Genomic DNA, 72,089 nt, shown 5'->3' with positions numbered 1-72,089 from the left:
CCCCACTCCAGTACTCTTGCCTGGAAAATCCCATGGACGGAGGAGCCTGGTAGGCTACAGTCCATGGGGTTACGAAGAGTCGGACACGACTGAGCGACTTCACTTTCACTTTTCCCTTTCATGCACTGGAGAAGGAATTGGCAACCCACTCCAGTATTCTTGCCTGGAGAATCCCAGGGACGGCGGAGCCTGGTGGGCTGCCGTCTATGGGGTCGCACAGAGTCGGACACGACTGAAGCGACTTAGCAGCAGCAGCAGCTACCTCCTGCTGGCTGCCCAGGTCATGCTGTGGATATTGCTCCAGGACCTTGCTTCTGTCAATGATGGCCGGCTGTTTCCTCAGTCTTGAGTCTGGGCATGTATAGACCTGCCCATTGCAGCCTGACCAGGGTTGGGGGATGGGTGTCAATAACCAATAGTATTTTCCCTATTTCTTAGGAAAAGAAACCAGCCATCTGATATCAGAGCAATTTTTTAATATATTTTATTTACTTGTCTGTGCCAGGTCTTAGCTGCGGCCGATGGGTTTTTGATCTTCACTGCGGGTGAGTGATCTTCTGTTACTGCATGTGGGATCTAGTTCCCTGACCAGGATGGAACCTGGGCCCCTTGAACTGAGAGCTCAGAGTCTTAGCCACTGGACCATCAGGGAAGTCCCAGAGTAAGTTTTTACAAATCAGATACATTATCAAAGTTTGACCTGCTCTTTAAAAAAAATTTACCTACCTTCTTCCAGTGACTAAAATACACCCTGAAGTCAATTCAGTCACTGTGAAAACAATATTCAAATCCTTTGAAACATCACATGTATTTGTAATTTACTTCAAATATATGTAAAGATAGAAGACTTAAAAAAACCTCAGTCTATTAGTCATGCACTCCTTTTATAGTCGCTGCACGAAAGTCTAATCTCTGTTGAGTGGGCCTCTATCCTTCTCTCTGTCCCTCACCTCAGTGAAAACATGGAAATTGACCAAACCTAATTTCTAACATAGGAAAAAATTTTCTGTTTTGTTGCTTTTAAATACCTCATGCTTTGATCGCCTCACATGTTACATTGTATGTTTTGGGGGACTTACATGACTGGACTATATTCATTAGTTGTAAGATTAGTGAATGGTTTACTTTGAAGTGCTACATGGAGTTTCATTTGCTAATCAATGAATGTTTAATCTAGTTTCCTAAACCAAGGAGGCTTGTCAGTTTCAATTCCCTTCAATAATATTTCTTGCTAATAAGGATAAAATTACATTGTATTATAATGTGGAGGACCCTGTGATAAGCTTTAGGATGCTTTCCATTTTGAATATGGAAGAGAATATTGTCAGGTGAATTTCCTATAGCTCCTGCTGCTGCTGCTAAGCACTTTAGTGGTGACCCCATGGACTGTAGCCTGCCAGGCTCCTCTGTCCATGAGATTCTCCAGGCAAGAATACTGGAGTGGGTTGCCATGTCCTCCTCCAGGGAAATTTCCCAACCCAGGGATCGAACCTGTGTCTCTTGAGGCTCCTGCATTGCAGGCAGATTCTTCACCCCTGCGCCCCCTGCGAAGCCCACTAAAGCTCCCTCAAGGCATATTGTCTCTGGAGTGACACAAATGCATACATATGGGTTAGTCTGAAAGTGACAGTGATAAAATATAACTTTTCAATAAACTTGTTAAATTTCTGATAAATTCTTACCAGTACAGCACTTAACAAAAAGGTAGTAGGGAGCATGAGAGCAAGGAGGCCCTGCTCTGACTTTGTCTTCAATACAGTCTGCACTGGACCTCCTTGCCTTAGTCCTGATTTTGGAGGCAATGTTTCAGCGTTTTCTTTTAAAGATTTATTCATGTATTGGCTGTGGTGGGTCTTTGTTGCTATACACAGGCATTCGTTCTCTGGTTGTGGTGAGCAGGCTACTCTCTCTTTGCTGTGTGCAGGCGTCTCAACGACAGTGGCTTCTCTTGTCATGGACTCTAGGTTCACGGGCTTCAGTAGTTGTAGCGCATGGCCTCAGGACTTGTGGCACACAGGCTCAGTTGCTCTCGAAGCATGTGGGATCTTCCTGGAACAGGGATTGAACTGCTGTTCCCTGTAAAGCAAGGCAGATTTCTAACCACTGGGTCACCAGGGAAGCCCTCAGTTTTCACCACTGAGTGTGATGTCAGCTGTGGATTTGCCATATATGGCTTTATTATGGTGAGGTAGGTTGCCTCTATGCCCACTTTCTGGAGAGTTTTTATCATAAATGGCTTTTGAATGTTATCAAGAGCTTTTTCTGTATCTATTGAAATGATTATCTGGTTTTCTTCACCAGTTTGTTAATGTGCTGTGTCACACTGGTTGATTTGTGGATACTGAAAACTTCTTGAATACATGGGATAAATCTCACCTGATCATGGTGAATAATCCTTTTAATGTATTGTTGGATCTGGTTTGCTAATATTTTGTTGAGCATTTTTGCATAAAATTAACACTCCTGCACCATTGGTGGGAATGAAAATCTGTACAAACACTTTGGAGAGCATGATGTAGGTTCCTTAACAAAACTGAAATAGAGCCACCATTTGATGCTGCAATCCCACTCCTTGGGCACTTATCAGGTGAAAAACATAATTCAAAAAGATACACCCACCCCAGTTTTCATAGTAGCACTATTCACAATAGTCAAAATATGGTGGCAACCTAAATATCCATCAACAGAGGAATGAATAAAAATGTGATTACATATGCACAATGGAACTTTACTCGGTGATGAAAAAATGAAATAATGTCATTTGCAGCAACATGGATAGACCTAGAAATTGTCATACTGAGTGAAGTAAATCAGACAAAGACAAGTATCATGTGATATCGCTTATATGCCAAATCTTAAAAAAAAAAAAAAGGTACAAATGAACTTATTTACAAAACAGAAATAGAGTCACAGACTGAAAGAAGAAAAAAAAAAGAAAAAAACCTATGGTTACCAAGAGCAAAGGGGAATGGGGGTAAATTGGAAGATTGCGGTTAACATATACACACTAGTGTATGTAAAATAGATAACTAATAAGGACCTACAGTATAGCACAGGGGACTACTCTCTAGTGACGTACATGAGGAAATAATAAAAAAGTGAGTGGATATATGTCTATACATAACTGATTCACTTTGCTGTACAGCAGAAAGCAACACCTTATAAATCAACTATACTCCAAAAAAAACTAAATAAATACCCAGAAAAAATGTGCAGTGCTTACATTTTATGCCAAAAGAAAATATAAGCACTCTGCATTTTTTCTATATATCTATATGTGGAGAAAGGATATTATAGCTCCTCCATATCATTGGGTGTAAATTATAGTGAGGACTAATAAGAAAGCATTTTATCTCTACTGTGTTATGCTTTACATTTTATAAAAATTCATCCATTGAAAGTAAATAATTTTTAGTAAGTGTACTAAATCGCATAAGCATTGCATAAATCCAGTTTAGAATGCTCTCATTAACCCTCAAAAGTTACCTTCATCCTGTTTTCATTCAATCCTGTTCATTCATTCATTTTACTCCAGTCCTAATTAACTGCTGGCCTGATATCTGTATGTACACATTTGAGTTTTTTATACCTTTCATACAACTGGAATCAACATGTAGTCTTTAGCATCTGGCTTCTTTTGCTTAGCCTATTTCTGAGATTCATTCATGCTATACCATTTATCAGTACTTCATTCCTTTTTATTGTTAAGTATTATACCATTATAGGGATATACCACACTTTTAATTCATTCACCATTTGGATATTGGAATGCTTCAAGTTTTGGACTATTTTGAATAATGCTACTATAACATTTATGTACAAGTCTTTGTGTGAATATGTTTTTTCATCTATCTTAGGTAGATTCTTAGGAGTAGAACTCCTGAACTATACAACGTTTATGTTTAACTTTTCAATATTATGCCAAACTGTTCTCAAAAGTGACTGTAGCAGTTTACATTCTCATCAGCAATGAAAGAGGGTTTCATTTCCTCCATATCCTTGTCAACACGTATTATCTGTCTCTTTGATTATGGTTATTTTGGTGAGTGGAAAATAATCTGCAGTTTACTAATTATCAGTGATGCTGAGCATCTTTTCATGTGCTTGTGGCCTTTTGTACATGAATAGAATAATAAAGCAGGCTAATTTGCAAAGGAGGAGTGAGGTGACATCATTGTTACTAGTTTGAAAAGTAGTCAGTAATGATCTCTCCACAAGTTTTTGGAGAAAAATCTGAAAGGAGTGGAGAAAATCATTCCAGGTAGAGGAAACAAGAAGTGCCCGAGAGTGAGAGCTGTTTTCATACCTTCTAAGTAAACCAGGAGGACACTGGAGATGAAGCAGAGGCAGAGTGGTGATGGAAGGCAGGTAACAGGGACGGGCTGGCGGGAGTGCAGGTCTTATAGGGGCTTAAAATTATTATAAGTAGGTTAATTATACTTCAAAACCAAACAGTCTCATCGAAAAAGAGTTCAGATTCATGGTTTCCAAAGGTGGAGGAGGGTGGGGTCGAGAGAGGGGAAATTGGATGAAGGTGTCAAAACGTACAAACTTCCAGTTATAAGACAGAGAAGTACTAGTGGTACAATGTACAATAGGATAAAAATAATTAACACCGCTATATGTTATATATGAAAATTGTTAATACAGCAAATCTGAGTTCTTATAGCAAAGAAGCTTTTTTCTATTTCTTTAATTTTGTATCATATGAGATAAGAGATGTTCACTAAACTTTATTGTGGCAGTCATTTCACTGTGTATGTAGTAAAATCATTTACACCTTAATCAAATACACCTTAACCGTATATAGTGATGTATGTCAATTATAGCTCAATAAAACTGGAAAGGAAAAAAATAAAAAATTATTGTAAGGATTGAGCTTTGGTGGACGGTTTTCTACTAATTCAACCTGAAGAAAATTATATATAAACACAAAAGAAAACAGATAATACTTTGTAAATTTATACTATGAATTCATGGGCAGGATTATTCATACCTGCAGATTAATGTATTCACTCTCCATAGGAACTGGAAAGATAATATATTGATAATGAACAATAAAGACACTTGAACTCAGCTATCTAATCGTTCCTGGATACTCAATTTTGTGTGTGAGACATTTGCTAGCCGTTCTAGGATGTACAAGTGCAGTCTTAGCACTTAAGAGAGCAACAGGGTCCTGTGGCCTGACTGGTCAGTAGAGAAAATGCCATGGCTTCATTTGAAAAAGGACCCAACTGCTGTACAGTCTCAAAGTGATTTTGTTGCCATTATGATTGATAAAAACAGATATTTCATTATTATTTTCCTTTGTATTTTCCTATAAGTGAGTCTGAGAATTTTTTTGTATGGTTACTGTTCATTTGAATTTGTTCTTCTGTCATTTGGGTATTTTAATCAACCCCTTGGATATCCAACCAGTCCATCCTAAAAGAAATCAGTCTGGGTGTTCATTGGAAGGACTGATGTTGAAGCTGAAACTCCAATATTTTGGTCACCTGATGCAAAGAGCTGACTCATTTGAAAAGACCCTGATGTTGGGAAAGATTGAAGGCAGGAGGAGAAGGGGACAACAGAGGATGAGATGGTTAGATGGCATCACAGACTCAATGAACATGAATTTGGATAAACTCCGGGAGTTGGTGATGGACAGGGAGGCCGGGCATGCTGTGGTTCATAGGATCACGAAGAGTCGACACGACTGAGCGACTGAACTGAACTGCCTATTTTTATGGTCATTCATCTGCATGTTATCAAATGTAAATGCCGACTACATAGTATAAGTATTAATGCTATACCTTTTATGTGCCCTGAAGCTGTCTCCCAAATATGTACTTGACCTTACTCATGGGATCTTTATTGAAATAATTTTCAATTTTTCTTTAATCAGACTTAAATATGTACTTTTCCTCCTTGGATTCTAGACATTATTATGAATCTTCAGACTCATAGAATATTCAAATATTCTACTAACATTTTTCTTAGGATTATGATGACTTTTCCGTAATTCACTTATAATAATTTTATTTATTTATTTACCTTTATGTTCATGTGTGTATGTGTATTTGTGTATAACAATAGGAGGGATATCCAGTTCTCTTTTCTTTCAGGAGGATAGACAATTTTAACATCACAGTTGATAGAAAACAAACAAAAAAAATCATCATTTCACAGTGAACAGAGGTACTATCTTTACCTTATACATACATACACATACATATGCACACATACTCGCAAACATACTCTGTAGCCTACTACTTTATTTTCTGTTTTACTAACTTGACACATGCTAAGCCAATATTGTATTCTTGGATATTTTTCTTTCAAAAGAATTGTGAATCACTTTAATATTAGGCCTTCTCCTAAAATTTCTTATAATTCATATATTAACTTAAGAAGCACTGTCACTTTTTTGCTATTGTGTTACCAGCAACATGGTAAATCTTTCCTTTATTCTATATATTGATTAGTTTCTTTTACAAATGCTTTATGGATCTCTTGATATAGGTCTTATACTTGTTAAAATTATTTCTAATTATTTTATAGTTTTTGTTGCCACTTTGAATAGGTTAACTTCATTTTCATTTATAGCTGGTTATATAAAACAAAGAAAAATGTATTAATTTTGTGTATTTATAGTGTATGTAGCCAAAAAATGTATTAATTTTGTGTATTTATAATGTATGTAGCCACTTTGAACATTTCCCTTAAAAGGACCAGCAGACTTAGATTTCTTTAGGTTTTGATTTTTATCAAAAATATAGATACTTTTGCTCTTCTTTTCCAATGATAGTACTGATTATTTACTGTTCTTTTCTTATTGCATTTGCTAGAATGCATTGTTTAAAGTTAATAATAATGGTCAAAGTGGGCTTCTCATTGCTTACAAGTGAAAACTATTTAGCCTATTCTAAGACAGGGCATCCTAAGAAAGATTATTTTGTTTCTTATTTTAATCAGGGTTTATTAAGAATATCTGCTGAATTTCATCAAGTAACTTTCAACGTCTATGGCTGTACTCGTTTGGCGCTCTCCGTTAACACCATGGTGTCATAAAATGTGTTAAACTTCCTGATTTTGTACTCTCATATTCCTGGAATCCTACCTGATGATCTCACTGCTAAATTCCAATTAATAATATTTTATTTGCATTCATAATTTAAACTGTCATTGAACTATGTTTTCCTTCTTTGTACACTCCTTATCATGTTTTGTTATTAATATTGTATTGTCTTTCTATAATGAGTTTAGGAGCCTTCTCCCATTTTCTTATGGTCTATAATTTAAGCTAAATCTCTTTTCTAAATATTGGATAAGATTCATCTTTGAAACTCTGTGATCACATTTCTTTGTTTAGTGATATATTTTAAATCACCTTTCCAATTTATTTTACAATAATTAGTATTCTACTTTGTTTATTCACAAACAGTGTTGCTAATTTATCTTTTTGCTGGAAAAATATCTACATAATCTAGAATTTTAGAAGTTTAGAGTATTCACTAGTAATTATTTAAATCTCATTTATATCTGGATTATGTCTCCATTTTTATCCTAATATGTTGTTACTTCCTCTTTTCCTTAATTGAGATCATAATCTACATTATCGGTCTTTTTAAAAATTAGTTTTTAAGTTTATCTTTTTATTTGTTTATAATTTTCTACTTCGTTTTTTCAGATTCTACCTTTATGTGTTCTTTCCTTTTTTTCTCCAAAGAAAAAATTTATGATTTCTTCATAAAGAGTAGCAGTGACTCAGCCTGTTCCATCATTGCAAGCTGCCTTGTCAGAAGGACCTCAGAGGGAATGGGTTTCTGCTGCCCACTGAAAAGCTGGGCTTTTAGAACTAAGGTAATCAGGTTGAAATTGGAGTCCCTTGGTGGGCTGATGAGAGCAAACAGGTCTGGCTCATTGAACTCTTCCTTGTAGACACTGAATGTATTCTTGATGACAAACTGTTGACTGAAGTCTCAACCAGTGAACCCAGAGCTCACTTGCTGGTCTGTCACTGGAATGCTAGACAAGCTGAACAACTTCAGAGGTAAGAGTCAGCCCTGTGGTGATCATGAGTGTATTTCCTTAGAGCTTCCTAGGAAGGAGCCTCCTTTTACTGCTATTTTATTTTTTCTGAAATGATGGTACTACATAACCTCCCAAAGTGGTAACATCTTTTCTGCCTGTAGAGTCAGTTTACTATAAAGATCAAAGTTGAACTTTGCCACCCGTAGTTTACTGAAAATCCAAGGCCAGATACATATATTAAGTTACATATAACATGGCCAGAGCAAAAGGAGAACAACCAGGATGCTATCGTGATTATAAAGAGATAGAATGTTTAGTTTTGTGAGTAGCCATCAGTATTGCGTTTATTCAGGTTATTTCAATCTTAAAAGGTTAAATTGGCAATCCTGGATTTTAATGTGTTCTACATTTCATGTGCATTTGTTATGCACTGTACAAAGTATGTTTATTATTCCTAAAATCAGGAATAATTGACAAAAGCAACTAAAATTGGCTTAGGCAGAATAACTGTAATGCTCTTGGATCAATCTCAGAACAACTGAAAGGCAAGGGATATGTGAACATGGTTAGCCAGAAATCTTTTCAAAACTTTTCAAACTATTCATTTATGGATATTTTTATCAAAGTTTGGAGTTTTGAAAATGTAGAGAATACAGCTGACAGCGATGTGCCATCTATATATTAAATAGTATTAAAGAACACAAGAAAGGTTTTCTAAACAAAACAAAAGAATAACATTTTAGGTGAGCCCTGAAATAAACTATCAAGAGATTAACATTAAATCAGACTTCACACAGTTCATGATGTATCTTTTTTCCTGTTTCTGTTGAGGCATTCTATACGCCATGGAGAGAGTGATAGCTCTTGTTCCTCATAGAAAAGCCAGTCTGAACTTCCTTTGCTGTCTTTGTTTTGTTTCCTTGGAGAAGGGAAAATGAAAAAAGGCACCACTCCAGTATTCTTGCCTGGAAAATCCTATGGACAGAGGTGCCTGGCAGGCTACAGTCCATGGGGCTGCAAGAGTCGGACATGACTTAAGAGACTAAACCAATGAGAAACTCTGCCTCTCAGAGACATGGAAATCCCACTTGTTAACCCTGTTTTTTCTCTTTCTGCAGTGGAAAATGTTCTGACTCAGACAATGACCATTCACCATGCGATCCTTGAAGGTAGAAGCTTGATGTTTGGAGATGGCCTCCCCGGAGCATCCAGACAGCCCCAGGGTGGGGCGTGGGTTGTGTCCTGGGGAGCTCAGGCCTTCACCTCCAGGAGGCACTACTGGGAGCTGGATGTGTCACAATCCTCCAGCTGGATTCTGGGAGTCTGTAAGGACACCGGTGTCTAGGGATACCACTATCAGTATTGATTCTGATGAAGCATTTCTTCTATTTTCTGAAAAGGTGAACGACCAGTATAGTCTCCTAACCACCTCCCCACCCGTAGTTCAGTTTGTGAAAAGTCCTCCGGGTAGGATTGGAGTGTTTCTGGATTTGGATAATGGAACTGTGAGCTTCTATGATGTTTCCAGGAGTTCCCTCATGTATAGTTTCCTCCTTCCTTCCCCTTTCTCCTCCCCTCTGAAGCCTTTCCTTTGCCTTAGTTCTCCATGAATTTTCTAGTTCCTTGACCATGTATTTGAAGTTATTTGGAGGAAATTGCTGTCTTTAACATAGTGTGAGGTCAAACAATAATACCTGACTGCCTCTGAGCACAGTGTTATTTAATGGAACATGATAGTATGTTTATAAAATGGCTTAAGCATGTTGAATGTATGCATTTGTTAATTAAATTTTCTTTTCACAAAAGTTTATTATGGAATATTTCATAAAATTTAATCAATTGCTTGTCTTTTTGAAATAATAGTTTTATTAAAATAAAAATTATATAGCATTAATATTTTCTTATTTTAAGTATATAATTCAGTTGTGTTTTTTTAATATACAAAAATTTGTGAAACCAGAACTATATAATTCCAGGACATATCCATCACTCCAAAAAGAAACCAATGCTCATGAATATTTACTGCCCACTGCCCCTCCCCCATCTCATGTCACCCCTTAATTCATTCTTATTCTTCACGGATTTTTCTCTTATACAGTTTATTTATTTGTTTTTTATTTTTTTATAAATTTATTTATTTTAGTTGGGGGCTAATTACTTTACAATATTGTAATAGTTTTTGCCATACATTGACATGAATCAGCCATGGGTTTACATGTGTTCCCCTTCCTGGACCCCCCACCCACCTCCCTCCCCATCCCATCCCTCTGGGTCATCCCATTGCCCCAGCCCTGAGCCCTTGTCTCATGAATCAAACATGGACTGGTGTTCTGTTTCACATATGATAATATACATGTTTCAATGCTATTCTCCCAGAACGTCCCACCCTCACCTTCTCCCTCACAGTCCATAAAATTGTTCTATGCATCTGTGTCTCTTATTCTGTCTCGCATATAGGGTTATCGTTACCATCTTTCAAATTCCATATATATGCATTAGTATACTGTATTGTTGTTTTTCTTTCTGGCTTACTTCACTCTGTATAATGGGCTCCAGTTTTATCCATCTCAGTAGAACCGATTCAAATGTATTTTTTTAATGGCTGAGTAATATTCCATTGTGTATATGTACCACAGCTTCCTTATCCATTCATCTGCTGATGGACATCTAGGTTGCTTCCATGTCCTGGCTATTGTAAACAGTGCTGCGATGAACATTGGGGTACACGCGTCTCTTTCAATTCTGGTTTCCTCGGTGTATATGCCCAGCAGTGGGATTGCTGGGTCATATGGCAGTTCTATTCCCAGTTTTTTAAGGAATCTCCACACTGTTCTCCATAGTGGCTGTACTAGTTTGCATTCCCACCAACAGTGTAAGAGGGTTCCCTTTTCTCCACACCCTCTCCAGCATTTATTGCTTGTAGACTTTTGGATAGCAGCCATTCTGACTGGTGTGAAATGATACCTCATTGTGGTTTTGATTTGCATTTCTCTAATAACGAGTGGTGTTGAGCATCTTTTCATGTGTTTGTTAGCCATCTGTATTTCTTCTTTGGAGAAATGTCTGTTTAGTTCTTTGGCCCATTTTTTGATTGGGTCGTTTATTTTTCAGGAATTCAGCTGCAGAAGTTGCTTGTATATTTTTGAGATTAATTGTTTGTCTGTTGCTTCGTTTGCTATTATTTTCTCCCATTCTGAAGGCTGTCTTTTCACCTTGCTTATAGTTTCCTTTGTTGTGCAAAAGCTTTTAATTTTAATTAGGTCCCATTTGTTTATTTTTGCTTTTATTTCCAATATTCTGGGAGGTGGGTCATGGAGGATCCTGCTGTGATTTATGTCGGAGAGTGTTTTGCCTATGTTTTCCTCTAGGAGTTTATAGTTTCTGGTCTTACGTTTAGATCTTTAATCCATTTTGAGTTGATTTTTGTGTATGGTGTTAGGAAGTGTTCTAGTTTCATTCTTTTACAAGTGGTTGACCAGTTTTCCCAGCACCACTTGTTAAAGAGATTGTCTTTTCTCCATTGTATATTCTTGCCTCCTTTGTCGAAGATAAGGTGTCCATATGTGCGTGGGTTTATCTCTGGGCTTTCTATTTTGTTCCATTCATCTATATTTCTATCTTTGTGCCAGCACCATACTGTCTTGATGACTGTGGCTTTGTAGTAGAGCCTAAAGTCAGGCAGGTTGATTCCTCCAGTTCCATTCTTCTTCCTCAAGATTGCTTTGGCTATTCGAGGTTTCTTATATTTCTTATACAGTTTAAATTGAATGAGATCATGCAATTTGTGACCTTTATGTCTGGTTACTTTCACTTAAAGCTTTCATAGTTCTAATTTGTAAGCAGTGTGCTTTACTTGCACAAATGAACTACACTGGAGTGGAAGAATGAAGTGGTATATATATATCAGATTAGTAAATAAACGGAATGGTGCTTAGTATGTACGTCAAAACTGACTTAATTGGTTAGATCCAAGTGCTTGGCAAACTTTATCATTTTTCAAAACCCTAGTCACTCAGCACATCTCAGCTCAGTAAACATTTTCCTGGAAAATTTTTCATGATTACACAGACCAGTGCAGTTCCTGGACTGGAACAGGGGCTTCAGCCTCCAGAGTTCAAATCATCAGACACTACTGAACACTCCATAAGATTCCAGAACATAGCTCCCTTCTAAAAGGAGTCCAGATGGCCATGGACTGAATGTGCAATTGAAATAATAATTGATATAATACATCTAACAAATATATAATAGAAGTATGATAGGAAGATGAAGGGAAGAGATGCGTCAACAAGTGTACATAAGGGTCAAAGAGTTAAACGGCTCAATATTTCATTTCTGGTATTTCAGGTAGCATTAGTGGTAAAGAAGCCACCTAACAATGCCAGAGACAAAAGTTACAGAGGGTCAATCTCTGGCTTGGAATGGACTCTTAGAGACTCCCAAGAACAGAGGAGCCTGGCAGGCTACAGTCCATAGGGCCTGAAGTGACTAGCACATGCACACACACAAGGTCGGTAGACATGATTTCTATTAAGGCACTGTTGTTTTTCAGTTGCTCAGCCATGTCTGACTGTTTGGGACCCCATGGACTGCAGAACGCCAGGCTTCCCTGCCTATCACTGTCTCCCAGAGTTTTCTCAAACTCATATCCATTGAGTCAGTGATGCCATCCAACCATCTCATCCTCCATCACCCCCTTCTCCCCCTGCTCTCAATCTTTCCCAGCATCGGGGTCTTTTCCAATGAGTCAGTTCTTCACATTGGGTGGCCAAAGTATTGGAGCTTCAGCTTCAGCATCAGTCCTTTTAATGAATATTCAAAGTTGATTTCCTAATTTATGATTGACTATTTTTTATTTTATTTAATAAGCCTTAATATCTTTTTTAGTATGAAAAGGCAAAAAGGTATTGAGGCATATTAAAATTGTATACAATAAGACAAGTACTCTCTATTTTTGTAGAGATATAAGGATAACAAAAACGTATGTCTCATCAAAGGATCACAGATATAAGCAGACATCAATAGAACACTGACCTATGGAGGAGGTACAGGTACTTCAGGCACTGGCAGGGGAAGCCCTTCTCTGCATGTGTCTCCTGTACTCTCTCACAAGAAGAATCTTCTTACCACCTCTGATAGAGCAACCTGAGAAACAATGACACACCACACACACACTGTATCTACACTAAACAAAATTAGTTATGGTCAATGTTCTATGTTATTCTATTTCAAAAACCCTCTATCCCTAATAAAAATAATTCATTAGCTTTACATTAATCTTTGTTTAACTACAACTTTTAGTCCTGAGAATGCTAACAATTGAAGTTTCTCTCTTCTTTGACACTGACATCCTTGAATTTAAGTGACCTTAACATCAGAGGAATCCATTTCTTTGCTAATACAGTAATATATTCCCAACCTTATCAGATTGACTATATTATCAAATGTGTTTTCACATTTGAAAACATATAAATTACAAGTCAAAAGTAAAACCAGTTCTGGGACTTCCCTGGAAAAAATCTAGGAGCTAAGACTGTGCTCCCCATGGAGGAGGCCAGCATCCATCCCATGGTTCAACAGGAAACTGGATCCCACATTCCACAACCAAGGGGTCACCTGCCAAGAATGAGAGTTCCTCTGTGGCCCCTAAGAGTTTGCATGCCTCAGCAAAGATGCCTCATGCCACAAAGAAGACATGGGGCAGCTAAATAAACTTAAATGAATCAATAAATCAGCAAACAGTGCCGTCTAATATCATTGCTGTTCTTTAGTTGCTAAGTTCTCTCCAACTCTTTTGCCACCCAATGGACTGTAGCCCTCCAGGCTCCTCTGTCCATGGGATTCTCCAGGCAAGAACACTGGACTGCGTTCACATGTCTTCCTGCAGGGGATCTTCCCAACTCGGGGATCTGAACTGAGCCTCCTGCATTGGCAGGTGGATTCTTTACCACTGAGCCATCAGGGAAGCCTGCCTTCTAGTATATTGTACTTCAAAATATATGACTGAAGTTAATCAAAATTCCCACTTCTTTGTCAGAGTGAGTGCAGAATTTCCTCTCCTTTCAAGTATTTGGTGTGTCATCAATGCTATGTTTTCAGGGCCATTCTCAGTTTCTGGATATCCATTAGAAAGTTTAAAGATGGAAGTCCCAATCTTTCCTGAAAAAATATTACTCTTCTTGTTCTACAGCACAGTCTCTCAATCAAATTCTAGGTATCATGCCAAATGGAAAAACTATCTATCTAGGATTTCCCATCCAGAAAGTCACATTTGACTTTTACACCATGGAAATCATAAGTTAGCAGAATCATTCATGTTCATTTACAAATTTCAAAAATTTCAAGATATTGTAAGTCTATAGTTCCAGTGTGAACTGAAGGTAATTATATGATTTTTTAAGAATGAGGTTTTTTCACTTGCTTGAGAAATTCTTAAGCCTGCTACTGGTGAATTGAAATTATTCTTTTTCATTTTTATGGGAAATAAATATGAATCCTTCTACTTAGAACTCTTTACACACCAGGAAATTGTAGGCTAGGAAGAAAATCAACCCCATCAGGGCAGGAGTTCTAAGCTCTCTCAAGGGGTCAGCACCTGCACTTTCAGAGTTTTTCATGGCCCAGCCAACTCAGAACATCTCTGATCAGGAAGAACAGTACTTCTGAGATGCCTGACTATCAGGATCCTTGAAGCCTCTCCTTGATTAGATTCCTAGAGTTCCCTTAGATAAACCAAATGAGCACTGGCTGGATTAACACCCTTCTTATTCTCTATAAACAATGCACTAGCCAGTACCCTAGAGTTGGTTTATTCTCATTATTGATTTTTATAATGAAAACCCATTTGTGTTTGATTTTGAAGGTCTCACATTGTACTCTAATTCCCTTCATATTTGATTATACTTTAGTAAGGTATTTGAATATGCATCCTTCCATGTATTGATAATTTCTGTCCTTTTTTTTTGCACATAATCTAGGATCTACTAACAGGTCACATTTAGAATGGCCATTGAAATCTCTTAAGTTTTAATCAGTTTCTACCACTGAATAGAATACATCAAAATATGAATAGTTATTGTGGATTATTTTGGGAAATTGAGAAACAGAAGCTCCAAATTCTGGCATCCATTGTTGATTTAATGCTGATTTTAGAATGATTAAATATGAACATTGCATTTTTAAAAATCCAGGTATTTTTGTTGAAAGCTCTTTGATTGAACCCAACATGGTCAAATGTAGATGTGTTAACGAAAGGAGTTTGTGAGTCCAGCTGCTTGCCACTCAAAAGCCAGTAAACAGGCCAGGTTGGTGGAAAACTGGCCTTATTTCAAATGTCAGCAACTGAGGGGGAGGGATTGGGTCCTTTATGCATAAATAGCATAGTCATTTTTGACAGTCATCTTCAAATTAGTCATCAGTGGTCTGACCAACACCATCTTAGTTGTTTTAGGAACAGTTAATCTTCAGTTCCAGCGTCCACTTGTCCTCATTTCTTTGTGGTCAATTCTTAGGATTGTGCAGCTCATGTCTTGGGTGCAGTCTGGGTTCCACCTGGGTTTCAGCTCACAAGATATGGCTTAGACTATTATCTACAGCCCTTGAGAAAGAACTGAAGGTGCTTCATGACTACATTACTATTATTTTGTCTCCTTTGACTGTTTTCCTTTGTTTCAGTATTTCTCTGATTAAACTTATTCTTTGACTAATGTTATCCACCGGCAGAAGACAGGCAGAGGACATCGTGGGGGGCAAGGACCATAGGGTCCTGCTCTGTTTCATATCTAGCTTGAAATAATTTCTTATTAGACCAAAGAATGTTTGACAATATCAGACTTCATACCTTTTTTTTAATTTGACTTCCACTATTACAAAACTTATATATAAATAGACTTTACAGCTAGTAATTGTGATACATCTAACAAAAAATATTATTTGGAAAAACTAAGTCAGTGATATATTAGCCTTAAACAATAACTATGGCATCATTTTGGATATATACTTTTACTTATGGATTTGCACAGGCAAAGCTGAAATCATGCACAGAAATATATATTGGGTTGTTAAACTTCTTAGAGATTTCCATGGCAGTTCATTTTGGGATTTTTAAAAAATAAATGTTTAATCTTTATAGATATATTTTGTAATCTTTTGATAATGAGAAAGAATTGCTCTTGAAAAAGAGCAACTCTTTTTATTACATACATAACATACACATAAATAGTTTACAGAGGTCTACAGTTCTAATTAGTTTTAATATGCTATTGTATCACCCATGATAATTAATTAAGGGAATCAATAAATGTTGCATTTTATATTTATAATACCAAATTCATATTAAATTTTAGCACATTTGCTATCACTGAACATAAAAAACTTCCAATACATTAATGAAGATTATTCAATTCCTTTAGAAAGTCAATAAATTAGCAACTAAATTATTATGAGTGATTAAACATTATTAAACTATTAAGTTGGCAAATATTTTAAAAGGATAATACCCAATATTATTTAAGAGGGTATTAAATGTTGTATTGATTACACATGATAATGAATGACACACAAGCTTCATTCCAGTTTTTAACTTTATCTGGCCCCATAATTCAAGTTATACATATGGCACAGGATGTGCCAGCAATCATTAATAACCAAAAAAAGACTCCATGACTTTGCATTGATGACCCTTTTAAAGATGAACTCCAGATCATAACACAGAAACTGTCAGTTCAACTACACTAAGTTTCTGAGGAAAACAACTTCTCTGCCAAAGCAGGTTGCAAATAAATTTCAAATGGAACCTGGCATCACCCTGAAGGAATTCTAACTTCACGCTGTTGGGTAGTTTACCAAAATGGCTTCAGAGTTGACTAACTTTACACAGCACATTAAAAAAAAAAAGACACATTTATTCAGTGTCATGACCAGACATTTAGCAATCCACAGCATGGGTGCAAAAACAACTACATTAAAAGTCTTTGTTGGAATGCTTTACACTTTCCACAGAACAGAAAGTAAAATAATCTGCTATACAATAAGTCACAAGTACAGTCCTCGAAGTTTTTGCTCATATACATGAGTATTGTCTAAAATATGCCTTCTTTGCAGCAGCTAGGCCCTGCCACCACTGTGCTTGGCCGAGTTCACAAATCTGTTGTAAACTGTAGCTTCCCTGTCACTTCTCTGGCTCTCCTTTAATCCAAAGATTAAAACCTTTGACACTGCCATAGCCACCTTGGTTTCATGGTTTTGGAAAGTATTGGCCTCTACCACCATAGGGGCCAGAACGTCTGCCTCCAAAGTCTCCTCCTTTCATGGGTCCAAAATTTGAAGACTGAGTGTTGTAACTGCCAAAATCATTGTGGCTTCCGTTACCTCCAAACTTGTTTCTATCATTAACAAATCCATTATAACCATACCCACTGCCACCATATCCACCACCACCACAGCTGCCACCAAAGCCACCTTGACCACTGAAGCTTCCTTCATGGCCAAAGCTGTCATTCCCACCAAAACTACCTCCAGTGCCACCACCAAAGTTCCCAGAACCAGTTCAACCTCTTTGGCTGGATGAAGCCCGAGCCATCTCTTGCTTAGATAGGGCTTCTCTCACTTCACAGTTGTGCCCATTCACAGTGCCATATTTCTGAATGACGATCTTGTCATGGTCATCAAAGTTTACAAAAGCAAAGCCTCTCTTTTTGCCACTGCCTTGGTCAGTCATGATTTCAATCATTTCAAAGTTCCTATGCTGTTCAAAACACTCTCTCAGGTGATATTCTTCGGTGTCTTCTTTAACTCCAGGAACAAAAATCTGTTAAACAGTTAGGTGGGCACTACGTCTCTGAGAATCTTCCCTGGAGATGGCCCTGTCTGGTCCCACAACTCTTCGGCCCACCTTGTGTGGCCTTGCCTTCACGGCCGCATCTGCCTCCTCCCCTGCGACATGTGTGACAAACCCGAAGCCTCTGTAGTGTTTGGTGTTTGGATCCCTTATTACCACACAGCCTGTGAGCATTCTCCATGGCTTACAATGGCTCCTTAGATGCTCATAGGTTGTGTCCAAGCTCAATCCTCCGATGAAGTGCTCCCACAGCTGTCTGGGCTCTTTGGGATACTCTGACTTAGACCCGATGGCAGTGGAAAGGCGGTGACGTCAACGATGCTTACACCGTGGCGTCCACGGGCAGAAAGGAGTAACCTAACCAATGTATCTGCCAATATCCAGTATTAACGATAGTAAAAAATGTATACCCTTACATATTTCTGATAGGTTTGTATGAAGTTAATAGAGAATGTTTTGATAATATGCATGCAAATTCTTAAGAAGTATATTTGCCTCTGACCCAGTAATTCTCATTTTGAAAAAAATTCTAAGGAATTCATTGGACAGAACCTGGCAAATCTGGAATCTTGCTTTAACAGTATCTCTCCCTATTGCCTATCATCTACACATGAAGCAAAGAAAAAAATTGAGAATTTTACTTTCTCCAGCAAATTTTGAGACCTCATGATTTTATGACATTTTCTCATTCTGTTGGATGAAGGAATGAATTAAATGTGACTTTATCCCCTCGCCAATTATATCCAAATCCCAACAGCCAGTACCTCTGAATGTGCCTTGTGTTAGAAACAGTCTTTGCAGATGTAATTATGTTGAGGATGTCAAGATGAGACTTTCCAGCGTAGAGAGTAGGTCCTAAATCTGCGGACAGATGTCCTGATCAGAGAAAGAAGAGGGGCATTCTAGATGGAGCAAAAAGGGTCATGTGAAGAGGCAGTGATTAGAGTTAAAGTGTCGTAATTTGAGGAATGCCCAAGAACCATCAGACACTGGAAGAGACAAAAGACAAATTTTTCTAGGGCCTTTGGAAGGAGTATGGCCCTGCCAACAACTTGATTTCCAGCCTCCAGAACTGTCAGAGAATACACTGGTTTTAAGCCACCCCATTTGGGGTCATTTATTGTGGGAGACCCAGGAAGCTTGATAAAAATGGTGACCTAATTGATAGCGGCTAGCTCTTCATTTTCTTGACCCTCTTTTCGGTGTCTCCCTCAGCACCCAAACATGAGGCAGCAAGGTTGTGAGACTTGGGTTCTAACAATAATAAGAAAAATAGCAACTTCCATGTAATCATTTAATGCTATACTAACTTATTTTATGCACTGATACCTATACTGTGAAGTTTATAGCCTAGTAGAGAAAATATTAACGAATATATTTAAGATGATAAGATCTTGACTCTAGTACAAGAAACTACATGTTACCCCTTGAGTAGAAAATACACACCACATCACTCAATTCTACCTCTTTTCTCTTCTCACTGTGACTCTATGGAAATTGTCACTTATGAAAACACTGCTCAAAATATAATTGAGATCAAGAGGAAGGGGACCTATGGCTGATTCATGTTGATGTTTACAGAAAACAACAAAATTCTGTAAAGCAATTATTCTTCAATTAAAAAATAAATTTTAGATATATACGCTGCTGCTGCTAAGTCGCTTCAATCGTGTCCGACTCTGTGCCACCCCATAGACGGCAGCCCACCAGGCTCCCCCGTCCCTGGGATTCTCCAGGCAAGAACACTGGAGTGGGTTGCCATTTCCTTCTCCAATGCATGAAAGTGAAAAGTGAAAGTTAAGTCACTCAGTCGTGTCCGACTCTGAGCATCTCCATGGACTGCAGCCTACCAGGCTCCTCCATCCATGGGATTTTCCAGGCAAAAGTACTGAAGTGGGCTGCCATTGCCTTCTCCTTAAATATATATAAGCAGAAGTTTACTTCCCTTTAGCAGCAAACATAAAAACACATAGAAAAGTAGTTGTAAAAGTAGTACCCATATATATATATAATTGAGGATTCTGGGTACTACTTATACAACCACTTTTCCATGTGTTTTTATGTTTGCTGCTAAAGGGAAGTAAACTTCTGTTTATCTTTTTTGGAAATATAGAATAGGTTTTACTGCATATTTATATTTCCACAGTTCTTCAGCAGAATTCTAAGTGAATTATAGTAACCACAGTATGATCATTCATCTTTAACTTTTCTATTGTAGAAGGGAATATTTAAAACACATCCATTTTTTGAGACTTATATCACAAAATATTATTGGTCAAATCAAATATTATAGGCAGTTCTCAAATCTTTTCATAATGTTCCATACATATACACAAACACACATTTCACAGTCATACACATACACACTCATGTACACCAATAAAATACTGTAGAGAAGAACATTTCATTCTCTCTCACCCAGATGCTCTGCTTTCCTTGGTGCTATTAATAATACTGAGAAAATGAGATTTTGAAAAACAAAGAAAAATTAATAGTTGGGTATAATATTCAGTGATGGGATAATATTTGTGGGGTATGAATCTTTTCCTTCCCAGCAAATAGTTTCTTTCTTTCTATGATTACCTTTAATTCCTGAGAGGAAATATTTGCTCTATCTTTGCATTTGGATCTGTTACAAATTAGAGTCTTATTGTTAGTATTTTTAATATTTAATTTTTAAGGACCAGCCTTAGTGCACTGGACACAGAAGATAGTGGATGTCAGAACTGCTGATTATCAGGAGAATTCTCCAGGTTCTGCTGTTCTTTTGCTGTTTGTTTCACTTTATGCCACAATTCCCGCAAGACAGGAGACAGTGCAAACATGTACTTGTTCCTTCAGTTACCCAGATATTAAAGGGAATCATTCTGCTTCTTAGGAAGTAGAAATATTTACCTCAAAATGCTCTCGGTAGACAATGTCCAAAGTGCAGTGATCTCCCTAAAGTTTCTACTAAGTCTGTGGGACTCATCTTTTCTTGGACAGGAAAAACTTCCCAACTTAATAGAGTTACTTCAGGTTCTGAAGTTTATTCTAGACGCAACGTAGCTACAGCTGCTCAGAGTTGTAGCTCAGTCCCAACACGGTCCTTGGCTTTCCTCTCTTCAAATGCCCCCTCTGCCCTTTCCACAAAAAGCTGAAGAAAGAGAAATGTTTGCCTCATAATGCTCAGGGCAGACAATGTCCAAAGTGCAATGTATCCCTAATGTTTTTGCCAAGTCTGACTCATCTTTTGTTGGACAGGAAAAGCCTGTCCAACTTACAGAATTACTTCAGGTTGTGGAGTTTTTCCTACCTCTAGTTAAGCGCTAGCTGTAGCTCAGCCCCTCCGTGTTCCTTGGATTTCCTGTCTTTAATGCCCCCTCTGCCCTTTCCACTGGCAACCCACTCCAGTGTTCTTGCCTGGAGAATCCCAGGGATGGCGGAGCCTGGTGGGCTGCCGTCTATGGGGTCACACAGAGTCGGACACGACTGAAGCGACTTAGCAGCAGCAGCAGCTGCCCTTTCCACAAACACCGTTTCCCACTCATTATATTTCTGGGCAGTTACAGTTGTCCTTATATCACAGATACTCAGATTCATGACTTACAGAAACACAGTCAGGATTTTACACACGGAGGACAATTCTACAGGAGATCTTAGACATCTTTTTTTCTGTATGAATAACTGACCGATTCTTGAATTCTATAAACAAGTCTGCTGCTTCAGCCGTGTCGGACTCTGTGCGATCCCATAGACAGGCTCCTCCATCCCTGGGATTCTCCAGGCAAGAACACTGGAGTGGGTTGCCATTGTCTTCTCCAATAAACAAGTCTAGTTTCATTTTTAATGAATTTATGATATTGTATGCTTTTTGTAAATAGATTTATAATTTGTATACTTCTTTGTGTGAATTAGAATTAAAAAAAAAACAATAAACGTACCAAGTAAACAATGTAAGTTATGCTACAGAAAAGCACTGAGTCAAAGATAGAAATAAAGGCTTCTGCTCCCCACATAGAACACCTGGAGCCCCAAAGTCTGCGGCCTCCGGGGCCCAGTGAGAGCAGAGGGCGGCCCTCAAGACCCTCCGACCCCAGAGGACTGGAGACAACCAGTTCTAGCCGTGACTCAGGTTCAGGTCATCACCTGGAGATGGTCCTTTTGGCGTCCGAGGGAGCTGCTACTGTGCTGTTTTGGCCTCGCTGGCCGGAGCCACCTCCTTCCAGAGACACCAGTCTTCTCAGAGAAGGGTGAGTCTCCAGGAGAGCCTGCTCTGGAGGAGGCGCTGAGCTCCGGGCCGGCAGAGATCAGTGGGCTCCTCCCGCACCCGCGGGGGTCCCCGCTGGAGTCAGGATCCCGTGACCGCTCTGGAGACTGCGGGTCCCAGGGTCTCCGCGCGGGAGGCCTAGGATCCTACATGCTGGACTCCGCGGGGTTCGGGGAAGACTCTGGCTCTGCCCCGGTCAGAAGTGTCCAGGCCAAGTAGGGCATTCGGAGGCCGTGAGCTGCCTGTTCAGAGCGGCCCCCGGTGTCACCCGCCTGGGGCACCGGCGGCTCCAATGAGCTCCCCGAATCTTCTGGTCAGCAACGCCTAGAAGTGTCCGGAATCCTAGCCGTCCGTTAGGACGCTGGCTCAGGAGAGCGACTGTCAGAAAAGTCAGGTTTGCGGACACCACGTGCGGGTCTCGGTGAGAGTCAGTGTGGAAACCAGGGTGCAGGAGCAGGAAACCTGCGGGGATCGCGGGGAGTTGGGGTTGGGCCTCCTCCCGAGCTCTCGGAAGCAACTCTGGGGAATCTCCACCCTGAGGGCTCCCCGCCTCTGCAGACCTGCTCCTCTCCGGGGGCGAGGCCCCAAGGGGGCTGCTTTGTCCAGGGCGACCTGCAAAGAGAAGCCCCTGAGTCAGAAAAGAAAGACAAATATCCTATGATACTGACCATATGTGGAGTCTAAAATTATGGGACAAATGAGGGTATTTAGAAAACAGAGACACAGATGTAGAAAACAAATGTTTTATTACCAGACCCCAAGTAAAGATGGTGGGAGATGAGGATTAGCATGTAGCCATTACTATATATAAAATAAATAATTAATAATGACTACTCTGGAACATAGAGAACTCTAGTCAGTACTTAATGACCTATATAGTAAAAGAACATAAAAGAAAAAGAGTGGATATGTGTATTTTTATAACTGATTCACCATGCTGTACACCTGAAACTTACTCAACATTGTAAATCAAGGATATTTCAATAAAAATTTTAAAATAAAAAATAAGTAAATTCTCTTGTCTAACAGATGCATGGAACAATTTTATGGACTCTGAGGGAGAAGGTGAGGGTGGGACGTTCTGGGAGAATGGCATTGAGACATGTGTATTGTCATATGTGAAACAGAGCACCATTCCATGTTCGATGCATGTGACAAGGGCTCAGGGCCGGGGCAATGGGATGATCCAGAAGGATGGGATGGGGAGGGTGGTGGGTGGGGGGTCCAGGAAGGGGAACACATGTAAACCCATGGCTGATTCATGTCAATGTATGGCAAAAACTATTACAATATTGTAAAGTAATTAGCCCCCAACTAAAATAAATAAATTTATAAAATTAAAAAAAAAAAAAAAATTCTCTTGTCTAATTTCCTGGCCTGAATGAAGGCCCATCACTGATTAAATAGGAAAATGTTTTGAGGAATAGATGGCAAACACAGTCAAAATAAAGAAAACCTTAAGAGATCGTTGCCCAAACTTAGCAGACAATGTTATATTTATTTCATAAATTTTCTGTGGTTGCTTTTAGTCAATCACATAGTGTACAAAACTATGACATAATCATTAACTCCACAACCTAACATCATTATTTTAATTGTGCACACATTTTAAATAATAGAATGAGATAGAATGACATCATATTCAGGGAATGAGCAGAAGGGACAGAGTCTTAGAGAAGAACCACCAACAGCTACTGTCAAGTTATAGACAGAAGGAAAAACAGCAATACTGTGTAACCACAAAAAAAATATTCTTTAGAGGGAAGAATTTCATGAAGAACTGTAGAAAAAGAAAAAAAATTTGAGAATATTTTAGTTCAGATAAGGTTGAGAATATCCATCAAAGACTAAAATGAGATCTCATCCAGAGCAGTAAATGGTATTACTGGGGAGCTTGAGTGCCCCTGGGTGAACAAGGGAATGGGGAGAGCTCCTCTTTCTGAAGAAATATCAAGAAATGAATGCAAGTAAATTCAGACAGATATCCAAATCTAGTGGGTGATGGTGGGTAGCTGCAATTAGGAGTATAGTATAGCTAATTAAATGGAGATATGAAATTCATATGTGGGCAGTTCATTTATTTTTCAAACAACTTCATGGATTATGAGTGTCAACTCAAGGTGTGAGTTTTTACAAGTGATTGGATTATGGCAATTGGATTCAGAAGTTTCAAAAGTTTAACTCCAGCCATTGACATCCAGATGTGTTTTCAATTCTGCAAAAATCTAATCATGTGCACCTAACCATTTGCCCACGGTTGATAACTCTATCATTTGGAGGAAGTGGGTGTGGTCTTTGGAGAATATATCAAGCATCCAGCGAAGACCCAAATTCATTCTTCTCTGGAGCCCAGAGCTGCTGTGTTTGGAATTGCCCGAATTGTGGACACTTTTGAAAGTCATCTGCAGGAGATGAGCACTTGAACGCTGAACGGAATTTTTATCAGAATTACTTACTGAACAGGAGTAGAACATTTCATCAACTGTACCCAAAGGTGAGTTTGATCAAGGTACAATGTAATTCTGCTATGTGCACTTAAAAATGAAACCTTAATGACAATCATGGACACAAAAGCTAATTTTTTTTTTTTGTCAGTAATATCTGTATGTGAGCACTGCATCAGGCATTTATTCCCTGTGGTATCTGTAGACAAATAACTTTTTACCCACATTATGTCAAGCAACTCCTTATAAAATGTGGGTAAAAATAGAAAATTAGTGAATATTATTGAGAAGATTAAAATAGTTAATCCATATTAAAGGTGTTAATCCAATGCCTAGAAACACATATTAGATTCTCCTTTGATTAGTTTAAAATCATCATGATCATTACTGTTACAGTCTAGAAATGATTATATTCATATTAAATTCTTGGCCAGTTTCTAGCCCATTCTACACGTCTTCTTTCTACTTTCTCCCTGTTCATCAACTATCTTATGTGATGCACGTTTCAGTCAAAGACTTTAGGTTGTATACCATTGAAAATTTCGTGGTCATCTATCAGAAGTTCATAAATCTCCTCTCAATTTTTTTTCCTATAAATATATCTGTGCAACATGGCTTCAGTGCTCATCATTTTCAAAAGACATCTTAAAGCTGATGTTATACTCTTTCAAATAAGCAAGAGGTTTTAGTCTGTCTCTTATTTTGACCAAAACTAAATTCTCAGCCTTGGAAAGAAGTAGCCTCTCCCATTCAACTACTCATAGACAGGGAAGATAACAGAAATCATAGAGTAAAAGCAAATATTTAGTCTCAGTGTATGATACTTGAAAGTATATCTTCATGCCCACTTTCTCTTACCCAAATACTTTCCATATACCTGCTTACCTGTTTGGGTCTTGTCCAAGCAAACAAGTAGCCTTCTTAGATTTCTAAAATGACATCAAGATTTCAAATAACTGTTACTGGAGTAGTTCTAATATATTGGTAATATAGGCTGTTTAATTTTTCTTATTCCATTACCTTATACAAGTTATTAGATGCTTTCAGGTCTTAAAAAAGGCTTCTACAGACATAAGTATTTATAAAACACATAGGACTCCTGATATGTTCAACAAAATGTGTACATTTAATATTCTTTACACAGGTGAACATGAGTTAGATAATTTGAATAAATCAAAATTCCTTCTCGGAGAGGTCGCATTTGCTAATTTTTTAGAGCCATCATTTTGCAGTCTAGAAGTGAAGTGTTCAGAAAAAATCCAATCAACCAGTAAAGACTTCCAAGAAGTGGAATTGGGCAAAGTGAGAAATAGAAAAGAAAAAGAAAAGAATGTGTGCCTCCATTAACTACATCTCTGGAATTTCTAGTGTAGAGGGGAATTCCTGTATGTACTGAAATTTTTTCCTTTGGTTTTAGAAAACAGCTGTTTAATTTTTTGCTGATTATTGTTGTAGCCTGAACATTATCAGTTCAAAATTCAATGTGCTTTGATGATCTGAACTGACTCCAAAAAAATTGTTTTCCTGAACAAGAAATGGCATAGTTTTGTTTTGTCTTGAAAGGAGTAATTTTGCTATTTAAGTTGGAAGCAAACACTGATCAGTTTACAGTTTAAGGATGTCAAAGTTAAAGCCAACATTGATTATATTAAGTTTAAATTATTCATAAACAATTGTATTGTCTTTAAAAAAGCAAATATGTCACTTCTAAGGCAGAAGACATAGAGAAAGTGAAGAGACGGAGTGTATGCTAGTGGGGATTTCAGTTCAGGGGGAATGGAGGGAGAGAGAGAAAGAGAGAGACCTATGTGCTTCTGTAACAGTCAGCTAACAAAAGTGACTTTGGAGTCATCCTAACATTTATCCTCAGGTCTAATCTTTAAGCTTTTTCATGTAATTTAGCTATGATTGAGATTATGGTTGGTTTTAAACAAAGTTGCTAGGGACTCTCTTATCTAATTTCGTCCTTTGTATCACATCAGGAACCCAACCTGTCTGTGGTCTCTATTTCTAGGCTTGTGCTGGGGGTAAGCAAATATGGAAATTACATTTCAAGACAGGACTTTCTCCAAAGCTATTATCCCTTATCTGAGCCTTAGAAAGACTTTCTCTCTTGTGTGTGCTCAGTCTCTCAGTCATGACCTACTCTTTGAGACCCCATAAATTGTAGCCCTACAGGCTCCTCTGTGCATGGAATTTTCCAGGCAAGAATAATACTGGAGTGGGTTGCTATTTTCTCAGCCAGGGAATCTTCCCCACTCAGGTAACAAACCTGCCTCTCTTGAGTCCATGAATTGGCCCGAGAATTCTTTATCACTGAGCCACTGCTCTTACCTTCTCTATTTCTTTTGTTTCACTTTCAGAAACATGGATTCAGACACACTGCAGGTCCTCCAGAGTGAGCTCACCTGCTCCATCTGCATGAACTACTTCCTGGACCCTGTCACCATAGACTGTGGGCACAGCTTCTGCCGTCCCTGTCTGAGCCTTTGCTGGGAAGACGGCCAGACTCCAAAGAGCTGCCCTGAGTGCAAGGAAATATCAGATATATCAGATTTCAAAACCGATATTGTCCTCAAGAGGCTGGCTTCCCTTGCCAGACAGGCCAGAGCCGACCATGACCACAGCTCTGAGGAGCAGATCTGTGTGACACACCAGGAAGCCAAAAGCCTCTTCTGTGAGGCTGAACAGAGCCTGCTGTGTGGGCCCTGCTCTGAATGCCCCGAGCACACAGCTCACAGCCACAGTCCGATACACAGGGCTGCTGAGGAGTCCCGGGTAGGTGATGCCTCTAGAGCAGTTTGAGATCTAGAGGCTCCTAAGTCAGAGAGGAAGACGAGGATGCTATGACGGTGATGGGATGGAGATAGTGGAGGTGGGATTTCTGAATGTGGATCCTCACATACGATGTGTCCTCTCAGTGTTGTTGCCAATTGTCCACACGTGTGGCAATGCAGCATCGCGGGGCGGGTGGCACCAGGGCCACAGGCTTCTGATGGGAGCTTGAGGCTTTCCTAATCAAGCTTTATACATATGTGAGTCTCAGTTTCTTAGGAAATAGATTCCATTATTGTAAAGTTCCCCCAGCTCTCTAATATTTACTTCTGTGACTTTGATATCCAATATTAGAATCAAATTAGAGTAATGTGGAAAACTCTGACCACAGCATTCTGTGCAAGATTTCTATGTAACCAACAAATGCCTTTCTTCATCAAGAACAGGATGAAGTTTATTGTGTCATCTTCTGGGTCACTAAATCTCATGGGTATTTTGCAGGAGAAACTTGTGAAGAGAATGAGATCTTTATGGAAACTGAGAGAAGAAATGAAAGTCAGTCTGAATCAAGAAGCTAACAAAACTCAGTCCTTTGAGGTAAGAATAAAAATGCTCCTATTTATTTGTATAGACATTGATATAATTCTAGATTTTATGTCCATTTAAGTTCCCGTTAAAGGATATTTGTCTCTTCCCTGGAAAACTAATAGTTTAAAATGACTTTCTGGTAATCACAGTTAGAACAAGCTAATGCAAGTTGCTTTCCAACAGTGTGTTGAAATGCAGAGACATTTCTCTGCAGACAAAGATCTGTATAGTCTAAGGCTATGGTCTTCCCAGTGGTCATGTATGGTTGTGAGAGCTGAACCATAAAGAAGGCTGAGCGCCGAATAATTGATGCCTTTGATCTCTGGTGATGGAGGAGACTCCTGAGAGTCCCGTGGACAACAGGGAGATCAAACCAGTCAATCTTAAGGGAAATTAACCCTGAATACTTGTTGGAAGGTCTGCTGCTGAAGCTGAAACTCCACTACCTTGGTCATATGATGCGAACAGACAGTTCATTGGAAGAGTCCCCGATGCTGGGAAAGATTGAGGACAGAAGCAGAAGAGGGTGTCAGAGGATGAGGTGGCCAGACGACATCACCGATGAATGATCATGAACTTGGGCAAATCCTGGGAGATGGTTTGGGAGTGGGGCCTGGCATGCTGCCATCCATGGGGTCACAAAGAGTCAGACAGGACTGGGCGACAGAACAACAACAACAATGCGAGTTAGCTCAAAGAATGATAGTAAGTAGGAAAACCAAGGCATGAAAAGTATTCTTAGGCCAAATTTTGAAGACTTGAATAAGCTTTCTCAGACATGGAAAAGAAGATGACATTGCACTAAGAGTGACTCTGAAGGAGAAGATAAAAATATAGTATTACCTAGAGGAACAATAGAGCATATTTTATGAACTGTGCTAGATGGGGTTTATCTCATAAAAGAATATTTAGAAAAATCAGGGTAAGGAGCAAGAGAAAAACAAGACTCAGGTAAGAGGGGAAATAATTCTTGGAGTAAGAACCCTGAAAAATCCTCCTAGGAAGGGAACCTGGGACCCTTTAAATGGTTTGATTTAAACAAGGAAAGAGACTAGGAATTCAGAGAAAGGACGGACAGGAAGGACCAGCAAATATTCAAGACCATTAGATGTGTGAGGCAGAAAGTTTGTCAAGAACGTTCTCAATGATATTAGGGAAATAATATTCGAAGCTTTCTTTTGAATGTGAGCATAAGTAATGCTTTGAATCCACTATCTCTGCAGAATTATGTGGCCTTAAGGAAGGTCATGATTACAGTTCAATATCAGAGGATACCTCTGTTGCTTCATGAGGAAGAGAAACTGCATCTGGAGGCCCTGGAGCAAGAAGCCAAGGAGATTTGTCAACAACTCAAGGAGAGTGTGTTCAGAATGACTCAACAGGGAGATATTCTGAGAGAAATGTACAGAGAGCTGACTGAGATGTGCCACAAGCCGGACACGGAGATGCTCCAGGTGAGAAAGGAGGGTCCGTCCTCAGAGAGAGAAACACTCTTCTGAATGAGTTGCTGTGACACTGAAATGTACCTCATATATGGTTACTCTCGGCTGAGGGATGGTGCTCCTTGACTCCCATTATATTTCTCAAATCCCTCTCTCATCATATCCTGGTAATCTTTGAAATATTTTTGCCCTTTTCCTATCTCACATAGGACCAGATATTTCCAATGTGGTCAGGAGTACTATCCCAACAGATGATCCAAAATCAGCAAAATTCTGTGACCAGGGGACAGTTAACTTTCTTGGAGTAAATCTCAATATATGTTCTGCTAAACTCTTATCACTTTCCGTTATCTCACGCTTCCTGAAGATGCTGAGGTTTTGCCAGTTTTCTATGAAAGATTGTTAGAAATAGTCATCAGTTCCAATACATTCTATAAATCCTTTTTATGGGTCCCTGTTTTGCTTTAATTGTTATCATAGATGGTGGGATCTCTCCTTGGGAATAGCACTGGGCAATGAGTGACACTGGAAACCTAGATGTGGCTGCATTATTGCACACATTCTTCCAGGCCTCCTTCCTTCCTTAACGTGCCCTGAGAAAGCCCATCATGTTTTAGTTTAAGCTCTGTTACTAAGACGGCTTCTGATTGTTCCTGAAAAGAGAATGAGAAAGTAATACCTTTTCAACAAACAGAAGTAGGAAAGAAGATAAAAAAGGACAGAAATCTCATGATTAACATGGTCTTTTTTTCCTTGCAGTCCTTGGGAACTGTTCCTTCCTGCAGGAGTGAGTCAGTGCAGCTGCACCTGCCCCAGCCTGTAGTTCCTGAGCTCAGTGTGTGGCCCATCCCTGGACTCATAGACTGGCTCAGACAATTCCAAGGTACCAGGCAGCCCTCTGGTGAGGGAGCTGAACACTTGTCTCTGTTCATGTTCTTTCTGTGACCTTCTTCATTGCTCAACCTGTGGACTCTTTTTGGGGAACTTTTATAACCAAATTTACCCTTAGAGTAGACTTCCTGTAGCTCAAACGATAAAAAAATCGGCCTGTGAGGCAGGAGGCCAGGGTTTGATCCCTGGGTTCGAAAGTTCCTCTGGAGAAGGGAATGGCAACCCACTCCAGTATTCTTGCCTGGAGAATTCCATGGACAGAGGAGCCTGGCGGGCTACAGTCTGTGGGGTCACAAAGAGTTGGACATGACTGAGCGAATAACACATACAGCCTTATAGTAGAACAATAATACACAATGTTGGGTTGGCCAAGTAGTTCTTTGGGGTTTTTTCCCATAATATCTTAAAAGAAAGAAATCTTGGCAAACTCTCTCTCTATAGATACACTTGCTTTTGCCCTAGATACCAGTTTTTCTCACATATATATCTGGTATCTAGGAAAAAAAGCAAGTAAATAATGGGAAAAGATAACTGATGTCCAAAAGTAGACTGGCATGCTGTTCACTATTTCCTTGAAGTATGTAAGTCTGTCTGTACATTCGGTACTTTCCAAATTTTAGGGAAGGGAGGTTATCACTGGTTGTGAGATATTTGAAGAGTATTAAGTTGGTCTATAAAACGATTTGCAATAATTTCAAAACATATCTTTTGGACATTGGACATTGAATGAAATCCTCTCTATGATCAAGTTTATCACAAGCATAATATGAAATTTTTAGTTTATTAGTAAGATTGGCAAAGTAAGCTGGCAACTTATTTTAATAGATTTATTCTTCTTTTGTTTTTCAAGGTGTACTGGCAGAAAATTCTCACAAAGAAACCACTTCAAAAAATATGATTTTTTAAACATTTTAGTTTAATTTTGAATTCTTTAGTGAAAATCCTTGTCAGGAAAAGTGATCACTCTTTTGGAGTTATCATTAGTATTATATTTCTTATTGAACGTTTTCTAATGATACGGGCAAACTACTTTTTTTTTCCTGATAGTGAATTTTTATTTCATTGCCTATTTCAAATATTCCAGGGAAAACAATGGCCAAAACTAAGCAGTAGGTCTCATAGATAAAAATCATGTTTTCTCCCATTTGGTCTGGCTCAAATCTTCTTCTTATGAAGACAGACGAGAATATCGTGGACTGCAAAAGATTCCTCATGCTCTCTTGTTATCCTGACTCCAAGTTCTACTCATAAGCTAAGAAACTCAGACACTGTATAAAGCTCATGCTCATCAGGAATTTAAAACACTATCAGTTAATATTTTTTTTTTCCTTTTTCCTACAGTGTACAATGTGTTGCATAATGAAAGAGTCACTCATCACCTCGCTGTGTTTGAAGACCTGAGATGTCTGCTAGCTGGTCCTGATGGTCCTGGTGTCGACTACACTCCACCAAGATCTAAATATTTTCTTGCCTGGGGAGCTGAGTCATTCACTTCTGGTCAGCACTACTGGGAGGTGGATGTGGCGGGCTGTTGCAACTGGGCCATTGGACTTTGTAATGACTCCTGGGCAAGGGAAAGTGACATGGCCCTTGATTCCAAGGGAATTTTTCTACTTCTTTGTATCAAAGAGAACAGCCAGTACAATCTCTTTACCTCCTTCCCACTGTTACCTCAATATGTCAAAAAGCCTCTGGGCCAGGTGGGGATGTTCCTGGATTATGATGGTGGAATCCTGAGCTTTTTCAATGTGGCCAATAGTTCCCTCATTTGTAGTTTCCTCTACTGCTCCTTCTCATCTCCACTCAAACTTTTTCTTTGCTCTAGATACCCATGATCAGAGGTCAAAACTCTGACCCCAGGTGTCAGGAATGTGAATAAATGAGGTTGTTATGTAAGCACCCACTTGACTTTCTGAAACTTCACCTTTCTTTATGCAATGTATTGTTTGATTTTTTTTTTTTAAGTTTGATATGTTAAGTGTATAAGTTTATTTCTGTTTTCATGAAATAAAATATCTCCTGGATACTGTGCAATTGTTATTCTATGTCCTGTGTGTTCACTGGTTTCTAGTCTCCCTAGAGATCAAAGAACACCTGTCATGCTTTCCTAACTTTGTGTGGTAAAGCAAGAACGCAGGGTTCTTTTGACTGGCATACTTGGAATTGTCTTCTCCCTGCTACACATCCCTAATGTAGTTTTCCTTCATCATGTCTCCGTTTCAAAATTATTATTCACAGATATATTGATCAAGTTACCAAACTAATTAAAATCATCTTGTTGGATAGACTCAGCACATCTTATAATTTTCTTTGCAAAGCTCACAGCCTAATACTGGCCATCCCATCCAGTTTACCAATTATAAGAAGGTTTATCTGTTTATGTACAGATAAATTCCACACACAAAGCACAAACATACCTGTCTTAAATATATCTGATTGAGTTAATAGAGATACTACATCATATAAGAAAGCATAATCTACACATTTCTAAAAGCTTATTGAGCTGGAGAAATCTGGCTCCCTGGCTTCAGAGTATACTACAAAGCTATGGTAATGAAAAGAGTACAGTACTGGCACAAAAACAGAAATATAGACCAGTGGAACAGGATAGAACTCCCAGAGAACCCCACACACATATGATCACTCTGTCTTTGACAAAAAGGCAACAATATAGAATGGAGAAAATACAGCCTCTTCAGCATGTGGTGCTGGGAAAACTGGACAATTATATGTAAACGAATGGAATGAGAACACTTCCTTTACCATGGACATGTGTGCTAAGTCACTTCAGTCATATCCCACTCTATGGACTGTAGCCCTTCAGGCTCCTCTATCCATGAGGATTCTCTTGGCAAGAATACTGAAGTGAGTTGCCATGCCCTCCTCTAGGGGATCTTCCCAACCCAGGGACCAAACCCACGTCTCTAATGTCTCCTGCATTGACAGGTGTGTTCTTTGCCACTAGTGCCACCTATGAAAAATAAACTCGAAATGGATTAAAGACCTAAATGTAAGGTCCCACTCTGTAAGATTCAGAAGGAAAACATAGGCAGAACAGACTGATGTAAACTGCAGCAAGGTCCTTTTTGACCCACCTCCTGGAGTAATGAAACTACAAATATTTTACACATGGGACCTAATTAAACTTAAAACTTTGTGCATAGAAACTTCCCTTGGGGTCCAGTATTTGAGAATCCTTATTGCAATCCAGAGGATGAGGGTTTGATTCCTGTTCAAGGAACCAAGATTTTGCATGCCTCAGAACAACTAAGCGGGAGCCACAACTCCTGATCCCACATGCTCTGAAGCCCATACACCACGACCATCGAGCTTGCGGGCCACAACCAGAGACTCTGTGTGTAGCAATAAAAGCTCCTGAATCTTGTCAATGTATGGCAAAAACTATTACAATATTGTAAAGTAATTAGCCCCCAACTAAAATAAATAAATTTATAAAAAAAAAAAAAAAAGCTCCTGAATGAAGTAAAGGAGATCCCGTGTACAGCAACTAAGATCTGGGGGAGCCAAATAAATAAGTAAACCATAAATAAGACAAAAAACACAACCTTGAGAATGGGAGAAAACATTTGCAAATGAAGCAACTGACAAAGTGTTAATATTTAAAATATGTAAGCAGCACATGCTGCTCAAAATCAAATGATGAAACAACCCAATCAGTAAATGAATGATTAATAAGTATCTTGTGGTGTTTAGCCTTGGATTTATCCTGTTGGGACTCTCTGGGTTTCTCGGACTTGGGTGGCTATTTCCTTCCTCATTTTAGGGACGTTTTCAACTATTATCTCCTCAAGTATTTTCTCATGGCTTTTCTTTTTGTCTTCTTCTTCTGGGACTCCTATGATTCAAATGTTGGGGCACTTAACATCGTCCCAGAGGTCTCTGAGGTTGTCCTCATTTCTCTTAATCCTCCTTTTTTCCGTCTCTGCTTAATTAATGATGATCAAACACAAAGAGCAAATATTAAAAGCAGCAAGAGCAAAGTAACAAATAACACACAAGGGGATTCCCACAAGGATAACAGCTGATCTTTCAATAGAAACTCTTCAGGACAGAAGGGAATGGTAGGACATACTTAAAGTGATGAAAGAGAAAGGCCTACAACCCAGACTACTATACCCAGTAAGAATCTCATTCAGATATGAAGGAGAAATCAAAAGCTTTACAGACAAGCAAAAGCTGAGAGAATTTAGCACCACCAAACCAGTTCTTCAACAAATGCTAAAAGATCTTCTCTAGACAGGAAACACAGAAAAGGTTTATAAACTCGAACCCAAAACACCAAAGGAAATGGCAATGGGATCATACTTATCAATAATTACCTTAAATGTAAATAGGTTGAATGCCCCAAGCAAAAAAGAGTCTTTGGCTGAATGCATACAAAACTAAGACCCCTATATATGCTGTCTACAAGAGACCCACCTCAAAACTAGGGACACATACGGACTGAAAGTGAAGGGCTGGAAAAAGATATTACACACAAATGGAGCCCAAAAGAAAGCAGGAGTAGCAATACTCATATCAGATAAAATAGACTTTAAAGTAAAGGCCATGAAAAGAGACAAAGACACTACATAATGATCAAAGGATCAACCCAAGAAGAAGATACAATAATTATAAATATATATGCACCCAACATAGGAGCACTGCAATATGTAAGGCAAATGCTAACAAGAATGAAAGGGGAAATTAACAATAATACAATAATAGTGGGAGATGTTAATACCCTATTCACATCAATGGATAGATCAACTAAAGAGCAAACTAGCAAGGAAACACAAACTTTAAATGATGCAATGGATTAGTTAGACCTAGTTGATATCTATAGGACATTTCACCCCACAACAACCAATTTCACCTTTTTCTCAAGTGCACACGGAAATTCTCCCAGATAGATCACATCCTGGGCCATAAATCTAGCCTTGGTAAATTCAAAAAAATTAACATCATTTCAAGCATCTTTTTTGATCACAATGTGGTAAGATTAGATGTCAACTACAGGGAAAAAACTACTAAAAATACAAACATATGGAGGCTAAACAACACGTTTCTGAATCACAAACAGATCACAGAAGAAATCAAAAAGGAAATAAAAATATGCATAGAAATGAATGAAAATGAAAACACGACAACCCAAAACCTATGGGATTCAGTAAAAGCAGTGCGAAGGGGAAGGTTCATAGCAATACAGGCTTACCTCAAGAAACAAGATAAAAATCAAATAAATAACTTAACTTTACACCTAAAGCAACTAGAAAAAAAAAAAGAATTGAAGAATCCAAGGGTTAGTAGATGGAAAGAAAGCATAACAATTAGGGCAGTAATAAATGAAAAAGAAACAAAGGAGACTATAGAAAAATCAAAAAAACTAAAAGCTGGTTCTTTGAGAAGATAAATAAAAGAGAAAAACCATTAGCCAGACTCATCAAGAAACAAAGGGAGAAGAATCAAATCAACAAAATTAGAAATGAAAATGGAGAAATCACAACAGACAACACAGAAATATAAAGGATCATAAGAGACTACTCTCAGCAACTATATGCCAATAAAATGGACAACTTGGAAGAACTGGACAAATTCTTAGAAAACTATAACCTTCCAAAACTGAACCAGAAAGAAATAGAAAATCTTAACAGACCCATCACAAGCACAGAAATCGAAACTGTAATAAAAAATTTTCCAACAGACAAAAGCCCAGGACCAGATGGCTTCACAGGTGAAATCTACCAAAAATTTAGAGAAGAGCTAACACCTACCCTACTCAAACTCTTCCAGAAAATTGCAGAGGAAGGTCAATTGCCAAACTCATTCTATGAGGCCACCATCACCCTAATACCAAAACCAAACAAAGATGCCACAAAAAAAGAAAACTACAGGCCAATATCACTGATGAACATAGATGCAAAAATCCTCAATGAAATTCTAGAAAACAGAATCCAACAACATATTAAAAAGATGATACATCATGACCAAGTGGGCTTTACCCCAGGGATGCTCCACATTAACAAATTGAAAGATAAAAAACATATGATTATCTCAATAGATGCAGAGAAAGCCTTTCACAAAACTCAACATCAATTTATGATAAAAAACCCTTCAGAAAGCAGGCATAGAAGGAACATACCTCAACATAATAAAAGCCGTATGTGATAAACCCACAGCAAACATTATCCTCAATGGTGAAATATTGAAAGCATTTCACCTAAAGTGAGGAACAAGACAAGAATGCCCTCTCTCACCACTACTATTCAACATAGTTTTGGAAGTTTTAGCTACAGCAATCAGAGAAGGAAAAGGAATAAAAGGAACCCAGATTCGAAAAGAAGAAGTGAAACTCTCACTGTTTGCAGATGACATGATCCTCTACATAGAAAACCCTAAAGACACCACCAGAAAATTGCTAGAGCTAAACAATGAATATAGTAGAGTTGCAGGATATAAAAGTAACACACAGAAATCCCTTGCATTCCTATACACTAACAATGAGAAAACAGAAAGAGAAATTAATGAAACAATTCCATTCACCATTGCAAAGAAAAGAATAAAATGCTTATGAATAAATCTACCTAAAGAAACGAAAGACCTATATATAGAAAACTATAAAACACTGATGAAAGAAATCAAAGATGACACAAATAGATGGAGAAATATACCATGTTCATGGATAGGAAAAATCAATTTCGTGAAAGTGAGTATACTACCCAGAGCAATCTATAGATTCAATGAAATCCCTATCAAGCTACCAACGATATTTTTCAGAGAACTACAACAAATAATTTCACAATTTGTATGGAAATACAAAAAATCTTGAATAGTCAAAGCAATCTTGAGAAAGAAGAATGAAACTGGAGGAATCAACCTGCCTGACTTCAGGCTATACTACAAAGCCACAGTTATCAAGACAGTATGGTACTGGCACAAAGACAGAAATATAGATCAATGGAACAAAATAGAAAGCCCAGAGATAAATCCACGCACCTGTGGACACCTTATCTTTGACAAAGGAGGCAAGAATATACCATGGAGAAAAGACAATCTCTTTAACAAGTGGTGCTGGGAAAACTGATCAACCACTTGTAAAAGAATGAAACTAGAACACTTTCTAACACTATACACAAAAATAAACTCCTCAAAAATGGATTAAAGATCTAAATGTAAGACCAGAAACTACAAAACTCCTAGAGGAAAACATAGGAAGAACACTCTCTGACATAAATCACAGCAGGATTCTCCATGACCCACCAGCCAGAGTAATGGAAATAAAAGCAAAAATAAATAAATGGGACCTAATTAAACTTAAAAGCTTTTGCACAATGAAGGAAACTATAAGCAAAGTGAAAAGGCAGTCTTCAGAATGGGAGAAAATAATAGCAAATGAAGCAGCTGACAAAGAATCAATCTCAAAAATATATAAGCAGCTCATGGAGCTCAATACCAGAAAAATAAATGACCCAATCAAAAAATGGGCCCAAGAATTAAGCAGATATTTCTCCAAAGAAGACATACAGATGGTAACAAACACAAGAAAAGATGCTCAGCATCACTCATTATCAGATAAATGCAAATCAAAACCACAGTGAGGCACCATCTCATGCTGGTCAGAATGGCTGCTATCAAAAAGTCTACAAACAATAAATGCTGGAGAGGGTGTGGGAAAAAAGGAACCCTCTTACACTGTTGGCGGGAGTGCAAACTAGCACAGCCACTATGGAGAACAGTGTGGAGATTCCTTAAAAAACTGGAACTAGAACTGCCATATGACCCAGCAATCCCACTGCTCTTACACTGTTGGCGGGAGTGCAAACTAGTACAGCCACTATGGAGAACAGTGTGGAGATTCCTTAAAAAACTGGAACTAGAACTGCCATGACCCAGCAATCCCACTGCTGAGCATACACACTGAGGAAACCAGAATTGAAAGAGATATGTGTACCCCAATGTTCGTCGCAGCACTGTTTACCATAGCTAGGACATGGAAGCAATCTAGATGTCCATCAGCAGATGAATGGATAAGAAAGCCATGGTACATATACACAGTGGAATATTACTCAGCTATTAAAAAGAATGCATTTGAATCAGTTCTATTGAGCTGGATGAAACTGGAGCCAATTATAAGAGTGAAGTAAGTCAGAAAGTAAAACACTGATACAGTATACTAATGCATATATATATGGAATTTAGAAAGATGGTAACAATGACCCTATGTGTGAGACAGCAAAAGAGTCACAGATGTAAAAAACAGACTTTTGGACTCTGTGGGAGAAGGCAAGGGTGGGATGATTTGAGAGAATAGCATTGACACATGTATATTATCATATGTGAAACAGATCACCAGTTCAGGTTCAATGCATGAGACAGGGTGCTCAAGGCTGGTGCACTGGGACGACTCTAAAGGATGGGATGCGGAGGGAAGTGGGAGTGGGGTTCAGGATGGGGAAGACATGTACACCTATAACTGATTCATGTCAATGTATGGCAAAAACCACTGCAATATTGTAAAGTAATTAGCCTTCAATTAAAATAAATAAATTAATTTACCAAAAAATAAAATAAAATGAATGAATGAAAGAGGTAAATAGACGTTTCTCCAAAGAAGACATATAGATGGCCATTAAACACATGAAAAGATGCTCAACATCAATAATTATTAGAGACATCCAAATCAAAACTACAATGAAGTATCACTCACCTCACACTGGTCAGAATGGTCATCATTAAAAAAAAAAGTTACAAACAATTAATGCTGGAGAATGTGTGGAGAAAGAGGGAGCCTTCTTGCACTGTTGGTGGGAATACAAAATTGATAGAACCACTATGAAGAACAGGGTTTCGGTTCCTTAAGAAACAGCATAGGACTAGCATATGATGCATCAATCCTACTATTGGGCATATACCTTGAGAAAACCATAATCAAAAATACACAGGTACCCCAGCGTTCATGGCAGCACTATTTGCAATAGCCAGACAAGGAAGCAACGTTAATGTTCCTCTACAGATGAATGGATAAAGGTGTGGTGCATATATACAATGGAAAATTACTTAGCCATAAAAAAGGAATGAAACTGTGACATTTGTAGTGATGTGGGTGAACTAGAGTCTGTCATAGAGAGTGAAGTAAGTCAGAAAGAGAAAAACAAATATTGTGTATTAATGCATTTAAATAGAATCTAGAAAAATTCTATACACATGAACATATTTGCAGAGCAGAAATACAGACACAGATGCATAGAATGGAATGTGGACATGGAGTGGAAGAGAACTGTGGAACGAATTGAGACAGTAGCATTGACATATGTGCACTGTGCTGTGCTGTGCTTAGTTGCTTAGTTGTATCTGACTCTGTGCAACTCCATAGACCATAGCCCACCAGGCTCCTCTGTCCCTGGGGATTCTCCAGGCAGGAATACTGGAGTTGGTGGCCATGTGCTCCTCCAGGGATCTTCCCAACCCAGAATGGAACCAGGGACCCCTGCATTGCAGGCAGATTCTTTAGCAGCTGAGCTACCAGGGAAGCCCCATATATACACTACCTTTTGTAAAAACAGGTAGCTGGTGGGAAGCTGCTGTGGAGCAAAGGAAGCTTAATTCTATGATCTGTGATGACCTAGAGGGAAGGGATGGTGGAGGGGGGGTGATGGGAGGAAGGTTTAAGAGAGACAGGATATAGCTATACATAAATCTGATTCACTTTGTTGTACAGCAGAAATTAATACATTGTAAAGCAATTATACTCCAATAAAAATAAAGAGAAAATATAAAATAAAAGATGATTTAATGTAACCAAAATCAGATGGAAAAGAGGTTATTATTAGACAAAAATGCAAAATAGGCTATCTATAATATTCCTAGGATCAACAAAGTCTCTATTAATGACACACTAAATAGGAATTCCTACATAACAGAATGAAACTGACGGAGAAAATAAGACGGCATATCCCAGAAATTTCAATGAAAAACATGTAAGAGATATCTTTCATTTTTTTTTTTACCAAAATGGAGACTAAAATTTGTTGTGAAAAATGAAGACTATTTAAGAAAAAATCGCATTTAAAATGTTTCTAAAGTTAATCAAATCTTTAAAGTTTCAACGTAATGCTACATTCCTACTATATGATCCATAACTACCATATGATCCATCAATTTCATTTCTGGGTACTTATTAGAAGAAATCAAAAGAACTAACTGTAAAAGATATACATAATGCAATATTCATTGTAGTGAATATGATGTTCTGTGTCCCTTTACCTGAAGTTAGTCTGGGGTTTCCCCACCACCACCTCCATGTTGCAGTGCTATGTTTTGAAAGATTCTAAGCATAAATTGATAAAAGACAGCAACCTATATTTTTAAGATTCAAATTCATAAACTTCTTCAGGCATGCAGGCTAATTTTGCTCAAGTAGTAGTAAGAGAGGCAAGAACCTCTGAGAGTCAGGTCAGTTGAAGCAGACAAAATAGAGAAAATTTAAAGATATTCTCTATGAATGAAACAAATTCATCTGATAGATCTGCATGATTCATACAATATGAGAAAAAGTTTTGATGAACTGTTTTCTGGTTATTGTGTATTTGTAAACACTGTGACAAAGCCTGTGGTGCCCAAAAGAGGAACTCTTGCAGGAATCCTCATTGTATGAAAGACTCAGTCTTGCAGGCCGTGTGCAGGCGTGTGAACCCGGAGCTCATTTCAGGAGCCTACAGTGGGTGATGAACAGGCTCAACCACTTTGTATGGACTTACAGCAATACACAGGTCACACATTCTCCTGTGCCATGAAAAATAATCAGAGTTATGTAGCCGTGGTCTTCCTCCCTTTATAATCTCAGAATTGTTACATTTTTGTATTGTTGTTAGGTATTGTTTCTTCTGCAGATTTTCTGATAGCTCCTGAGAATTATATTAATATTTTTTGAGTCAGAACTCCCATGAAGTCTTAGCCTCCTTTATTCCAGAAAGATTCTAGGTAGACCCTCTTCTGTGAGAGACAACTTTATTTTTAAAATGGATTTTACTGGACTCTCCATTTTGTTTCCACAGTGTCGAGTTCCTAACATTATAAAATCACCAACTTCAAATGCAAGCTGTCTGCGAGTTTGAGAAGTTGGAGCTATAGACATGATCACCATGATACACCTTTGTATTCTAAAAGATCTGTAAGAGGAACCAAGATCTTCATTTCTATGCAAACATTCCTGCACTGAGCTCCAGGCATGTGTCAGGATTGCTGGAGAAGAAAGACTGCGCACTGCATGAATCCAAACACATAGTTCTTATGTGTGAAGAAGGATATTCCTCACAATCTTTTGACCACCTTCCAAAGTCTTCTCCTTATATAGATGACTTCTAGGCAGGGTTGGTGTTTCTTGATGTTGAAGATAGAGGTGTCTTGAGGTAGAGGTAGCAGCCTTGAACGCTGCTAAAGTTTCCCGCATACGCAGGTGAGTCTTTCAATTTCTCTGTCAGGTTTTCTTGTAAACTAGACACAAATTGTTGAAGAATAAATCAGAAACCTGATGGCTGCTTATAAAACCATTATCTGAGGGCGTCCTTCTTAGCTGAAAGAAATAAATAATATTTTATGATTGTTTAAGATATCTTTCCTAGAGGGGGAAAAGAAACAGGAATGTTTTAGTAAACAAAGATTCTGTAGCTCTTCACTGGCTTAATTGTTGCCAGGGAAGAAGCTTGTCTTCCTGTTGGGTTCTGCTCTCTTTGCAGGACGTGAGAGCGCCCTCTCCTGGTTTCCTGCCTCTATGTCATCGATAATAGGTTTTCACACCAAACTGTAAACTGGGTTTTTAAAAAACATTCTCAAATTTCCTGAACTCTCACGGCAATAGCTTTTAACCCCAATGAAAAGTGAAAGTGTTAGTCTCTCAGTCATATCGGACTCTTTCCAACCCCATGGACTGCAGCACGCCAGGCTTCCCTGTCCCTCAACATTTCCCGGAGTTTGCCCAAGTTCATGTGCATTGAACTAGTGATGCCATTCAACCATCTCATCGTCTGGCAAACTCTTCTCCTCCTGCCCTCAGTCTTGCCCAGCATCAGAGTCTTTTCCAATGAGTCGGCTCTTCACTTCAGGTGGCCAAATTATTGGAGCTTCAGCACTAGTCCTTCCAGTGAATACTCAGAGTTGATTTCCTTTTAGGACTGACTGATTTGATCTCCTTGCTGTCCAAGGGACTCTCCAGCACCACAGTTCAAAAGCATCAGTTTAAAAGTTTAGATATATAGACTTTTTTTTTTTTTTTTTTACTATTTCTTCACTTAAAAAAATCTCAAAGACTTAAAACATCAAAAGCATTTATTTGGCTCACAAATGCACCATGAGGGCAAGGCATGGGAAGTAATAGCTGGTCTTGGCTCCACTCAGCTGAGGTAGCTTAAAGGCTGAGGTATATAGGTGTCTGATAGGTCTCACTATCAACTAAGACCTTCAGCAGGGCTGTCAACAGAAATATGGACACACAACCCTTTGTTTAACTTGGGCTTCTTTACAACAAGGTGGTTGTGTTCCAGCAGTGGGTATCCCAAGAGAGAGGCAAGCAGAAGCTGTGTAATTTTTAGATCTAGCCTTGGAAGCTTCATAGTATCATATCTGCCATACTCTTTGGCTCAAAGCATATACAACCCCTTCCAAATTGAAAGGGATAGAAAATGCACTCCTTATCATGATTGTTGGTGTGACAGAGATTTTAAGAGCTTTAAAGACCAAAAGTATTGCTGTGAATATTTTTAGAAAATGCAGTCTACCATACATATTTCTTTTTCCTCATCCCCATAATAACTAATAAAAATGACATCCACAAAATAGTAATCGAACTTTCTTTTTAATGAATCCACAATAGAAACTGCAAAACTCAACTTGGCTAGCTCAGATAATATGAAATCAATTATCTTATAATTGCTAAGTTATTAATCTGATATTTTAAGCTCCATGAGAGCAGGAAATGACTGTTTTGCTTAATCATGGTATCTCCAACACCTGGTGGGATTCTGGCCTTTATTAAATAAATGTTTAAAATTTTCTATGTAAAGGAATATGTAAGTGTATAAACTTAATATTAAAAATCACTACTTCCCATGTAACTAACTCCCACAGTCTTTTCAACATGTTTATATTTTAGAATCTTAATATCAATTTTTATATGAATATATTTTTAGTGTGATCCACTCAAATATAGTGATAATTCAAAGTTCTTAAGGATTATAATCTTGCCAATGTGGATGTACGTTCAGGCCACCAAGTTGGCTGTTCTCTTGTGCTTTGTCCATCCCCTGCCAGTCCAGTGCCTGCTTCACCTACACCCTACTCACAGGACTGACCTTCTATGTACTTGCCCCAGGCCCCAGCTAATGATTGTTCTAACCTTTATAGGTGGTTCAGTCACCAAGTCGTGTCCAACTCTTGCGACCCGATGGACGGTAGCTCACCAGGCTCCTCTGTCCATGGGATTTCCCAGGCAAGAATATTGGAGTGTGTTGCCATTTTTGTCCCCAGGGGATCTTCCTGATCCAGGGTTCAAACCCCCATCTCTTGCATTGCAGGTAGTCTCCTGCATTGCAGGCTGATTCCTTACTGGTAGCCACCAGGGAAGCCCATTCTAACCTTTAGATCAGAACATTTCCACCTGGAGGGCTCATCAAAGCGGCAGTGATGGGCTTGCCCCCTCTCTTGGTTTCCTTGGTAACTGATGAGCTAACCTGATGTCAATTTCTCCTATAACTGGCCACCGCCACATCCCTCTCCCCTGGAATGAAGACTGCTGCCACCTCCTGCTGGCTGCCCAGGGCATGCTGTGGATGTTGCTCCAGGACCTTGCTTCTGTCAATGATGGCTGGCTGTTTCCTCAGTCTTGAGTCTGGACAAGTACAGACCTGCCGATTGCAGTCTGACTGGCGCTGGGGGATGGATGTCAATAACCAATAGTATTTTCCCTATTTCTTAAGAAAAGAAACCAGCCATCTGAAATCAGAGCAATTTTTTAATATATTTTATTGACTTGTTTGTGCCAGGTCTTAGCTGCGGCCCACGGGATATTTGATCTTCACTGTGGCTGAGCAATTTTCTGTTACCACATGTGGGATCTAGTTCCCTGACCAGCGATGGAACCTGGGCCCCTTGAACTGAGAGCTCAGAGTCTTAGCCACTGGACCACCAGGGAGGTCCCAGAGTAAGTTTTTAAAAATCAGATACATTACCAAAGTTTGACCTGCTCTTTAAAAAAAATTTACCTACCTTCTTCCAGTGACTAAAATACACCCTGAAGTCAATTCAGTCACTGTGAAAACAATATTCAAATCCTTTGAAACATCACATGTATTTGTAATTTACTTCAAATATATGTAAAGCTAGAAGACTTAAAGAAACCTCAGTCTATTAGTCATGCACTCCTTTTAGAGTCTCTGCACGAATGCCTAATCTCTGTTGAGTGGGCCTCTATCCTTCTCTCTGTCCCTCACCTCAGTGGAAGCATGGAAATTGACCAAACCTGATTTCTAACATAGGAAAAAATTTTCTCTTTTGTTTCTCATAAAATACCTCATGCTTTGATTGCCTCACATGTTACATTGCATAAATTGGGGGACTTACATGTCTGGACTACATTCATTAGTTGTAAGATTAGTGAATGGTTTACTTTGAAGTGCTATATGGAGTTTCATTTGCTAATCAATGAATGTTTAATCTAGTTTCCTAAACCAAGGAGGCTTGTCAGTTTCAACTCCCTTCAATAATATTTCTAGCTAACAAGGATGAAATTACGTTGTAGGGAAATGTGGAGGACCCTGTGATAAGCTTTAGGATGCTTTCCATTTTGAATATGGAAGAGAATGTTGTCAGGTGAATTTGCTACATCTCCTGCTGCTAAGCATTTTAGTGGTGTCCGGCTCTTTGTGACCCCATGGACAGTAGCCTGCAAGGCTCCTCCGTCCATGGGATTCCCAGCCAAGAATACTGGAATGGGTTGCCATGTCCTCTTCCAGGGAATTTTCCCAACCCAGGGATCGAACCTGTGTCTCTTGAGGCTCCTGCATTGCAGGCAGATTCTTCACCCCTGCGCCCCCTGCGAAGCCCACTAAAGCTCCCTCAAGGCATATTGTCTCTGGAGTGACACAAATGCATACATATGGGTTAGTCTGAAAGTGACAGTGATAAAATATAACTTTCTAATCTACTTGTGAAATTTCTGATAAATTCTTACTAGTACAGCACTTAACAAAAGGGTAGTAGGGAGCATGAGAGCAAGGAGGCCTTGCTCTGACTTTGTCTTCAATACGGTTTGCACCGGACCTCCTTGCCTTAGTCCTGATTTTGGAGGCAATGTTTCAGCATTTTCTTTAAAGATTTATTCATGTATTGCCTGTGGTGGGTCTTTGTTGCTATACACAGGCATTCATTCTCTGGTTGTGGTGAGCAGGCTACTCTCTTGTTGCTGTGTGCAGGCGTCTCAACGACAGTGGCTTCTCTTGTCGTGGACTCTAGGTTCACGGGCTTCAGTAGTTGTAGCGCATGGCCTCAGGACTTGTGGCACACAGGCTCAGTTGCTCTCGAAACATGTGGGATCTTCCTGGAACAGTGATCGAACTGCTGTTCCCTGTATAGCAAGGCAGATTTCTAACCACTGGGTCACCAGGGAAGCCCTCAGTTTTCACCATTGAGTGTGATGTCAGCTGTGGATTTGCCACATATGGCTTTATTATGGTGAGGTAGGTTGCCTCTATGCCCACTTTCTGGAGAATTTTCATCACAAATGGATTTTGAATGTTATCAAGAGCTTTTTCTGTATCTATTGAAACGATCATCTGGTTTTCTTCATCAGTTTGTTAATGTGGTTTATCACACTGATTGATTTGTGGATACTGAAAACTTCTTGGATACATGTGATAAATCCCACTTGATCATGATGAATAATCCTTTTAATGTATTGTTGGATCTGGTTTGCTAATATTTTGTTGAGCATTTTTGCATAAAATTAACACTCCTGCACCATTGGTGGGAATGCAAATCTGTACAACTACTTTGGAGAACATAATGTAGGTCCCTTAACAAAACTGAAAATAGGGCCACCATTTGATGCTGCAATCCCATTCTTTGGGCCCCTATGTGGAGAAAAACATAATTCAAAAAGATACACGCACCCCAGTTTTCATAATAGCACTATTCACAATAGTCAAATCACAGAGGCAACCTAAATATCCATCAGTAGAGGAATGGATAAAGATGTGATTACATATGCACAATGGAATTTTATTCAGTCATGAAAAAATAAAATAATGTCCTTTGCAGCAACATGGATAGACCTAGAAATTGTCATACTGAGTGAAGTAAGTCAGACAAAGACAAGTATCTTGTGATATCGCTTATATGTCAAATCTTAAAAAAATGGTACAAATGAACATATTTACAAAACAGAAATCGAGTCACAGATTAAAAAAAAAAAAACTATGGTTACCAAGAGCAAAGGGAAGCAGGATAAATTGGGAGATTGCAGTTAACATATACACACTAGTGTATATAAAATAGATAACTAATAAGGATGGCAGCTGAGAGGAGCTACCCCGTGTCCTAGGTAAGGGAAACCCAGGTAAGATGGTAGGCACTGAGAGAGGGGATCAGGGGGCAGAGAGACCGAAACTACAGTCACGGACAACCAGCCAGTCTAATCACGTGGACCTTCTGTAACTCAAGGATCACAGCCTTGTCTAACTCAATGAAACTAAGCCATGCCATATGGGGCCACCCAAGATGAACAGGCCATGGTGGAGAGGTCTGAGAATGTGGTCCACTGGAGAAGGGGATGGCAAACCACTTCAGTGTTCTTGCTTTGAGAATCCCATGACCAGTATGAAAAGGCAAAACAATAGGACACGGAAAGATGAACTCCCCAGGTCAGTAGGTGCCCAATATGCTACTGGAGATCAGTGAAGAAATAACTCCATAAAGAATGAAAGGATGGAGCCAAAGCAAAAACAACACCCAATTGTGAATGGGACTGATAGAAGCAAGATTTGATGCTGTAAAGAACCATATTGCATGGGAACCTGGAATATTAGGTCCATGAATCAAGGCAAATTGGAAGTGGTCAAACGGGAGATGACAAGAGTGAACATTGACATTCTAGGAATCAGTGAACTAAGATGGACTGGAATGGGTGAATTTAACTCAGATGACCATTACATCTACTACTGTGGGCAGGAATCCCTTAGAAGAAATGGAGTAGCCATCACAATCAACAAAAGAGTCTGAAATGCAGTACTTGGATGCAATCTCAAAAACAACAGAATGATCTCTGTTCATTTCCAAGGCAAACCATTCAATATCACGGTAATTCAAGTTTATGCCCTGACCAGTAATGCCGAAGAAGCTGAAGTTGAACAGTTCTATGAAGACCTACAAGACCTTCTAGAACTAACTCCCCAAAAAGATGTCCTTTTCATTATAGGGGACTGGAATGAAAAAGTAGGAACTCAAGAAACACTTGGCGTAACAGGCAAATATGGCCTTGGAGTACAGAATGAAGCAGGGCAAAGGTTAATAGAGTTCTGCCAAGAGAATGCACTGGTCACAGCAAACACCTTCTTCCAATAACAGAAGAGAAGACTACACATGGACATCACCAGATGGTCAACACCGAAATCAGATTGACTATATTCTTTGCAGCCAAAGATGGAGAAGCTCTATACAGTCAGCAAAAAAAAGACAGGGAGCTGACTGTGGCTCAGATTCATGAACTCCTTATTGCCAAATTCAGACTGAAATTGAAGAAAGTGGAGAAAACCACTAGACCATTCAGGTATGACCTAAATCAAATCCCTTATGACTATACAGTGGAAGTAAGAAATAGATTTAAAGGACTAGGTCTGATAGACAGAATGCCTGATGATCTATGGATGGAGGTTCATGACATTGTATAGGAGACAGGAATAAAGACCATCCCCAAGAAAAAGAAATGCAAAAAGGCAAAATGGTTGTCTGAGGAGGCCTTACAAATAGCTGTGAAAAGACGGGAAGTGAAAAGCAAAGGGGAAAAGGAAAGATACACCCATTTGAATGCAGAGTTCCAAAGAATAGAAAGAAGAGATAAGAAAGCCTTCTTCAGCGATCAATGCAAAGAAATAGAGGAAAACAATAGAATGGGAAAAGCTAGATCTCTTCAAGAAAATTAGAGATATGAAGGGAACATTTCATGCAAAGATGGGCTCAATAAAGGACAGAAATGGTAGGGACCTAAAAGAAGCAGAAGATATTAAGAAGAGGTGGCAAGAATACACATAAGAATTGTATAAAAAAGATCTTCAAGACCCAGATAATCACAACGGTGTGATCACTCACCTAGAGCCAGACATCCTGGAATGTGAAGTCAAGTGGGCCTTAGGAAGCATCACTACGAACAAAGCTAGTGGAGGTGATGGAATTCCAGATGAGCTATTTCAAATCCTGAAAGATGACGCTGTGAAAGGCTGCACTCAATATGCCAGCAAATATAGAAAACTCAGCAGTGGCCACAGGACTGGAAAAGGTCCGTTTTCATTCTAATCCCAAAGAAAGGCAATGCCAAAGAATGCTCAAACTACTGCACAATTGCACGCATCTCACACGCTAGTAAAGTAATGCTCAAAATTCTCCAAGCCAGGCTTCAACAATACGTGAACCGTGAACTTCCAGATGTTCAAACTGGTTGTAGAAAAGGCAGAGGAACCAGAGATCAGATTGCCAACATCTGATGGATCATCAAAAAAGCAAGAGAGTTCCAGAAAAATATGTATTTCCGCTTTACTGACTATGCCAAAGCCTTTGACTGTGTTGATCACAATAAACGGTGGATAATTCTGAAAGAGATGGGCATACCAGACCACCTTACCTGCCTCTTGAGAAACTTGTATGCTGGTCAGAAAGCAACAGTTAGAACTGGACATTGAACTGGACTGGTTCCAAATAGGAAAAAGAATACATCAAGGCTGTATATTGTCACCCTGCTTATTTAACTTATATCTAGAGTACATTGGAGCTGAAACTCCAATACTTTGGCCACCTAATGTGAAGAGCTGACTCATTGGAAAAGACCCTGATGCTGGAAAAGATTGAGGGCAGGAGGAGAAGGTGACTACAGAGAATGAGATGGCTGGATGGCATCATCGTCTCTATGGCCATGGGTTTGGGTGGACTCAGGGAGTTGGTGATGGACAGGGAGGCCTGGCGTGCTGCGGTTCATGGGATTGCAAAGAGTCGGACATGACTGAGTGACTGAACTGAACTGAATAAGGATGTAGTGTATAGCACAGGGAACTCTTCTCTATGACGTACATGAGGAAAGAATCTAAAAATGAGTGGATATATGTCTATGTATAACTGATTCACTTTGCTGTGCAGCAGAAATTAACACATTATAAATCATCTATACTCCAACAAAAACTAAATAAAAATAAATACCCAGAAAAAGTCTGTAGTGTTTACATTTTATGTCAAAAGAAAATGTAAGCAGTCCACATTTTTTCTATATATCTATATATAAAGAATGTTATAGCTCCTCCATATTATTGCCTGTAAATTATAGTGAGAACTAGTAAGAAAGCATTTTATCTTTATTATGTTATGATTTGCATTTTGTAAAAGTTCATCCATTGAAAGTAAAAAATTTTTACTAAGTATACTAAATTGTATAAGCATTTCAAAAATCCAGTTTTAGAACACTCTCATTAACCCTCAAAAATTTCCTTCACCCTGTTTTCAGTCAATTCTCTCATTTACCTCCAGCCCTAATTACCTCCAGCTGGCCTGATACCTGTATTTACACATTTGATTTTTTTATACATTTCATACAACTGGAATCAACATGTAGTCTTTAGCATCTAGCTTCTTTCACTTAGCCTATTTCTGAGATTCATTTATGCTATACCATTTATCAATACTTCATTCTTTTTTATTGTTAAATAATATGCCATTGTAGAGATATACCACATTTTAATTCATTAACCATTTGGATATTGGAATGCTTCAAATTTTGGACTATTTTGAATAATGCTACTATAACATTCATGTACAAGTCTTTGTGTGAATATATTTTTTTCATTTATCTTAGGTAGATTCGTAGGAGTAGAACTCCTGAACTATGCAATGTTTATGTTTAACTTTTCAATATTATGTCAAATTGTTCTCAAAAGTGACTGTAGCAGTTTACATTCCCACCAGCAATGTATGAGGGTTTCATTTTCTCCATATCCTTGTCAACATTTATTATCTGCCTCTTTGATTATAGTTATTTTGGTGAGTGGAAAATAATTTATAATTTACTAATTATCAGTGATGCTGAGCATCTTTTCATGTGCTTGTGGCCTTTTGTACATGAATAGAATAATAAAGCAGGGAAATTTGCAAAGAGCGAAATGAGGTGACATCATTGTTACTATTTTGAAAAGTAGTCAGTAATGATCTCTCCACTAAAAAGAAAGCATCTGGAGAGAAACCTGAAAGGAGTGGGGAAAAGCATTCCAGGTAGAGGAAACAAGAAGTGCAAATGCCCTAGAGTGAGAGCCGTTTTCATATATTCTAAGAAAACCAGGAGGACACCGGAGATGAAGCAAAGAGGCAGAGTGGTGATGGAAGACAGTAACAGGGACGGGCTGAAGGGAGTGCAGGTCTTATAGGGGCTTAAAATTATTATAAGTAGGTTAATTATACTACTCACGGTGCTGGAGCGGTGAGCGGCTGAGAGGAGATACTCCATGTTTAAGGTCAGGAGTGGTGGCTAAGCTTTGCTGGACTGGCCGTGTGAAGATACCCTACGTCCAAGGTCAGAGAAACCCCAGTACAATGGTAAGTGGTGGAGCGGCTATGAAGAGATACCTGACGTCCAAGGGCAAAGGAGAAGCCCCAGCAAGATGGTAGGAGGGGCTAATTCGTGTTTAGAATCAAACCCCATTCCCGCCAGAGAAGCTCAGAGGGCTCAAACAAACCTTGTGCACACCAGGACCCAGAGACCCCACAGAGACCGAGACAGAACTGTGTTTGAGCATCTCCTGCGGAGGTACGGGTCAGCAGTAGACTGCCGCAGGGGCAGGGGCTCTGGGTGCAGCAGATTCGGGTATGACATAAGCCCTCAGGAGGAGGTCGCCATTAACCCCACCATAGAGCTGTCAGAACTTACACTGGACTGGAAAATAGACTCTTAGAGGGCACAACAGAACCTTGGGCACCAGGACCCAGGAGAAAGGAGTAGTGACCCCACAAGAGATTGTCCCGGACTTGCCTATGTGTGTCCAGGAATCTCTGGTGGAGGCGTATGTTGGTGGTGGCCTACTGCAGGGTTGGGGGCACTGAGTGTAGCAGTACATGTATGGGATCTTATGAAGGAGGTCTCCATTATCTTCATTATCTCCATCATGGTTTGGCCCCAGGTGAATAGCAGGAAGGGAACACAGCTCCACCCATCAACAGAAAATTGGATTAAAGATATACTGAGCATGGCCCAGCCCATCAGAACAAGACCCACTTTGCCTCTCAGTCTGTCTCTCCCATCAGGAAGCATCCATAAGCCTCTTATCTTTCTCCATCAGAGGGCAGACAGACTGAAAACCACAATCACAGAAAACTAACCAATCTAATCACATGGACCACAGCCATGTCTAATTCAATGAAACTATGAGCCATGCCGAGTAGGGCCACCAAAGATCGACAGGTCATGGTGAAGAGTTCTGAAAAAATGTGGTCCATTGGAGAAGGGAATGGCAAACCACTTCAGTATTTTTGCCTTGAGAACCCCATGAACAGTATGAAAAGGCAAAAAGATAGGACCCTGAAAGATGAGCTCCCCAGGTCGGTAGGTGCACAATATGCTACTGGAGATCAGTGGAGAAACAACTCCAGAAATAAGGAAGAGATGGAGCCAAAGCAAAAACAACACCCAGTTGTTGATGTGACTGGTGATGGAAGCAAGATCCATTGCTGTAAAGAGCAATATTTCATAGGAGCCTGGTATGATAGGTCCATGAATCAAGGCAGATTGGAAGTGGTCAAACAGGAGATGGCAAGAGTGAACATCGAAATTTTAGGAATCAGTGAATTAAAATGGACTGGAATGAGTGAATTTAATTCAGATGACCATTATATCTACTACTGTGGGCAAGAATTCTTTAGAAGAAATGGAGTAGCCATCATAGTCAACAAAAGAGTTCAAAATTCAGTACTTGGATGCAATCTCAAAAACAACAGAATGATCTCTGTTCATTTCCAAAGCAAATCATTCAATATCATGGTAATTCAAGTCTATGTCCCAACCAGTAATGCTAAAGAAGCTGAAGTTGAACAGTTCTATGAAGACCTACAAGACCTTCTAGAACTAATACCCGAAAAAGAAGTCCTTTTCATTATAGGGGACTGGAGTGCAAAAGTAGAAAGTCAAGTAACACCTGGAGTAACAGGAAAATTTCACCTTGAAGTACAGAATGAAGCAGGGCAAAGACTACTAGAGTTTTGCCAAGAGAATGTACTGGTCATAGCAAACACCCTCTTCCAATAACAGAAGAGAAGACTCTACACATGGACATCACCAGATGGTCAACACTGAAATCAGATTGACTATATTCTTTGCAGCCAAAGATGGAGCAGTTCTATACCGTCAGCAAAAAAATGACAGGGAGCTGACTGTGGCTCAGATCATGAACTCCCTATTGCCAAATTCAGACTAAAATTAAGGAAAGTAGGGAAAACCACTATACCATTCAGGTATGACCTAAATCAAATCCCTAATGATTATACAGTGGAAGTGAGAAATAGATTTAAAGGACTAGATCTGATAGGCAAAGTGCCTGATGAACTATGGATGGAGGTTCATGACATTGTACAGGAAAAAGGGATCAAGACCATCCCCAAGAAAAAGAAATGCAAAAAAGCAAAATGGCTGTCTGAGGAGGCCTTACAAATAGATGTGAAAAGAAGAGAAGCAAAAAGCAAAGGAGGAAAGGCCAGATATACCCATTTGAATACAGATTTGCAAGGAATAGCAAAGAGAGATAAGAAAGCCTTCCTCAGCATCAGTGCAAAGAAATAGAAGAAAACAATAGAATGGGAAAGACTAGAGATCTCCTCAAGAAAATTAGAGATACAAAGGGAACATTTCATGCAAACATGGGCTCAATAAGGGAAAGAAATGGTATGGATCTAACAGAAGCAGAAGATATTAAGAAGAGGTGGCAAGAATACAAAGATGAACTGTACAAAAAAGATATTCACGACCCACATAATCATGATGGTATGATCACTCATCTAGAGCCAGATATCCTGGAATCTAAAGTCAAGTGGGCCTTAGGAAGTATCACTATGAACCAAGCTTGCAGAAGTGATGGAATTTCAAATCCTGAAAGATGAGCCTTTGAAAGTGCTGCACTCAATATGCCAGCAAATTTGGAAAACTCAGCAGTGGCCACAGGACTGGAAAAGATCAGTTTTCATTCCAATCCCTAAGAAACACAATGCCAAAGAATGTTGAAACTACCACACAATGCACTCATCTCATATGCCAGTAAACTATTGGTCAAAATTCTCCAAGCCAGGCTTCAACAACATGTGAACTATGAAATTCCAGATGTTCAAGCTGGTTTTAGAAAAGGCAGAGGAACCAGAGATCAAATTGCCAATATTCGCTAGATCATCGAAAAAGCAAGAGAATTCCAGAAAAACATCTATTTCTGCTTGATTAATTATGCCAAAGCCTTTGACTGTGTGGATCATAATAAACTCTTGAAAATTCTGAAGGAGATGAGAATACTAGACAACCTGACCTGCCTCTTGAGAAACCTGTATGCATGTCAGGAAGCAACAGTTAGAACTGGACATGGTTCAGTTCATGGTTCAACAGACTGGTTCCAAATAGAAAGGGGAGTATGTCAAGGCTGTATATTGTCACCCTGCTTATTTACCTTATATGTAGAGTACATCATGAGAAAAGCTGGGCTGGATGAAGCACAAGCTGGAATGAAGATCCCTGGAAGGAATATCCATAACCTCAGATATGCAGATGACACCACCCTTATGACAGAAATAGAAGAACTAAAGAGCTTCTTGATGAAAGTGAAGGAGGAGAGTGAAAAAGTTGGCTTAAAGCTCAACATTCAGAAAACAAAGATCATGGCATCCAGCCCCATCACTTCATGGCAAATAGATGAAGAAACAACGGAAATAGTGGCTGACCTTATTTTTTTTTGGCTTCAAAATCACTGCAGATGGTGACTGCAGCTATGAAATTAAAAGACGCTTACTCCTTGGAAGGAAAGTTATGACCAACCTAGACAGCATATTAAAAAGCAGAGACATTTATTTGCCAGCAAATGTCCATGTAGTCAATGCTGTGGTTTTTCCAGTAGTCATGCATGGATGTGAGAGTTGGAGTATAAAGAAAGCTGAGCACCAAATAATTGATGCTTTTGAACTGTGGTGTTGGAGAAGACTCTTGAGAGTCCCTTAGACAGCATGGAGATCCAGCCAGTCCATCCTAAAGGAGATCAGTCCTGAGTGTTCATTGGAAGAACTGATTTTGAAGCTGAAACTTCCATACTTTGGCCACCTGATGCGAAGAGCTGACTCATTTGAAAAGACCCTGATCTTTGGAAAGATTGAAGGCAGGAGAAGAAGGAGACAACAGAGGATGAGATGGTTGGATGGCATCACTGACTCAATGGGCTTGAGTTTGAGTAAACTCCGGGATTGTTGATGGACAGGGAGGCCTGGCATGCTGCAGTCCATGGGGTCACAAAGAGTCAGACACGACTGAGCGACTGAACTGAGCTGAACTGAAGTGAATTGAAGGTTAATTATTATTCAAAACCAAACAGTCTCATAGAAAAAGAGTTCAGATTTATGGTTTCCAAAGGTGGAGGAGGATGGGGTCGAGAGAGGGGAAATTGGGTGAAGGTGGTCAAAATGTACAAAGTTCCAGGTATAAGATAAAGAAGTACTAGTTGTATAATGTACAATATGACAAAAATAATTAATACTACTGTGTATTATATATGAAAATTGTTAATACAGTAAATCTGACTTCTTATCACAAAGAATTTTTTTTCTATTTCTTTAATTTTATATTATATGAGATAGGAGATGTTCACTAAACTTTACTGTGGTAGTCATTTCACTATGTATGTAGTAAAATCATTTATACCTCAATCAAATACACCTTAATATAGTGATGTGTGTCAATTACAGCTCAATAAAACTACAGGGAAAAAAAAAGAAAAAGGTTATTATAAGGACTGAGCTTTGGTGGACAGATTTCTACTAATTGAACCTGAAGAAACTTATGTAAAAAAATACAGAAGAAAACAGATGATACTTTGTAAGTTTATACTACCAGTTAATGGACAAGATTATTCATATCTGCAGATTAATGTATTCACTCTCTATAGGAACTGGAAAGATAGTACATAGATAATGAACAATGAAGACACTTGAACTCAGCTATCTAATCATTCCTGGATACTCAATTTTGTATACTCAAATTTGCTAGCCGTTCTAGGATGTACAAGTACACTGTTAGCTCTTAAGAGAGCAAAATGATCCTGTGGCCTGACTGGTCAATAGAGAAAACGCCACGGCTTCATTTGAAAAAGGACCCAACTGCTGTCCAGTCTCAAAGTGATTTTGTTGCCATTATGATTGGTAAAAAGAGATATTTTGTTATTATTTTCATTTGCATTTTCCAATAAGTAAGTCTGAGAAATTGTTTGTATGGTTACTGTTCATTTGAATTGGTTCTGTCATTTGGGTATTCTAAACAACCCCTTGCCTATTTTTATGGTTATTCATCTGCACGCTATCAGATGTAAGAACTGACTACATAGTACAAGTATTAATGCTATATCTTTTATGTACCCTGAAGTTGTCTCCCAAATGTATACTTGACCTCACTCATGGGATCTTTATTGAAATAATTTTCAAGTTTTCTTTACAGACTTAAATATGTACTTTTCCTCCTTGGACTCTAGACATTATTATGACTCTTCAGACTCATAGAATATTCAAATATTCTGCTAACATTTTTCCTAGGATTATGATGACTTTCCTGTAATTCACTTATAATAATTTTATTTATTTATTTACCTTCATGTGCATGTGTGTGTGTGTATTTTTGTATAATGATAGAGGGATATCTAATTCTCTTTTCCTTCAGGAGGATAGACGATTTTAACAGCACTCTTGATAGAAAACAAAAAAAAATTCATAATTTCACAGTGAACAGAGATACTATCTTTACCTTATACATACATACGCATACATATGCACATATACTCACAAACATACTCTGTAGTCTATTACTTTATTTTCTGTTTTACTAACTTTATACATGCTAAGCCAATATTGTATTCTTGGATAGTTTTCTTTCAAAAGAATTGTAAATCACTTTAATATTAGGTCTTCTCCTTAAATTTCCTGTAATTTATATATTAACTTAAGAAGCACTGTCACTTTTTTGCTATCGTGTTACCAAGAACATGGTAAATCTTTCCTTTATTCTACATATTGATTAGTTTCTTTTAGAAATGCTTTATGGATCTCTTGATATAGATCTTATACTGGACTTATTAAAATTATTTGTAATTATTTTATAATTTTTGTTGCCATTTTATGAAGGTTAACTTTATTTTCATTTATAGCTGGTTATGTAAAGCAAAGAAAAATCAATTAATTCTGTGTATTTATAGTGTACACAGCCACTTTGAACATTTCCCTTAAGGGGACCAGCAGACTTAGAATTCTTAGGTTTCAATTTTTATCAAAAATATGGATAATTGTGCTCTTTTCCACTGATAGTACTGATTATTTACTATTCTTTTCTTATTGTATTTGCTACAATGTATTGTTTAAAGTTAATAATAATAGTCAAAGTGGGTTTCTTATTGCTTACAAGTGAAAAGTATTCTATCCTAAGACAGGACATCCTAAGAAAGATTATTTTGTTTCTTATTTTAGTCAGGGTTTATTAAGAATATGTGCTGAATTTCATCAAGTAACTTTCAACTTCTAGGGCTGTACTCATTTGGCACTCTCCGTTAACACCATGGTGTCATAAAATGTGTTAAAGTTCCTGATTTTGTACTCTCATATTCCTGGAATCCTACCTGAAGATCTCACTGCTAAATTCCAATTAAAGATATTTTATTTGCATTCATAATTTAAACTGTGATTGAACTATGTTTTCCTTCTTTGTACACTCGTCATGTTTTGTTATTAATATTGTATTGTCTTTCTATAATGAGTTTAGGAGCCTTCTCCCATTTCCTTATGGTCTATAATTTAAGCTAAATCTATCTCTTTTCTAAATATTGGATAAAGTTCATCTTTGAAACTCTCTGATCACAGTTCTTTGTTTAGTAATATATTTTAAATCACCTTTCCAACCTATTTTACAATAATTAGTATCCTAATTTTTCTGTTTATTTATAAGTCAGTGTTGCTAATATATCTTTTTGCTGGGAAAATATCTACATAATCTAGAATGTTAGAAGGTTAGAGTATTCACTTGTAATTATTTAAATCTCATTTGTATCTGGATTATATCTCCATTTTTATCCTAATATGTATTTACTTCCTCTTTTGCTTAAAAGAGATCCTAATCTACATTATTGATCTTTTAAAAACAAGTTTTTAAGTTTACCTTTTTATTTGTTTATAATTTTCTACTTCATTTCTTGAGATTCTACTTTTATGTATTCTTTCCTTTTTTCTCCAAAGAATATTGCTTAATATACAGTGTGATGTTCCTACACTCCTGGTGGGAATGTAAGTTGGTAGAGCTGCTATGGAAAACAGTATGGAGGTTCCTCAGAAAACTAAACAAAGAATTACCATATGATCCAGAAATCTCACTCTTGGGAATATACCCAGAAAAAAACCTATAATTTGAAAAGATACATGCAACCCTGTGTTCATAGCAGCACTATTCACAATAGTCCAAATATGGAAGCAACCTAAATGTCCATTTATTGAAAGCTGAATGGATGAAGAGGTGGTCCATATATACAAAGGAATACTACTCTGTTGCAGTCCTTTAATGGACTGGAACCTGGTGGTCCAGAGTCAACGATAAGAAAGTGAAAAGAGAAAGAAGCTAGTATTCCCTGGTTTACGCAGAGAACCAATAAAACCTTAGAACAGGGCTTGCACTGCTCACGAAGGCACAGGGCGCCCTTGGAGGAGGTCTTGAAAGCCTGGGCAGGAGAGTGAGCTCAGCGGGTTTCCACACTCCAGAGAATTAGCCGGAGGGAGGGAGAGAGAGAGAGAGAGAGAGAGAGAGAGACACGGGGAACCAAGCTCTGATGGAACAAGGGTGCTTTAATGATGTTGTACAAGGAATTTCTTTCGACAATGATAAAGATCAGAAAAACAAATGTACAGCAACCGTTATCAAGAGAACAAGGGATTAACAATGGTCATAAGGTCAGGAGACAATCCACATCTTGTGACTAAGCAGTTTTGTCTGAAGGAGATTCATGTATGTGTTTTCATCCTATGAGCTCAGTCCTGGGAGCAGCATGCAGTTCCACTTGTTCCTGTTGCCAGGAACTGATAAGGAACAGAGGGTTTATGAGAGACAGAAAACAGCACACAAGAATCCTCCTGTTAAACATTCCCTGATACTACTCAGTCATTAAAAAGAATGAAACAGTGCCATTTGCAGCAACATGGAACAAATTAAAGTTTATATTATTATACTAAGAGAAATAAGTCAGAAAAGGACAAGTACAGTATGATATCACTTAAATATATAGAACCTAAAATATTGCACAAGTAAACCTATCTATAAAACACTAACAGACTCATAGACACACATATTAGGCTTATGGTTGCCACAGGAAAGGGGAGAGAGAGAGACGAAAGGACTGGGAGTTTAGGGTTGGTAGATGCAAACAATTACATTTAGAATGGATAAACAACAAGGTCCTAATGCATAGCACAGGGAATTGTATTCAGTATCTTGTGATAAACAATAATGGATAAGAGTATTTAAAAAGAATGTATATATGTGTATAACTGAGTCACTTTGGACTAAATGCCCCAACCAAAAGGCACAGATTGGCTAAATGGATGCAAATACAAGATCGCTATACATACTGTCTACAAGAGACCCAACTTAGGCCCAGGGAAACATACAGACTGAAAGTGAGGGGCTGAAAAAAGATATTCGATGCAAATGGAAATGAAAATAAAGTGAGCATAGCAATACTCATATCAGATAAAATAGACCTTAAAATAAAGACTATTATAAGAGACAAGGAAGGACACCACATAATGATCAAGGGATCAATCTAAGAAGAAGATATAGCAATTATAAATAGATATGCACCCAACATAGGAGCACCTCAATACACAAGGCGAAATGCTAACAACTATTAAAGGGGAAATTGACAGTAACACAACAGTAGTGGGGGACTTTAATATTCCGCTCACACCAATGGACAGATCATCCAGACAGAAAATTAATAAGAAGGCACAAGGCTTAATTGATACATTGGACCAGTTAGACTTAATTAATATCTATAGGGCATTTCACCCAAAAACAGTAGATTTCACTTTTTTCCTCAAGAGTACTTGGAACATTCTCCAGGATAGATCACATCTTGGGTCACAAAACAAGCCTTGGTAAATTTAAGAAAAACCTGAAACCATTTCAAGCATTTTTTCTGACTACAATGATATCAACTACAGAAAAAAAGTTATAAAAAGAACCCACAAACACGTGGAGACTAAATAATATGCTTCTGAGTAACCAAGAGACCACTAAAGAAATCAAGGAGAAATTCAAAAGATACCTAAAAGCAAATGACAATGAAATACAACCACTCAAACCCTATGGGATGCAGTCAAGGTCAATGGCATCACCCACTCAATGGACATGAGTTTGAGCAAGCTCCAGGAGTTGGTGATGGACAGGGAAGCCTGGCATGCTGCAGTCCATGGGGTCACAAAGAGTTGGACAAGACTGAGTGACTGAACTGAAGAGAGAAGTTTATAGCAATACAAAACTTACCTCAAGAATACAAGAGAAACATCAAATAATCCACCTAACCTTACACCTAAAGCAACTAGAAAAAGAACAAAGAAACCCCAAAGTTAGTAGAAGGAAAGAAATCATAAAGTTCAGAGCTGAAATAAGTGAAAATGAAATGAGGAAGACAATAGCAAAGATCAATAAAACTATTAATGAAAGCTGATTCTTTGAGGAGATACACAAAATTGACAAACTGTTAGCCAGACGCATCAAGAAAAAAAGGGAGAAGACTCAAATCAATAAAATTGGAAATGTATAAGTATTATTTTTAAATGGTAAATTTCTACTTTGATCAGTGGTCAGGATGAGAGAAACTCCTGTCATATTAAGCAACACTGTAATGCTCCCAGTGACATCTGGCATGGAATTGTTTTATCGCTGGAGAGAGATTCACATGCTGGTCCGGTCATCAACTTGAAGAGGGAATAGAGTTGAACCCCATATCCTTTGCTGGGTTAAGTATCTGTTCCCATCTCAGCCAGCCCTCTTGCACCCACTGAAGGAAATATATTTTTGTTATTCATGTTGTGAAAGAAAGTGAAAGTGAAAGTTGCTTAGTCATGTGCAACTCCTTGCAACCCAATGGACTGTTCATGGAATTCTCCAGGCCAGAATACTGGAGTGGGTAGCCTTTCCCTTCTCCAGGGGATCTTCCCAACCCAGGAATCGAACCGGGATCTGCTGCATTGCAGGCAGATTCTTTACCAACTGAGGTATTAGGAAAGCCCATTCATGTTGTAATTGTTGCTATTGAACTGTGTGTGTTGATTATGATCTTGGAGACACTTGAGTGGTCCTGAAGAGAGATCTTAGTTCCCTGCCCTAGAATTGAACCTGGGTAGCCTGGATGAAAACTGGGAATATAACCATTAGATGACCAGGGGCTACAGGCTAGAAACAAAGTGGCCCAGGTTCTTGCCCTCATTTGAAAGGAAAATGTTTTAAGGAGTTTCTTAGAAACACAGCACAAAGAGTGAGAGGACACACAGATAATTTGTTTATTTAAGACTGAAGCAAGGCAGAAACACATGCTTGGAGCAAAAGTTTGTGAGTGTCCTTCCTAATGAGGAGGAGTGCAGTAAAGAGGTGATTAAATCTTTACATAGGACAGTTCTTCTGGGTATTTGCTTACCTTTGGCCAATTGTTGCTCTTCTTTCCCCACACCTGACCTGTTCTAGAACAGTTCCCAACATAGGTGCACTTTTCCAGGATAGATTCAGTACAGAGGCTTGTGGGAGCTTGGCATCAACTATTATGGGGTGGTTCCCACTCCTTTTTGACTCCTGTAAATGTTTCTGTGCTTGTGCAGTCTGGGAGCTTTCACTGACCTCAGGAACGGTCATCTCATGCTCTTTACTCCAAATGAGCTCATCTCCTGTGATTAACTTTGTCCTTGGAGCATCTAGGGAAAACAAAATTCAGTTTTACTCTTCTTGAAAACCTCCAGCTGCTCTGCTAAGTGTCCATCTACTTCCTACCTCAATTACAATTTATAAAAAGAGGAATTCATCACATGCAGAATGTAGTCACTGGAGGTTTCTGAAGTTGGGGAAGGTCAGGCTGTCCATTGAAGCAAATGGACAAACTTCTCATATTTTTAAAGATTTGGAGTTAACCAAAAGGAGTCTTTCATACATATTTTTTCCCTTAATCTCTGATTTGGAGCTATTTAACTAGGATATACCTGTTTCTTCATCTTGGATGGAAATAGGAATCCAGATGAACTTTTAATCTCCTAATTTTGTCACTTTTGGACAAAACTGAGGAACACAGGGTGATTTCTTCTAAAAGGGAAAGAAATACCCCATAAAAATATACTGACTTCAATCCTGACTTATTTTCTAGCCTTTCCTGAGAATTCCATTTAAATGTTATTCTTTCCAGGAAATTGGGCTTCTTAAGAGCAAGCATAGACTCCCCTTCAGCTATTTGGCTTCTACATAAACTAAATCACAGAATCAATGTACTCTCTGCTTCTGTTTTTCTCTATTTATTTCTCTCTCTCTCTCTCTCTCTCTCTCACACACACACACACACACACGAACACACACGCACAAACAAATGCCTAGATAGAAAGTATACAAAACAATAATAAATCCCAATTGTTGATTTTGTTATTTTGATGTTTAATGGAGAAGAGTACAGAGGAAAAGACTATGGTGCTGTTTCCATTTATTTCATTGATTTCTCCCATCTGATTTATTTATAACAACGTATTTCTAGATCTTATTGTTAGACTCTATAAGTAAGTTTCCAGTTCTTACCAAGTAGGTGAACATGCAGGAAAACCTCATACAAAATTCTTTTATAGACAGTTTATCCAAACTGCATTTTGTGTTCAAATTTTCCTATTTCCACCTCTCTTATGACTTTGTCCAAGCTTTTCCTTCAGCTCATATAAGTAATTATGTTGGTAACAAAGTCCAGGGTGAGCATATTTGCCACTCTCCCCTTATAAATTAAATTCTTCCCCAAATTATGGTGGATTCTAATTTGTGAACCAAAATGAGAGGAGCTAAAGAATTGAGAGAAGTAGAGTAAGTGGAGCTAAGATGGCTAAAGCCCTTGGAGAGGTCAAATGAAATTTTTACAAAGTAGACACTCCCTCTAATCAGGGGAATTCTCAAATTGATGTTTTTTTGTTTGTTTGTTTTTGTTTTTTTTTGTGGGGAGAAGGGATTCGGAAGTTGGACAATGAACAGAATTTCATATCCCACTAAGGGTCTGAGGATATCTTATGCAATGGAATTGCAAGATTGATAATACACTATGATCTTTTCTACAAAAAACTCACATCTAGGTGGAAATTATAACTTTATTGTTATATGTGCAGAGGTACACAAAATAAAGAAGCAATGTCAGGGGCAAACTTATTATTTTCAATCTTTAATTTCCAAAAGAAGATATTATCAAAGATTAAAATTTGGGGACTTTCCTAGCAGCCCAGTGGTGAAGAATCCCCCTGCCAATTCAGAGGGCATGGAATTGATCCCTGATCTAGCAAGATCCCACATGCCTTGGAGCAACTAAGCCCATGTACCACGACTAGTGAGCCTGTGTGCTGTGCAACCACTGAAGCCTGTGTACCTAGAGCCCATCCTCTGCAACAAGAGAAGCCACCACAATGAGAAGCCTGAGCACTGCAATGAAGAATAGCCCCCACTCCACAACAAAGTGTAGCCCTCTCTCACCTCAACTAGAAAAAGACCCAGCACAGCCATAAACAAATAAATAAAGATTAAAATTTTAACATCTTAAGACTATGTTCCACTTTTTTAGCCACAGCTTTATGTGATAAGAGCAGATTTGTGATGATTGATCATTTCATGTAGTAGAAAGACAGTGTTTTGAGTTTTCCTGTCAGGTATCCTCCCTGAGTGAAACACCATGGTCAATCATTGATTAAGCAGGAAAATGTCTTATGGAGCATGAATAGAATGCAAACCCAGACAAGATAAAGAAAACCTTTGGAGATAGTTGCCTGAAACTTAGCAGACAAACTCAGATCTCTTTCAGGAAAAACAAAGTCTATTATTATTTTTAGTCAATCGTTGTGTTATACAACTATAACATGATCATTAAGTCTACAACATAGCATCCATATTTCAGAGAATTTCAGTTCCGATGAGGTCAACAAGATTCATCAAGTAGTAGGGGGCTATTTCTGCTGGTGCTGTAAGTGATATTACTAGGGAGCTTGACTGAACTGACTTGAAAAACAGAATTAGAATGATTCCTACTTCTTTTTTTTTTTTTTTTTTTTGATTTTATTTATTTATTTTTTTTTTTTTTTATAAATTTATTTATTTTACTTGGGGGCTAATTACTTTACAATATTGTAATAGTTTTTGCCATACATTGACAAGAATCAGCCATGGGTTTACATGTGTTCCCCTTCCCGAACCCCCCACCCACCTCCCTCCCCCTCCCATCCCTCTGGATCATCCCACTGCCCCGGCCCCGAGCCCTTGTCACATGCATCGAACATGGAATGGTGCTCTGTTTCACATATGACAATACACATGTCTCAATGCCATTCTCCCAGAACGGCCCACCCTCACCTTCTCCCTCAGAGTCCATAAAATTGTTCCATGCATCTGTGTCTCTCATTCTGTCCCGCATATAGGGTTATCGTTACCATCTTTCAGATTCCATATATATGCATTAGTATACTGTATTGTTGTTTTTCTTTCTGGCTTACTTCACTCTGTATAATGGGCTCCAGTTTCATCCATCTCAGTAGAACCGGTTCAAATGTATTTTTTTTAATGGCTGATTCCTACTTCTGAAGAAGCATCAAGGAAATAACACAGGCAGATTCAGACAGGTGACCGATTACAGTGGGTGGTTACTGGGGCTTCCCAAGTGGCACTAGCAGTAAAGAATCCGCCTGTCAGTGGAGGAGACATAAGTGACTCAGGTTCAATCCTTGGTTTGGGAAGATCCCCTGGAAGATGAAATGGCACCCCATTCCAGTATTCTTGCCAAGAGAATCCCATAACCAGAGGAGCCTGCTGGGTTACAAAAAGTCATACATGACTGAGCATCTCAGCATCCATTCATCAATGGGTTACTGAATTAGGACTAATATAGACAGAATGAGATGGTTACACAGCATCACTGACTCAATCAATGGACATGAAGATGAGCAAACTCTGCAAGATAGTGAATGACAGAGGAGCCTGGCATGCTGTAGTCCGTAAGGTCCCAAAGAGTAGGACATAACTTAGTGACTGAGCAACAACATAGTTCATTGAATACATATATAAAATTCATACTTTGGAAGTTCATTTATTTTAAAAACAGCAATTCCAGGGATTAAAAATATGAACTTAAAGGATAACTATGTCACTAGAAATCTGATTGTGGCACTTGGATTAAGTAGGTTTCACTTCAATCATTGGCATTAAGGTATGTTTCAACTCTATAGAAATCTAATTATGATTTGCATTTTCTGCAAAAATCTAACCAGGTATCTAACCTATATCTTTTCACAGATTTGATAACCCTATCACTGGGAGGAAATGGACATGGTCATTGGAGAATATATGAAGCATCCAGCAAAGAGCCAAGCTCATTCTTCTCCAGAGCCCTGAGCTGTTGTGTTTGGAGTTGGCTGGGTTGTGGAGACTTTTGGAAGTTACTGCCACAAGGCAGTAAGCACTTAATCCTTGAACTGAATTTAACAGAGTTACTTACTGAACAAGAGTAGAACATTGCATTAATGGTACCCAAAGGTGAATTATCATCAAGGTGCAATGAATTTCTGCTATGTACCTTTAAAAATGAAACGAAAGTTAAGTTGTGGCTTTTTTTCCCTGTTGGTAGTATCTGTATGTGAGTACTAGATCAGTCATTTATTCAATGTGTGATTTGTAGACAAGTAACTTATTTCACCCACACTATGTCAAGTGCCCTCTTTTTAAGATGTATGTTAAGATAGAAAATTAGTTAATAATATTGTTGTGAAAGTTAAAATAGGTAATCCATATAAGAAGAGTGGATCCAATGCCAAGAATTAATAAATATATGAGCCTCTCTTATTATCATTTTAATATTATCATTATCATTCGCGTTATCAACATAGAAATGAATATATTCTTAATGAGCCCTTGGCCCATTTCTAGCAAGTTCTACACAGAGCTCATCTATACTTTCTCCCTGTTCTTCAAACTATCTCCTAATTTAAGGCATATTTGATTTAATAGCTTTATGGTCTATGCTAGTAGCTTTTGTGGTCCTCATTCAAAAGTCCATAAAATCCATCTCAACAATTTTTATTTATATAAATGTATCTACACACCATCACTTCATTGCTATGCACTTTTCAAAAGATATTTTAAGTTGTTTCATAACTGTTCAATTCAGCAATTGTTTATTTCCCACCTATTTTGAATCAAAAATAAATTATCATCCTTGTAAATAAGTAGCCTCTCTGATTCAAGTTCTCATACACAGGGAAGATAACAGTAATCATATATTTAAACTAAATATTCAGTCACAGTGTATGATAACTGAAAGTATACCTAATTTAAATAAGCAATTTAATATGACATGATGATAAAATGAAGAAAAAAAGTAAAAGTGTCAGTCACTCAAGGGTGTCCGACTCTTTGTGACCCCATGGACTGTACCCTATCAGGCTCCTCTGTCCATGGAATTCTCTAAACAAGAATACTGGAGTGCGTGCCATTCCCTTTTCCAGGGGATCTTCCTGACCCAGGGATTGAACCTAGGTCTCCCACATTGCAGGCAGATTCTTTACCATTTGAACCACCAAGGAAGCCTGTAAAATGAGGAACTTATTAGCAAATAATTTTTGAGCTTATACTATTTTTTTTCAAATGGTTTCACATTCATTGATGATTCTTCCCTGACTATATTCATAATTCTAATGGTTGTGAAATGTTTTGCTATCTCCTTGATTTCTCTTATATTTATTGATTATCATTACTAGAGTTGGCTAATTTATTGCCTGCATGACATTGTCGAAAACCCAGGTCTCCCATTTCTCTGTTCCCTTCAGGATATATGCTTTGATCTCTAGGCAAATTCACTTTGTGGTCACAAAAAACAGCCCCATTCATCACCTTCAAAAACGGTCCAGACTAACCCCAAACTGTTGACTCTTTGTTGTTTGTTTTAATGAGCAAAAAGAAAAAGAAAATTGACAAAACACTTATAATAATATTTTCTTCAAACTTTATGTGCCGAATAAGATTAAAGGGATACATATCCATTAACTGCTATCACTGGCAAAAGGATAAGGAGGGTTATTTTAGGTGGAATATGAACAAGACTCTATGGCAGAGGATTGTGTCAGAATTGGATGAGAGCTGAATCCCTGATGGAAAACCTGTGTCTGACAGCATCCTGTCTGACTCTCATGAGGGCATGCGATTACCCAGCCTCCTCTTTCCATTGCATGCAATACATCACCTGCCCTGCTCTATACACTAATGTGTTGCTATGAGTGGGAAGTAAGTCTCATGCCCCTTGATACTGTTTGTGGTTTTTAAAAAGGACTTCTTTTAAAGCTCATGGCAACATAACGTTTTTCTTTTTTCTTTTCTCTCTTCAGAAACATGAGTTCCAAAAACTTCCGGAATGAAGTCACCTGTTCCCTGTGTGAGAAGTATTTCATAGACATGGTCATGCTGGGCTGTGGGCACAGCTTCTGCATGCCGTGTCTCTGTCTCTACTGGGAGGAAGGCCAATGTCCTCCTCATTGCCCTGTGTGCAGGGAAACACCCCATCACCTGAACCTGAAAACCAATACCAATTTAAGGAAACTGGTACTTCTTGCAAGACAGAAAGGACTCTGTGACTTACCAAGCCCTGCGGAAGAGATGTGTGAGATACACAGACATACCAAGAACGTCTTCTGTAAAGTCACCAAGGATGTGCATTGTTTACTCTGCTGTATGTCTGAGCAGCAGGGCACTCCCAGGCATGGTTCCCTTCAGTGGACGGCTGAGGAATACCAGGAAACCAATGGCTAAGAGAGAAGTTTGAATCTGGGGGACTTTCTGTCTGAGAGTGAATGCCAAAGAAAATGAAGATAACTATTCTTCATTTGTGTCAAAAATAAAGCAGACATTAACTAGCATTGTGGGCCAGGTCCTAGGATATACTATTTAAGAAAGGATGTCCTCAATCTTAAGCACTTAAGGTTTTACATTTTAAATTCTTACAACTCAAGCTGATGGTGAGGATGAGGCTAACCATGTTTGGATTTGTGCTCAGTCCGCGTGAGACCAAGGTGGGCAAACTTGCTAATTTCAGTGAGTATTATGCCCTGTAAGTGCATAGTGATTACTGTGCATGATTGCAATAGTCTCGTCTAATAGAATCTAACCAGAAACACTGTCTTTTAGCTAAAAGAATGGCGTAGTAGGAGATGAGAACTAGCAGCAACACAACTAAAATCTGAGATGGAATTTGCATGATAAAAATTGGTGAGGTGAAATAAAGTTCGAGAGCCAGTTTTCTCTATGGAGAAGCACCCTTTTCAACGTTTTCTCTCTTTTCCAGTTATAAACTTCCTACACAGTAGCCTTGTTTTTTAGTCACTCAGTTGTGTCTGACTCTTTTGCAACTCCCTTGACTGAGCCTGCCAGGCACCTCTGTCTATGGTATTTCCCCGACAAGAGTACTGGAATGAGTTGTTTCCTTCTCCAGGGGATCTTCTCTACCCAGGGCTCAAACCTGCATCCCCTGCATTGTCAGATGGATCCTTTGAGCCACAAGGGAAGCCCACACAGTAGATACTTGTGCTTAAAAGTGAAACTAAATTGACACTTTTCCTTCTCCAGGGATCATCTGATATTCTCTGCTATCCTTCTTACCCTAGGATCTGAAAAATTTCACTACCAACTTCTCTGATAATCAAACTGTTGGTTCTTTTGCAGCAACACTTCTGAACATAATGAGGTCTGTGTGGAAAAAGATACAAGAAAATACAAGAAATCTGAACAGAGAAACCAACAAAATCAGAACATGGGATGTAAGCAAGAAATTCTATTTCATTCACCACAATCTTGGGACACATGTTTATTCTAAACCTACGTTTGAACTAAATATTATAATGTTTATGTTTCAATATGGGTGACAGACCAATTACAAAAGGCTTTCATGTAATCATGTGGAATGAAGTACATCCCTTTGTAGGATTTCTTTCTAAAATCAAAATATTAAGCTGAAAGATCTTACTTCCTAGCTAACACTGTAACATACCAATGGTTATAGAAAAATCACAGTCATAATTTGTCAATGAGATAAACCCAGGGCTTCTCACAGGGAAAATTTTTGAAACTTCAGGAAGACAGCTCTAACTATTTGGATAGAAAAGGACAAGTTGAAGTTGGAAATATATGTGGGTGCCAGGCAGGTAAATATGTGCGAGTTGAAGACTAGAAACTAGAGGAATCATGTGAATATTGAGATTCTACATAGTTCATGTAGGTTGACATATGTATTTCGTTAGAGACACAGAGCTGAGAGATATGGCTGGAAATGGAGGATAGATGAGTTTCAAAGGTGACCTAAATTCATGGCTGAGAAATTTGGATCTATCACTTGTTGATTCAAAAATATGAATTGAGCGCCCTACACGAAAGTGGTGAAATAGCAGTATGTCTAGATTCTCGAGTAAGTAAATATTTAATGATGTGAAACATATAAACAAGCAATATTAAAAGATACTTCTCACCACTACAAAGAAAATTTAAATGGGGCTGTGTGAATGACAAGGAGATACAACAAAATTATCTCAATTATTCAAAGATGATATACCTAAGGTTATAGTTTACAATGTTTGTCCTTTGAAATGTTGAGTGGCAGATATGTGATGATAACTGTTCTAAGCCAGTGTAGAAATAGATGAAAGGAACAGATTTCATTGTACTCACAGATCAAATGGAGTAATGAAGAGAGTCAATTAACAATTCTACACATAACATTTGTGGCATGATCCATTGTGATAAGTGCTTTTGAGAATAACAGCAATAAAGTTAAGTAATAAAAGTAATTTTGACAAAACTGAATTTTACATATGATCAGAAAAGACTTACTAAGCAGGATCATGTTTGGGTAGAGATTTGCTTGAAGGTACAAGTCAAGGCAGGGGGTTTTCTGTGGAAAGAGGTTTTTAGGGAGAGATAACTAAATCAACACATCTCAGACTAAACTTATTCTTTTTCTACAGCACACTTGCATTGTTTACTCTATTGTGTCAACCTTGATATAAAGGGAAATGAGAGAGCATAGAGAAATTGGAAGCCAGATCTGAAAGTTGAGAAATTCTTAAAGGAAAGGTTAGGAAGTAATTACCCACAGATAATGGGAAATGATAGAATTCAAGAGATATTCCTGATGGTAGAGAAATATCAGAAAACAGGAAGCACATGATGTGTAATGTTAAGAGAATAAAATTTAAAAACTGAGACCTAGTTTCTGCTCTGAAGGTGGGGCATCATTGAGGATCGAAACAAAGGAGGAAGTACCATTTTGTGTTAAGAAAATATTAGAGTTTGAGAATGTGAACCTTTGAGTTTCTGGCAGATATTCTAACACAAGTAGGTAGTATGCAACTGGGTCAACGAGAATGGACCTAGCGTGAAAGACTTGGTCTGGACAGAAACATTTCACAGTTTTCTGTATATTCTAGGCATGAAATGGATATCACAGTAGTGTTTTAAGGATGAAAAGGAAAACATTTTTACATGGGAAGATAACTGGAGGAATCTCTGTATTAATGGGTCAATCAGGGAAAGAAGAACTGGTTAAAGTAGACTGATAGAGGGAAACAAGAAAAGGGGGTTTGTTTGAAGCCCAAGGTGTATAGGTTCTATAAAGGAAGGATTGGGGTAACAGGAAGAAGTTCTTAGAAACATGCAGAGTAAAAACTATGTGGATTCAGCAAAGGAGGTTCCTGATAAGAGGAATGTGGTTTCATTAAAGAAGTCCTGGAAATTGAAGAGAGTTTGCTGCTTTGATGAAAGATTGAGTTCCACAAATGAGTACTGTGAACATACACTCATGATCAAAAAATCTGCTCATTGAAAGTAAAGACAATACAAGAGAGAACCCAGTGAAGACTTTGGTCAATGGTGTATGTCTTGTTTTTCTTAAGTGTGAATCATTTTTAAAGTTTAAAGGAAAGAAGGGAAATAGAAAGTGAAAAAAAAAAAGGAGATTAGAATTAAGACTAGAAGGTAGTTGTCTGTTGACTGGTGTCTCTTAGGATAGGGTGGAAGCCAGTTAAGACATGGAGTGTACAGCATCAGACAGGGGAGTCAATCTACACTCATGTGCACAAGGTTCTGCTTTGCATGCAGTTTGTGGACCTGAAAGTAAATATTTTAGAAAGATGTTATCTAATTCTGTGAATATTTGCTATTCTTTATAGCAAAGAGTCAGTCTATAGGTAAATATGCGAGGATAAGATAGACTCAGTAGTTTTAATCATTAGTGTACCCCACATATTATATAAAATAATTATTAAATCACAAATTCACGTTTTTAAGAAGTGTGGATATTTGTGGCAGTGTTTAGAGTCAAAATGTCGGTTTCAGGTTCAATGAAATAAAAAACAGCTGTGTGTTAAGCAGCTTCAGTCATGTTTGACTTTGTGCCATCCTATGGAGTGTAGCCCGCCAGGGTCTTCTGTCCACTGGGATTCTCTAGGCAAGGATACTGGAGTGAGTTGCCGTGCCCTCCTCTAGGGGACCATCCCCACCCAGGGATTGAACCTGTGTCTCTTACGTCTCCTGCAAGGCAGGCAGCTTCTTTACCACTAGAGTCACTTGGAAAGTGCACCCCCCCCCTAAAAAAAGCAACTAGAACATAAAAAAATGGATTCCCAGATTTTTGTTTTTAATGAACATACTAAAATTTCTAAACATTAGAAGATAAGTAGTGGGTAAGAGTCATGGATGTGACCTGATTAGTTCATTGTCACCCCAGAGCTATGTGAGTACGTGGAAGAAGATGAAACAGACTGAATAATGGAAGGTGTTTCACTTAGTCTACCATGAAGAGAAGCATCACTTAGAGAAAACAGAAGAGGAAAGCAAAGAGATTTTTCAACAACTCAAAGAAAGTCAATACAATATGGACCTAAAGCAGAGACCTTTAAGGCAGGTATATGAGGAGCTCAAGGAATTGTGCCATAAACCAGACTTGGAACTGATCCAGGTAAGGACGGAGGACTGGAGAGTCATGGTATTGCTTGGATAATATCCACCTCTTCTTTGCCTTCCATCTAGTGTTTGAAATCAT

General features: G+C 38.5%; 1 protein-coding gene and 2 pseudogenes across 1 annotated transcript; 2 read left to right on the top strand and 1 right to left on the bottom strand.

Moving 5' to 3' along the window:
- The first annotated feature begins 7,803 nt into the window (after positions 1-7,803).
- On the top strand, positions 7,804-9,629 carry LOC145522438 (tripartite motif-containing protein 64C pseudogene; annotated as a pseudogene).
- A 7,559-nt stretch (positions 9,630-17,188) lies between these two features.
- Positions 17,189-24,580, bottom strand: LOC145522437 (heterogeneous nuclear ribonucleoprotein A1-like; annotated as a pseudogene).
- Positions 24,581-26,917: 2,337 nt separating this feature from the next.
- LOC145523321 (tripartite motif-containing protein 64-like) lies at positions 26,918-32,081 on the top strand. Its single transcript, XM_081533365.1, has 5 exons — positions 26,918-27,328; positions 27,827-27,922; positions 29,137-29,380; positions 30,152-30,238; positions 31,588-32,081. Exons 1-5 carry the CDS (start codon positions 26,918-26,920, stop codon positions 32,079-32,081), a joined length of 1,332 nt encoding a protein of 443 aa, XP_081389491.1.
- Positions 32,082-72,089: the final 40,008 nt, after the last annotated feature.

Source organism: Giraffa tippelskirchi, chromosome 10 (genome assembly GCF_054371585.1).
Source record: "Giraffa tippelskirchi isolate mGirTip1 chromosome 10, T2T-mGirTip1v1.2.pri, whole genome shotgun sequence".
Taxonomy (NCBI): domain Eukaryota; kingdom Metazoa; phylum Chordata; class Mammalia; order Artiodactyla; family Giraffidae; genus Giraffa; species Giraffa tippelskirchi.
Note: the sequence above shows the minus strand (reverse complement) of the source record. Positions and strands in the feature narration are given on the sequence as shown.

Excerpts from the sequence above, each read along its gene's own strand:
- LOC145523321 (XM_081533365.1), top strand. The coding sequence starts at position 26,918 with ATGGATTCAGACACACTGCAGGTCCTCCAGAGTGAGCTCACCTGCTCC. Across the intron at positions 27,329-27,826 it reads GGGCTGCTGAGGAGTCCCGG|GAGAAACTTGTGAAGAGAAT; the intron begins GTAGGTGATGCC and ends GGTATTTTGCAG. Across the intron at positions 29,381-30,151 it reads GCTCCAGGTGAGAAAGGAGG|TGCAGCTGCACCTGCCCCAG; the intron begins GTCCGTCCTCAG and ends GGAGTGAGTCAG.